The sequence below is a fragment of the Pholis gunnellus genome (genome assembly GCF_910591455.1).
Source record: "Pholis gunnellus genome assembly, chromosome: 15".
NCBI lineage: Eukaryota > Metazoa > Chordata > Actinopteri > Perciformes > Pholidae > Pholis > Pholis gunnellus.
In genome coordinates this window covers 7,330,669-7,401,308 of record NC_136542.1, presented here as the reverse complement: position 1 = coordinate 7,401,308, position 70,640 = coordinate 7,330,669, and the positions used below count along the sequence as shown (strand labels likewise).

At 41.3% G+C, this 70,640-nt stretch overlaps 7 protein-coding genes across 10 annotated transcripts in view; 2 read left to right on the top strand and 5 right to left on the bottom strand.

Annotated features, from left to right (window-relative positions):
- keap1a (kelch-like ECH-associated protein 1a) overlaps positions 1 to 8,760 on the bottom strand; it is a 15,705-nt gene extending 6,945 nt beyond the window's left edge. The window contains exons 1-4 of one of the 3 annotated variants that reach the window (XM_079175355.1): positions 8,416 to 8,760; positions 2,045 to 2,937; positions 1,464 to 1,663; positions 1,168 to 1,324 (exon numbers count right to left, since the gene is read on the bottom strand). In XM_079175355.1, coding sequence (XP_079031481.1) covers positions 1,168 to 1,324; positions 1,464 to 1,663; positions 2,045 to 2,254 — 567 coding nt within the window. In that variant the 5' untranslated portion in view covers positions 2,255 to 2,937; positions 8,416 to 8,760. Of the gene's footprint in view, positions 1 to 1,167; positions 1,325 to 1,463; positions 1,664 to 2,044; positions 2,938 to 3,515; positions 3,649 to 8,415 lie in introns of those variants that run through there. The other 2 variants (XM_079175353.1, XM_079175354.1) reach the window with 2 other exon arrangements.
- An 11,029-nt stretch (positions 8,761 to 19,789) lies between these two features.
- crlf1a (cytokine receptor-like factor 1a) lies at positions 19,790 to 34,041 on the top strand. Of its 2 annotated transcripts, none has more exons than XM_079175357.1 (9): positions 19,790 to 20,105; positions 23,328 to 23,606; positions 24,889 to 25,018; positions 26,465 to 26,634; positions 30,426 to 30,583; positions 31,715 to 31,789; positions 31,939 to 32,032; positions 32,989 to 33,173; positions 33,299 to 34,041. In XM_079175357.1, the coding sequence occupies exons 1-9, from the start codon at positions 20,033 to 20,035 to the stop codon at positions 33,320 to 33,322; spliced, it is 1,188 nt and encodes a 395-aa protein (XP_079031483.1). In that variant the 5' UTR covers positions 19,790 to 20,032; the 3' UTR covers positions 33,323 to 34,041. The 2 variants fall into 2 exon arrangements, with proteins under 2 accessions (XP_079031483.1, XP_079031484.1); XM_079175358.1 differs by having other exon boundaries at positions 32,989 to 33,177.
- Positions 34,042 to 37,337: 3,296 nt separating this feature from the next.
- odf3l2a (outer dense fiber of sperm tails 3-like 2a) lies at positions 37,338 to 39,325 on the top strand (the record flags this gene model as incomplete). The annotated part of the gene is made up of 5 exons (XM_079174133.1): positions 37,338 to 37,416; positions 37,826 to 37,936; positions 38,129 to 38,254; positions 38,493 to 38,634; positions 38,980 to 39,325. The coding sequence occupies 5 exons, from the start codon at positions 37,338 to 37,340 to the stop codon at positions 39,323 to 39,325; spliced, it is 804 nt and encodes a 267-aa protein (XP_079030259.1).
- A 164-nt stretch (positions 39,326 to 39,489) lies between these two features.
- ebi3 (Epstein-Barr virus induced 3) lies at positions 39,490 to 42,243 on the bottom strand (the record flags this gene model as incomplete). The annotated part of the gene is made up of 6 exons (XM_079175017.1): positions 39,490 to 39,902; positions 40,291 to 40,454; positions 40,591 to 40,708; positions 41,276 to 41,375; positions 41,517 to 41,631; positions 42,141 to 42,243. 6 exons carry the CDS (start codon positions 42,241 to 42,243, stop codon positions 39,747 to 39,749), a joined length of 756 nt encoding a protein of 251 aa, XP_079031143.1. The 3' UTR covers positions 39,490 to 39,746.
- Positions 42,244 to 42,717: 474 nt separating this feature from the next.
- On the bottom strand, positions 42,718 to 46,350 carry LOC306707437 (rab GTPase-activating protein 1-like). Its single transcript, XM_079174897.1, has 8 exons — positions 45,861 to 46,350; positions 45,213 to 45,290; positions 45,002 to 45,112; positions 44,436 to 44,540; positions 44,264 to 44,347; positions 44,081 to 44,152; positions 43,559 to 43,837; positions 42,718 to 43,169 (listed from the first exon to the last, which is right to left on the bottom strand). Exons 1-8 carry the CDS (start codon positions 45,969 to 45,971, stop codon positions 42,936 to 42,938), a joined length of 1,074 nt encoding a protein of 357 aa, XP_079031023.1. The 5' UTR covers positions 45,972 to 46,350; the 3' UTR covers positions 42,718 to 42,935.
- A 3,545-nt stretch (positions 46,351 to 49,895) lies between these two features.
- LOC306707193 (protein FAM163A-like) lies at positions 49,896 to 50,604 on the bottom strand (the record flags this gene model as incomplete). The annotated part of the gene is made up of 2 exons (XM_079174540.1): positions 49,896 to 50,273; positions 50,512 to 50,604. 2 exons carry the CDS (start codon positions 50,602 to 50,604, stop codon positions 49,896 to 49,898), a joined length of 471 nt encoding a protein of 156 aa, XP_079030666.1.
- Positions 50,605 to 64,916: 14,312 nt separating this feature from the next.
- Positions 64,917 to 70,640, bottom strand: part of LOC306707585 (nardilysin-like) — a 21,771-nt gene continuing 16,047 nt past the window's right edge. Inside the window, exons 22-32 of the mRNA XM_079175097.1 lie at positions 70,453 to 70,580; positions 70,105 to 70,267; positions 69,884 to 69,915; positions 69,463 to 69,601; positions 69,314 to 69,361; positions 69,173 to 69,225; positions 68,337 to 68,420; positions 68,015 to 68,105; positions 67,566 to 67,682; positions 66,249 to 66,338; positions 64,917 to 66,144 (exon numbers count right to left, since the gene is read on the bottom strand). Of these exons, the coding sequence (XP_079031223.1) occupies positions 65,920 to 66,144; positions 66,249 to 66,338; positions 67,566 to 67,682; positions 68,015 to 68,105; positions 68,337 to 68,420; positions 69,173 to 69,225; positions 69,314 to 69,361; positions 69,463 to 69,601; positions 69,884 to 69,915; positions 70,105 to 70,267; positions 70,453 to 70,580 (1,170 nt within the window). The 3' untranslated portion in view covers positions 64,917 to 65,919. The remainder of the gene's footprint in view (positions 66,145 to 66,248; positions 66,339 to 67,565; positions 67,683 to 68,014; positions 68,106 to 68,336; positions 68,421 to 69,172; positions 69,226 to 69,313; positions 69,362 to 69,462; positions 69,602 to 69,883; positions 69,916 to 70,104; positions 70,268 to 70,452; positions 70,581 to 70,640) is intronic.

The following is a 70,640-nucleotide window of genomic DNA, read 5'->3' as shown; positions in this document are numbered from 1 at the left end:
ACAGTATTATTCAGCGAGTTGGTAGGCAGGCATTAGAGTCAGGAATTAGAGATAAGACACAGCCACAGAGGGAGCATTCACCCACTTACAAACGTCGCTACCATTTAAACTAGCATTACCGCCTCGTGGTTGTGTGCCTCTGCCAACCAGCCATGTTGCAGGTTACGTCCATGTCTGTCCAAAGTGTCATCACTATATCCCATTAGACACGTGTGTGAATTTGTCTTAATTAGCATATAACTTCTTGAGTTATAGCCAAAAATGTTTTGCGAGGTCACAGTGACCTTTGACCAGCACATTCTAATCAGTTGAGCCTTGTGTGGAAATAGATGTTTGTGCCAAATTTGAAGACATTCCCACCAGGCCTTCCTGACATATTCATGAGAATGGACCGGACTGACGGACAACCCGAAAACATTAGGCCTCTGGCCAAAAAAGAAACAGCGTAAGGGAAAGAGAGAACATGTGTGAAATGTACTGGTGCTGCAACCAGAGCGCCAAATGACCTGAACTTGGTTCTGACTAATGTTTGTTAAATAATGCACATAAACTGTAATGTTCTGGAGCTTCTTTGGTCATTTATGGCCTTGCTATGCGCAGTCTATTTAAAGTCAATCAACATCTATAAGATCCAAAGACAGAATTTAAAGTGCTACAGCTTTGCTGCTGACCCGATGCCTGCCAGGGGCTTTGGTTTCAGCGCTGAGCTGGGAGCACCGAGGGCCACAGTAAACGAGCGGAGGTTGATGGAGAACAGACTGGCAGCAAGCGAAAGCAAAGTGAAAACCCAGGAGAACTCAGCTGAGGATCTAATATGAAATCAGACGACAACAAAAATGGCCACTGATCTCATGGAGGAAATACGTAATACGCAAATGACCTACTGTCATTTCAAACTTGAATAGCTGAACATGTTATTGGTACGGGGTCATAAAGTTGCAGTTGATTCTCCTTCTCCTGACCAAAGAATCGGCTAAAAATCACGACAACATTTTTGGTTGTTTCTCACTGAAAAACACCTCCACTTTGCACAGTAAATATACTGCGTTCACATGTTTGCTTCACATAAAGTACAAGCAACAATAAAATGAGCTTTTATAAAAACTTGACCTGATTATATTTGAAAGGATAACTTGTGTGTTTGAGCTTCCTGTACGTTCGCCTCACCTCATTGAAGTGTGTGTTGATATACTCTCGACTCCGCTGGTGCAGCTCCTTGCAGCTGATCTCCTCAGCAAAGCGGGCGATGCCGATGACATTGGCCGGCTCCAGGTGCTTGGTGAGGAAATCGCAGCACGCCTTGGCCACGTCCTCCATCTGATACCTTATAGAGGAGAAAGTAAATGGCGGTGAAATTCACTACGTCCTGTTTATTCTCTAACCGGTAGATATTGAAAGATAAAAAGAGTGACAAATTTAAGAAATCAAGCATGTGTACTGCTGTTTAAATACTGTACGTTTACCTCATAGCGGCCAAAAGAACGTGCAACACACTGCTTTCTCCCACTGTGATGTGGGAGGTGTAGGCAAAGTCAATAAGTCTTCCCACCACCTGAGGGCAGACATCACGCAGGGTGACCTCCGAGGCGTGACACTCTTTGAAGCTGCTGGTGAACATGGCTCTGAAGTATGGGCTACAGGACGCCAGCACCACCCTGTGCACCTGAAAACAACAAACATTTATTGAATTACACAGAAGCACTTAATCCCACGAATCTGGAGAAGTACCTGAAGTAAACAAGTCGCCATTATTGCGACGGCATCTCTCTTCAATACGTGCACGTTTGAATGCATTTTATGCAAAGGTTTGTCAATTAGCTGCTGCCGTCACTGTCAGCATGTAGCAGCAAATGCTGAGTCACTATGACTTGCCACGGCATCTATAGAGTTACCACAATACAATCTATTGTATTTTTTTTTAAACTTTTACTGCATTTAATCAGGGTCAGGGCTCCATTATAGTACCTTGTGTGTATATAAATTTGGCATTTTGACAAACTGAACAAAAGGGTACAAACTGCATTGAATTTAGAAGGTGCCTCACCTTGTAGTCCACTGTCCTTTCCTTGTAGGTGACATGTAGCACCAGGTCACACAACATCTCATGCCGTCTGAATTCCTCCATGACCTCGAGGGCTTTGGGAGCGTGGGTCTCGACCGTGTAGTCAAAGTACCCGGACCCATGCATCGAGGGAACCGCGATAGCTGAGAAATCAGAGTTGCGGGCCAGGCGTTTCTTCCTCTGGCAATGCATTCTGGGAGATTCTTTTTTGAGTAATTACTTGTTTAGTGTTAGAATCTCGTAATTTTTCAGAGTTTTCAGTTCTTATCCCGTTGGGCTCAGACTTTCAGCGGATAAAATTCCTTTGTCTTTGTAAAGGCTCCGGTGAGAAGATGTCCTTAGTTCCTTCATTTTGCCTTGAATTTAACACAAAGAAGTCTATTCAACAAGGAGACCAAGAAATTAGGGATGTGAATAGCATGATGGTACTATCCATGACTGGTGATCCTGGTCACAGTCGGCAGGCCCAGCAAGTAGTCCACAGGAAAAGCCAGTTGCCACATAAAATATGTTCAGCTCATACGCTTCTCCGCACAAATCCGTCTGGTAAAAAAACTGGCAGACTGATGGTGAACCACATAATACTCCCTCATCCACAGGTCCAGGCTCCAACATGACTGGCAGCTTTTGAATCCGGATCAGACAGTTCCCAAAGCACGAGTCAGACCATGATCATTGAATCGCTGTTGATCCAGATTATACAGGTTTCGGGGCTTTGAAAGTGATCCATTTTGACATTTCAGAGAGTCCTCTGCAATTTTTTTGTCCAATTGGGGGGAAAAAAAAGAGGAAGTGGTTGGCAAATGTGTGTAACTGCACAATCGGATGTATCCTGGCAGGGATTTCTTCAACCCCCGTCTGTTGTGATGCTTATCCTGCAAAAAAAACGAAAAAAAAACAGATTCAGTGAAGAGATAAGAGACTTTTAGTGGTTTTAGAAAAAGCTAATGGAACTAAAATCTCAAGCGAATATGACGTTTTTCCCTCGTGAATGAATGTTTGGGTGTGTGACCGTCTCACACACTCAAGGTTTCACTTCCTTGCAACTGAAAACAGAAAAGCCGATTCTGTTGAACTGCTTTAAGCCACAACTCAAGGCCTGCGGCAGCCACAGATACTGTGTCTTCATTCATGTTTGTCAGAGCATTTGACTTATTGATTGTTGTGTGCGATGTAAAGATAATTTGAACAAATATTACAAAAATCTTCTGAAATGAATTACCCCTCCGAGCTTTAAAATTGGAAAATACAGCACTGCAATGTTACCAGTTACAACTCTCTTTTCCAGTGTCGCTTCCCCAGAGAGCTCAGCCAAACAGAAGACTGTCAATAGTCACAGTCATAGTGTGTGAGTCACAGAGAGGAGTGAGTAAGACTGTAGCCGGCTGACAACCATATCCAGAACATAAAATCACGCTATTTAAAACAACACAAGGTATGAATGAATTCCTACCAGACACCAGAATCTGTCGCTGACCAACCACTCCACTGTTTCCCTGAACCACATTCACTTCTATGTTCCTACTTCATTTCTCAAGAGACGAAGTAGCGACATATAACCACTCCCTTGTGTCGGAGCAGGCAGGTGTCATCTGACTGGAACCTGTTTGACTGTCTGTCTTAACTTAGTAAGTGTCGAGAAATGAACACACTAATACCAATTAACTGATGCAACAGGAGAGCACACAAACACCTCTTATCTTAGCAACTCTGATTAAATCTCAAGGGTTGTATTTCTGCATTCATCGTTGACAATCCTAAAATTAGAAAATGTAAACAAAGAACAGGTATCAGTGAGAAGTTGAGAAATCGCTATCATCAGGAGATAATTACCGTACATGGGCAGAAACAGTGCACTTGTCTCTAACAACAGAATTGTGTTGCGAGGCAACAACTTGTTGACGTCCTGTTAGCTGATGTCATTCACTGGAACCAGAAATAAACTGGGACACATGTAGACATTTTTTTTTTTTTTTTTAAATAAAGGGATTCATGGATCATTAATTGCCATTAAAATTAAATGCAGTTCTCCTGAATTTGTTTCGGCATCAAAAACAATTCTCTGGGCAGATGACATGGCCGGCATCTTAACATTAAACAATCGGCTTCAGGGAAACATTGTCCATCAACTCTGACTGTGTTTTGAGCACCAAGCGTCACTGACGTAGACACACAGTGAGCCTCCTCGCGTCCCAACGTAGTCCTGTGCTCTGTCCTCACGTTTAACACTGTGAAATAGTTTTGTACACCACAACTTAACGGAAAGCCTGAGAGCTTGTTTAAAGGCAGAGTTTCTGAATACGGGCTGTGTGTATTTGTTTCATGGATTGATTGTTTCGATACATTCACAGTATTTATATTGAAATTAGACCTGCTTTATAATGAAAGAAAGACAAGAAAGACCTAATGCATGACTTCATGATTTCATGCATAAGGAAACGCAGGATGCATCATGTATTCTTGTTTGCTCAACATTAACAAATTATTAAGTCAGTACGACTTTATGTGACTAGTTCACATCCAATAGATCATCACAGGAGTGTTAATTCATAGTTACTTCATATATTAACCGATATGCAACAAAATTAAGTAACACGTTAATAAGGGTACAAATAATTGATGGTTAACTAATGCATGACTTGTGATACAGCCTGTCATTGAGTCATGTATTAGTTAAGCATTACTCAAGTAGATCATTTCTACAATTATTATAAAGTGTTACAGATTTTAATATAGATTCTTGAGTAATTTTACATTTTGGGAAGCATGCTTATTCATTTATTGTCGAGGGTTCGATGTGAGATTGATGCCACTCATATGTCTGTCCATTAAAGTCACAGTCAGGAACGGTTAGCTTAGCTTAGCACAAAGACTAGCAGCAGGGGACAACAGCTACAGCTGGAATTATGCTCCTCTGCAGATAAATAAAAACGTCTCTGTGTACCTATGCAGAGAAAGGTGTTATGGGTAACAGTAGCTGGAACTAGGTTAGCTGTTGGCCAGTCTATATGCTAAGCTAACCATCTCCTGGATGTAGCTTCATATTTACTGGACAGACATGAGAGAGGTATCAATCTTCACATCCAACTCTGAGCAAAAAGCAAATACACAATCTATTCAGAACACATAACCAATTAAGATAAACATTATTAATACGATTCACTAAAAGTGGTTATCAAAAAACTGTGAATATCATATGTAATAGTATTTTTTATGGTTGAAAAATGAACTTGTCAGTTCTCTGTAATGGAGACGCAAACATACTGTATCTTTGGCATTTCTGTACTGCAAATTCATTAATCGACAATATCTACTTCTCTTTACTAATGAAAGAAAATGGCAAGCTGTTTTTTTGAGTAGGTCTATATCTTTAAGCACTCACATGATCAAAAAGCCATCTAGAAATGTGGAGGTTAAAAAGGTCCAGCAGACAAACTGTACAACAATAAAAGCATGCAGTCGCTTGCATCATTTAAGTTAAAATGAACAGTTATGTTAAAAGGTACCCGAGTGATAAAAAAAAAGGAGCTTCCAATTCAATCCTTGCAATGCTGGAGAAATACCTACAAATTCCACAAAGTTTAACTTTCCGCATGTCTCTTCATACAACAACAGCAAACCCTATCTAGCAAACACGAAATATCTGCATTCCAGTGTCACTCGCTGCTACAGCTTGAAGCAAAACGAGAAGTTGAACAGCAAGAAAAGACTTCTGCTATGCTGCACGTTAGCTACAATGCACTTGCAGTCCATTAGACTCAATAACAGTGGATCAATTCTTAGCATGACAGAGACAAAACCCTGATCCCACCAGCGTCAAAACTACTCTCGACCCTTCGAGCTCCACAGCAATACTCGCAGCAACTGACAACTATTTCTCTGCACCACCAGCATTCATCACATGCTCGCGTTTTACTGAGCCAAGCGCAAGGAGGTTAGTGCACGATCAAATCTGCTGCCTCACCTCTCACCCCTACAGTCAGTCGGCCTGTTTGCTGGTCATATGACCAAAAGCTTGAGATGGAAAGGGAAGGAGAGTGAAGCAGAGGCGGAGAGATTTTCGAGGCAACATACAGTGAGCAAGGGAGAGAAGAAAAAAAACAAAGTGGGAGAGAGGCGAGAGATGCCAGGCGTGAAATGACCTTAGATTTCACTGATGGAAGATTTAAAAAGAAAGCGAAGGGAAGCGAGAGTCATTAATACAGTGGAGCTCAGTTTTCCATAAAGGGCCATTGTGCTTAGAAATATCAGCCTGTCCTTCTCTGCTGATCAGGCTTTAAGGGGGTTAACAGTGCATTACTGTGTAAACACGGTGTGCAGCGCTTGGCTACTATATAAAGCATTGCTCAAGCCTGCAGGAACACAAGTTCTGACCAGTTTATTGATCTCAACTATCAATGTTTGTTGGAAATAGATCTTGACTGTTGCCACTGCAGGAGGTGCTACTGTTTGGTTTTTGTCAAATGTATTTCTCAGGATACTTCAGCTTCATTGATGAAATTGGGTTTGATTTCAGGAAGGAGAGCTATGGTATTCACCGGATGAAATTTCTACTGTTGCGACACTAAATATTACAGAGAATAACAGAAGAACGGAGGAACGAAACCACTCAAACGCGCCAATTTTGGCACCAAGACTGTGTGTTTATTATAAATCACAAGCCTGGCTTACAGTGCAGAAGTTATAAGAAGAAACAAGAGAAGCAGAGAGACGGAGAGTTAACTATTTACAGACTGTTTCTGTTGGCAGATGGTAGACAGCACTCTGGGAACACGTCAGACTGCAGTCAGCTTTGACCTGAACGTGCAACACACAGGGCTTTGGATAAGGAGTGAAGACTCTCTCTCTGCTGAGCTGTCACGACTTTTGCGGCGTGTCGTAACAGCAGTGACACGAGCTCTTCTGCCTCGTCATCCTCCAGCTGCCCCGATGGCAGACTGGGGTCAAAGGTTTCTGATGACTGAAGACATTCGATTGTCAGAAACTTCATCCAAGTGCTGCACACTAAACATTGTGACCTAAAATAACACTTGAGAACGAAGAATAAATGCTGCCTCCTGACCGCAAACTCACCATATCAGAAACACTAAATATTCAGTTCCTAAACAAATAAAAAGTCCTTCCTTATCTGCGGTAAAAACGTGTGCGCACGGAAACATTTGGGAACACGCTGAACAGATATGGTATGTAAATAAAAAAATTCTCTATGGTGCAACAAATTATTATTTTCATTGATTAATCAATGAATTGTTCGGTCTATACAAAAATCCTGTAACCCAATATTTACATATTTACATTACTTGTTTGATCAGAGCAACAATCTAAAACTTAAAGATATTATGTTTACTATTATAAAAGAAGCAAAAGAAAATTACTTGAGCAACTGGTCAATAAACATCAACTGTTTAATTTATTAATAAACTAGATGTTTCAGCTTCAGTTTATTTGTAAGGTATCTGATCCACTCCATTGATGATGAATGATGTTATATCTTACAGCAGGGAGCATTTGTATTGTATTGTTGATTGATTAACTGCTTTTTATTGTCTTAACGTGATATAAACTGAATCTTTTGGGGATTGTTGGTCAGACACATGGCTCATCAAATAAATGACGGGAAGACGTGTCAATATTGAAAATAATAGTTAGTTTCAGCCGTAATTGCATCCAGGGCTGCAATTGTTATTTTGTGCTTTATTATAGATGAAGTTGTGAAATTTGTTTTCAATAAATTGATCATATTTTTACATTTAAAATGGCAGAAACTGGTGAAAACTGTTTTCCCCAAAAGCGATCTTCAAGTTGCTTGTTTTATTTTTAAAGCTAAAACAAATCCCAAGATTGAATTGAAAATATAAGGAATGAAAAAAAACAACTGCCAGCTGGAACCAGAGAATGAATATAATCTATAATGTATGCAAATTTCTGTGATTGATTAACTGGCAACACGCTGGATGAATCAGCTCTCTAAAGCCACATTTCTTTCCATGAGGATGTTTGAGAACATTTGACTCTCGTTATATGACAGACCATGAAAAAAAAAACACAATAATGAGCAAGTTTCAATTCCGCTTTACGAGTCTGCGCACTACTGAGGAAACAAAGTGAACGGTCGACGACCAAAGTAGAAACTACCGGATGTCTTGCGTATCCAGCACAGAAACACTGTTTGGCTTCGTAATAACAGATCACGTAACAAATGTCACGAGCGATCCTGTTACACACACACGCGCGCCCGAGAACAACAACATTGTTTGAATATTACAGTGATTTATTTTTTTTACAAAGGGCGCGTCCACTCAGTACATGAAACCGACACTGTGGACTTAAAAAACTGCAGTAGATTCACTCACCTAACGCGGTACTTTCACGACAGCTGTTACAACTCCATAATCACATGAGAATCACATCGGGGAGTTTCCGCATCGCTGGTCCGACCGTAGGAGGTCTTCCCCTGTCGCTGGTTGAAGCTTCCCGTCCTTTTGCAGGAAAGCAGCAGATCGGCCAGCCTTCACAGTAAAAGGATAAATGCGATAACGAGCTGTGGTGTCTCCGCCGCTGCTGCTGCTGCCCCGCTCTGCGTCGCCGTCGGCAGACTTCCAGAAGCTACGGTGGTGGTGGTAGTGGTGGGGAGGAGGAGGAATTAATGCCTCAACATGACTCTGCAACTCTGGAGTATTTAGGCGACACTGTGTACGGGCAGCACGCATGAACAGAAACTTATACGGCAACAAGTTATGAGCGGCACTCCTCAAAACTGAAACTGAGAGTCGGCCAAGGATTGATTCAGGAATGATTATATAACTGTTACACTGCTAAAAAAAACACTCTGCAGCGGCTTTATATCAAGAAACACGCACACACGCGCGCGCACACATACACACACACACACACAGGACCACAAAGGAAACGCACAGCATTTCCTAAGAAGTTTTGATTGATGAATCATTGAGAAACATAACACAGTCACTGGTTCTGCCCATTGCATTTCTGCCCTGAGGAATCGTGATGGTGACAGTATGTTCTTCTTTTAACAAATAGTTAATCCTATAATAACATGCAATGGATTTATATAAAGGGCACTTCACCAACTGCTAAAACAACTTTCAACTGCTTTAAAGGTTGTGGGATTAGACCCATATAGGACAATTATACAACAACCTACACTATTGAATGTGATGGTCACGGTTTAAATTACTATTCAGTGCCACTTTTTTAAAGTTTATAGTGTCACAAGTAACGCAATATCATAATGTAACACAAGACAATACAGAAAATGATTGGTAACAAAAGATTAATAAAACAGAAACAAATAATATTCAGCAGTACATGTTCACAATAAAAGGTGTGCTTGTTACTATGAGAACAAGCTTTGTTTGTGATCAGAGATTCAACCATTCAGCAAAATCAATGCAAGTCCAACTTCTTGTTTTACCCGATAGAAGCTGTCTCCTAACAAACAATGCTGGGGTAGATTGTGACAGTGGTTTATGCAACTACTCCTATACGTTGGATTACTTCTTTCCAAAAAGGAGAAAGAAAACAATGTAACATCAAATGAAGAAAAGCATCTGGTTCATTTGAACACTTCCAACAGTGATTATCCTCCATTTTGTTTTAAGTTTAAATAATAATACAAATAATTTTGTTTTGTGAAATGTGCCCTCTTGTCTTCCTGTTTGCCTCCTTTTTTTCACATTGTTTTAAAACTTTAGCGTGAAAGTGTTGACTTTGGAAATATTTGGAAGATGTTGACGACAATGAGTTGCTGTTGAAAGCAGATAGATACAACGTCAGTGGAACTTCAGTTATTATAGTTTTGTCGAACTATTTCCGAGGTCAAGAATAACTTTAATTGAAAATCATGTATCTTGATATTTGGAGATTTTGATGGATCTAAAAAAAATCTCCTACTAAGATAAAGGAAACGATTTAAAGACCAATTAGATTATCTGGGAAAGAAATGCATTGTACAAAGCTGAAAACATTTCTTAACGGATTAAATGTTACAAATGATTTTCACAGGATTGGACATCAAGATCAATTGTTCCAAAATCCTAAATCAATAATTCCCTCAGCGTTGACTGCTCTGATTAAGTGAATGGGTTTGTTTGAACAGCCTGACAGTCATTGTACAGACAGAACTCCCTTAAGAAAAACATCAATTCAAAAAGATTCAAAAGAAGAAGAAAAAAAAAAGCTTAAGGGCTTATTTCCATTCTGCTCCTCTGTTTGATCTTTTTGTCCCTGAGATACATAAACCCCTCCACTTGGAGTGACTGCCCTCTCCCTCCTCACCTCATGAGCTTTGATATCTTGTCCATGGACATCTCAAACAACAGGAGAGGGGACAGGCCACACCCTTGGCAGATTGCCACGCTGAAACATGCTTCCCCCCCAGTTTTTTCAAAACCCATGCAGACTTGTTCAGCAGCTTACCATTATCATTTCTGGACCTGGGATAGAGAAAGACAAGCTAATTATATTTGACCTACATCCTGTTCATACCCACAGACACACGAAGCCATAATGATGGAAACAAAAGTGCACAGATATAGTGCACGTCATAGAGTTCATGTCAGGGGAACCCCAGGTTATCCTTCTCTAAACTAAACTTATTTAATAGGTCCGTGGGTTCAGATCATATATGTGAATGTCTTTCTCACATATATAGTGAGCTTGATTAATTCACTACATGATTGCTTTTTAACTTTATTCAAATCCTCATCTGAACATTCTATAATTAGAGCGTTTGTCTTGTACAGATGGGCGTGTTTTCTGCTCAGCGGTATTTCTCCGACACTGTCGTGGAGGTGACTTTCGAGTTCTTAAGGCAACACAATTATCCACACATCTGACACCACACCACACCCACACCAAGAACAAAAATATAAAAAAAATGGTTCCCGATTTGATGCGAGGTCAGGTTGTAACATCTTATGATAGAGAGGCGGCTGCACACGATGTTCTGCCAATAGATTGTTTTTATTTCTCATTAAAAAGACAACAGCCATGACGTTGTGAAAGATTTAGTTTATCCTACAGTGTGAAACCATGAATTAAGCTGCTATCTCACTGTGTAATCAATGCACATAAGACTCTCTTTCATTTCAATGCAATTTACTATTTTTGCCTCAATTCAGTCATACATGTTAGTCTCCAATTCTGACTTTTATATCTTTTGGAGTCAGATATCTAGATTAGTTTGTAAGTTATTTTATTATATGTAACTACTCTTAACTAACACAAACCTAAGCTTATTCCCTGTGCAATAAACAGATAAATGTCTCAAATTATGGACAATAGACACCAGAGTCATTTACAGCGAGGCGCTTTTGTGGCCAATAAACCTATATCCTGGAAGGTGATTCACATCTGATGATTCATTCTGCCACGGAATATGTCTTTAAAGGTGTGGTAAGCACATGTATAGGAGTGTGCATGCACTTGTGTCTGTAAATGTTTCTATTTGCTGTGCCATTTCTTTGTTTAAACTAGATGAATGCACAGTTCCAGTGAAGGCTGTTTTCTCCGAACATCAACTCTGATTGCTGTTTAGTTAGTCAGGAATATTGAATATAAGAGAGAACTACGTAGAGACTACATGTCAGGGGCTTTCTGTTGATAGAGTACTATTTTACTGTTGTATTCTTTTATTCTAAAGTTTTATGCTGTTCGGTTGCTTACAATATTTCATGTTTTATGAACTGCTCATATGTCTTTAATGTTAAATCTTGATTTGTAGTGGAGTAAAAAACAACATATTTTCCCTCTGAACTGTAATGGAGAAGTATAACGTGGCGTGAACTACAATACTTATTAATAATAATAAATACAGTGATGGAAAATATATATTCAGATCCTATAGCAGAAACTGAAAATCAAATAAAAGTAAAGTGCATATACTTCCAAATTGTACTAAAGTACAGTACTTGAGTAAATGTACTTGGTTACATTCCGCCATGAAACTGACTCCGACATGTATCACTCGACTAAACAGAAAGACGTATCTCTCTACATCTACTGTGAAGAAAAGTCTAGCTCTGTTTTAGAAGCAGAAATGCTGGAATTAAAAGTGATGATTTTTATGTTTTACTTTGATACAGCATGTGTCTCAAGAATATAATGAAAAGTTTCCATTCTGCTAGATTTACTTCATATTTTTGCAGATAACCACCTGTGTGTTTTTCTCTTGCAGAGGCATTGTACTCGAGTTCATTTACTGCTACAAGGAAGTAATAAAACAAAGTACAACAGCACGGTGACACAGCAGAATGCTGGCCACATGTCTGTTCTGTCAGAGTGATCACTCTTCCTGTCTTTCCTCCTTGCATGGCCCTCGGTGCATTCCTCTTTCCTCAGCTCCACCAAACCTCAGCTTCATTTCTTTATTTCCCTATTTATCTCTTTACTCAGCACAAGCGTAGTAAGGAGAAAGAAACAGCTTAGAGATTGTTGGCGTCAGATTTTTTTTATTTCACTACATAAAACAACTCATGAATGTCTGACTCCAAAATAAAGACCCTGTTTGTTTGAGAACACACATTAAATTAAGCGGTGAAAGATGTGAAAATGCTGCTGGGTTTCCATCAAGGCTGGTTGGGTTTGGTAGAAGAACCGCAGGATTTTATTGACCTCCGTGTTAGTGTGATAATGAGAGTGGGGGGGGGCAAGTTGACATAATGAACTGTGGATGTGCTGACCTCTGCTGTTTGAACACAGTAACACAAGCACATCTGGAAAACACTGTAGTTAAAGGGGTACTCCGCCGATTTTACACGTGAGGTTAAGTTCACTCATGACGAGGAGTACAACAGTGTATAATGTCTTCTGTGGGTTCAAAGTTTAAAAAAATATCTCAGCTTGGACTTTGACATTTTTTTCCCGGAACAGACGAGCAGAAAAGCTCAGATCTGAGGAAATGGTAGCAAATTGTAGCAAATGAACACATTTTCCTTTTAAATGGTGCAAAAATAAAGATATAGCATATTGGACTTGATTACTTCACTTAAAAGGACAGTTCAACCCAAAATCTAAAATACATATTTTTTTCTCTTACCTTGTTTATCTGAAGTAACCGGGTCATGATTTCTGGAGAGAGTTTTGGTTGAGTTTTTAAAATGTATTTTAACCACAAGCCGAGTGCACTCTCATTATTTTCAAGAGAAGGCAGACATCTCTACGACTCATATCTCTAAAAATACGCAACTCACACCAAAACAATCTAGATTGATGAATAGCACTACAGGTAATAGGTAAAAATATGAATGTTGGATTTGGGGGTGGACTATCCCTTTTATATAAGTAAACATAAGGACGTATATATATATATATATATATATATATATATATATATATATATATTCTCCACAGTACCCATCAACAAAGGGTTGATCATTGAGCTCTTTTTAACATATAATGCACAAAGTATAGTTTTTCTACATAAAACACATTATATACAATAAAAATATGTTTTAAAAAATGTCATTAGCTATAGTAGCTGCATCCGTCCATTAGGTTTCTACTTTATGCAGCAATCTCATGCAATTCAGCAACATTATTTTTGCCTACATCATATTCAGCAGGCCATGCCTGTGATTTAATATCATCCGCGGAAGTTAAAACAAATTGAAGGGTAGTGTTGAAGCCCACATCGACACCATGCCAACTCTAATACGCCATCACTGCCTCTAGAGTCACTATTTAACCACCAGAACAGGAGGATTCCTCACACGAGACCGTAATCCCCGCTCTCTCAGTTTTATAGAGCTTTATGCCTCGCTGCATGATGCCCATCACCAACAACACATTGGGTCCAGATGGGAGGAGGCAGAAAAAGAGAGAGAGAGAGAGAGAGAGAGAGAGAGAGTGGGAGAGACGGAGACAGAGAGATAGAGAGGGAGCACGGTTGATGTACATCTGTCATGCATTATTGCAGCGAATGCCAGCGCTGCTATCCTGGCTTTAGAAACTATGTGAGGAGGGGGTTGATGGGGTCCTCCTTAACTCACAATCTGATTCCTCCACCTCTCCTCTGTCGCCGCTCCTTTTTAGTGACTCTATAAACACACAGACACATTCTCTCTTCCACACACACACACACACACAAAAACATTGTCTCTTTCTCAAACATCGGCTTCTTTCTCTCTGTCTTCCTCTCACACACACACACACACACACACACACACACACAGACACACACACACACACATACCACACAGTATCCCCGATGAATTCCTCAGGAAGGAGTCAGCCTTCATTCCTCTGGACACAACTTTTCCTTAACAAGGTACTGATGGTCTTGACCTCCTCTTCAAACAAACCCTTCCCTCCAATCAGGGAGGATTGCGAAGCTGGGGCTCAGTCGAGGCCTGTGGGTATTACAGAGGAAACGTCCTGATTCTCCTTGATTACTCCCTCTCTTTCTCTCTCTCTCTCTCTCTCTCTCTCTCTCTCTCTCTCTCTCTCTCTGTCTCCCTCCTCTTTCTGCCCCCGCTCTCTCTCAAAAATATCTCTGTCTCAGTGGCTTCTGGCTCTCCTGATGTCTCTAACCCAATCTCAAACTTTTCTTTCCTGTCTTTGTCTCGTCTGCATCCATCCCTCTGATTATTCCCTGGTTTGCTATTGAGAGTTTTCCAGTTTACAGCTGTTTGTTAGCAGAACACCAACAAGTTCTTTCATTCAAGACTTTAAGGAGACGGTTTGGATATTGTATTGTAACGTACCTGTGTTAATTTTTTCACAAATTGATACGTGTGACAGGGGTAAAGTCACTCATACATGTTATTAAATAACTATTTAAAACCGCATATGACTATTAAGATACATTAGAATGACAACTTAAGTTTCACCACACTTTGTTTAAGAAGTAGTTGTTTAAAATGTTTCTCTGTAATTTCCTTTTCTCTCTTAAATCTTTGCCATCAGAAAGATGAATGCTGAAAAAAATGTGTTCAAAAAATTCATATTTTCCTAGCAGATATTTTCCCCAACAATCTCATTCTTTCCCGTTATTAACCAAAAAACTATAAGGTTTACAAATATGTTTTTCATTTTAGAAGCCCACATTAGATGTATTTCTTATGTTGAAATTCTAACTATGCTAAGACAGTTGGAAGATATATAAGATGATTATAGTGAACACATTCACTATATGTAATTAAAGATTTTATTCAAGTGAATAAAAACCTCCTAAACATAGTAGTTGCCCAGAAGAAGTTTAACTGTAAGACCAAGAGAGGTCTATGTTTTTTTAATAAAATATGTATTGTGAATTTTCATATTTTCAAGAGTATATTCTTTAGTTGTTTAATCAAATTCATAAGACTTTGAGTAAATTTGATCTGAACAATCCCGTCTTTACTAAATGTGACATTCCTTTTAATTCAAAATATAATATTGGCAAACAAATGTAACAATGTAAAGATTGTAAAGTTTATAAAGAATGTAACATCGAGAATAATCCAAAACATATCACTCAGATACATTGTTGCAGTTCATTCTGTGGAGCTGCTGCTTTTCTCTTCTCTGGGGTCTTTAGAAACATATTCTCAAAATTCACACTCAAAGGGCCAAAATGATGCCAATGAGCCATAATTATAAAAAAAACAGCATACTGGATCAGATGCTTTCCTAATTTAGAATCGGGCTGTAATATGATAGCAGCTCTGTGTGGCTGTACTGTGGCACAGCTTTGAGCATACTAACATACTCACAGCGTCAACGCTAACATGCTGATTGTTAGCTGGTGTAGTGTTTACCATGTTCTCCATCTTAGTTTAGCATGTTAGCATGCTAACATTTTCTAAAGAGCACTAAAAGTAAAGCACAGCTGAGGTTGATGAGACGTTTGTGGCCAAAACATTAATTAAATTGAATTGTGACTTGATGGTGCAGCTTGATGAAAAGTAATGAGATCACCAAAATTATTACAATTCATTCTGAGGGGAACATGAATGCATGCACCAAATGTGGAACGCTTCAGTTCCTTAAACTTACATTCTCTCTATTGGCCAGCAGGGGGCAACTCCTCTGGTTGCAAAAAGAAGTCTGATTGTATGGAAGTCTATGAGAACATTACCTTACTTCTCACTTGATTTATTAGCTCATCAAACATTGTGAACATGAGCTTATGGTCCCAATCACTATAGTTTCAAGTCTTCATCAATACAGCTTGATGTTCATTGTGTAAATTATGCTCCCATTTAGAGTAACATAGACCATAAAGAAGGGTATGTTTTAGGCGTAGCTACCTTGTGATTGACAGGTTGCTACCACGACGTTGTCTGGTCTGTTCATTGTCCGTGTTTTCCTCTTAGAACTTTAACTCCTTCACTGTTTCACTAAATGTTTTCAGTTCATGAAAGTTAATACAAATAATTGTAACATGTTGGTCGCCTAAAATTGTTTTGTTCAGCGTGCGGTTTTACTTAGCTCCACCCTCTCGTGTCACTTCTGGTTGCAAAAAGCCAAGATGGCGACAGCCAAAATGCCGAACTCGAAGCCTCAAAACGGCAGTCCACAAACCGCTGGGTGACGTCACCGCGTCTACGTCCTCTTCTATCTCTGATTTAAAGCCACACACCTCACGCTGCTAAAGGTAAAGTCAAGAGATCCCCAAAGACATTAGGAATTGCATTTGCTGTTCAAAATTTCATTGCCATCCATCCAATAATTGATGAGATATTTCAGTGTGGACCAAAATGGCGGATACACTTATTGAATGACATTGCTCTCCATATGCTAGCATGGCAAAAAGCTGCATTTAAGACGGAGCCTCATCGGCTCCCCATATTGTCAAACATGTGCCATTGGTTTCACACTGAGCCTGTGTTCCCGTGTTGTGGTTCCAGCCAAAGAGATATAAGCCTATTGTCCTCACATGACTGGCATCATTACAGAGCAGCCTTCCTCATCTAACTTCTAGCTTGAAGAGCTCTCTTGATCTTTCTGACTTTCCCCGTCTCAGTCTTTGTCACCATCTTTACTGGGTTTCACTGCCTCTCAACACTTTGTCTTCTGCTCTCTGTCTGTGGTGTTTCGGATTAAGGACTGTCTGGTTGGAAGATGCGGTATTGAAATGGCACTGTGTGTGTGTGTGTGTGTGTTTGACTGTGTGGCATGCATATGTACAAGTCTATGTGTTTGTCTTTGCGTGTCTGAGAGACTACGTGTAAGGTAATGTGAAATATGTGCGTGTGGGCATAAAAGTGGAGGACAACGGCAGCATAAAACACACAAGCTGAGACAGTGACACAACATTTTCACAGACGGGGCGAAGACGTTGACGGATGTCCATTATAAATCAACTATTCTAACAATGACACTGTGAATACCGGGTGACCGGGAAGTGACACAGCAGCCACAACACCGTCACAAAATTCTTTTCACATTTCCTGGACGGTAACTGCAGGGCACGAGCGGGAACTGCCCCTCGAACAAGAGTCCCCTCTGAGTGAGGAGAAAGGGGGACATTGTAGGCCGGGACCCAAAGGTCATCATGGCTGTTAGGCTCACGCTCTGCCTGTCCTCCTGCTGACTCACCGCTGGACCAACCAGCGGCCGGACGACCGGGACTAATCTGTGTGTGTCTCGGGCCACCATTAGTCAAATATTAGTCACAGCGCCCATTTAGGTGATGGACATGAAGAGAGTTTCTGTTCTCCAGACTCACTCTGAGGCCCAAATGTGGATTTGTCAAACCAAATGTGACCCGATGTGACAGTATTTCCTCTCCCCGCTCTCTGCTTGTCTCCAGAATCTATGGTCTGACTTCCTGCGTCAGAGGACTCCCACTGAGATGCTGAGCGGCTGAAAGGCTGAAGCCCGGGCGCAACTCTTCACTCGTTTTCATTTTGACTTGTCATAGTAGGGAAAACACATTGTCCTAATTGTGCCGGTTCTTATTCTTTTGTGGAAAAAAACCTGTTGCTCTTTTTACCTTCCTTTTCTGTTGAATACTATTTACTGGATGCTCAATGCTGATTGGCTGACGAACTTTCTGATCTTTCATATTTCTGAAGAAAAGTTGATCGTTTCACATGTATTTATATCACTCCTCAGACTGGAAGTCCAATTTTTCAAAGATGCTTTTATGGTCAACATTTTCAAGAGGTTTTATGCGCCAATAGACATGGAAGACATTTTGACTCGTCATTGTAAGCACATTCCATTTAGTTGCTTCAGTTTGAATGCCCTCATTCATGCTGTTAGTAACACCTGGGCTTTTCCTGCAGTGACGAGTCAAAATGTCTGCTGTAGAAGAGACCTGTTGGATAACCAGCATCTTTGTGTATAAATGGGACTGTTGGGATGCTTGTTTACATAGCTGATGAAAGGTCACGTTTAATAAATATGAAATGAATAAGCAGCAAGACACGCAGTTTGTGGGTTTCATGTTTTGATTCATGCTCAGTCAGTGTCTATTTAGCAATAGTGACATTTTCACTACAATAGGAACACGTCATAGTGACGCCATTGTTTATTGTTTGTAAAGAAAGAGAAACCAATTATTTTTATTTACTCAACAACGATGCCTTAGAATAAACCACATGGGTGAAATATTACATTAAAAGACGTTAACTTTGTCTCAAGCCAATTTCCACTTTAAAGCTACAATCTAACTTTTGTTGAACAGCGACCATGTTTGAGACTGGTCCGTAGAGTTAGACCAGTTTTGATTTAGCTCTGAGATTATTTAAAGTTATACACACATTTTTACAAATGTAATTTAACTTAATTCAAGCCTACAAAGTCAGCCACTTGACCCTGAGGCTGAACTAAGAGCGATGTTTCTATGGTATTCTGAGGGAAAGAGTTTTTGGACACGGCAGTAACCCGTTAGAAATATACCGCAGAGAAGACATGTCCCTGTTTTAGAGTTTGAAAAGAAATTCTTAATTACCCCAAAATCCATGGCAAATGAAAGTCCAGAACTTAACAGCTACGTGCAACAGATGAATGTAGATGTCTTATGTTAGACATAAAGTCTGTTTTTGTGAAACCGGCCCCCAAAAAGTCACAAATACAAGATAATGCAAAAAAATAGTGTACTATAGTAGCACAAGTAGACACGCGTCACACAGAACACACATTAGCAACCAATTGCCACCAGAGGCTACTGGTCGTACCAGACCAAGTGAGGCTGTAGCTGCAGAGCTCCACAGTGCGTTGAAAAGAGCAAGAAAGCATTTCATTGCTTATTCATTCACCTTTTCATTTGTAGAAGGAGGAATGTGTTATTTCCTCTTCAACATATTGCTTAAATGTTTGTAAATCGTCCTACAGTTAACTGAATCCCACTTAAACTTTGGTGGATTTTAAAAATAAAAAAACTATCAGTGATCTGTATCCCACTCTTCATGGACAAAGAGATACAATTGATAAAAAAAATAGAAAAAGACACTTTAGGATTTATTTTCTTGTAACTCTCAATGACTCAACAGTCTGTTGTGGTGAAAAACTGTATAGCAGAGACCTGGGGCATGGAAAGTAACAGATACAGAGTGATTCAGTGAAAGTGAATGACTCTGACTCCCCTACCCATCACTGAAGAGGGAGAGGTTAGAAAAAAGAGAGCAGGGAAAGGACGGAAAGAGGGGGAAATGACTGGCGACTGTGTGGGAAGAGAGAGAAAGAGAGGAGGGGCTTAAAAAAAGTATGAACTTGTGTATGATTTAGCTGCAGGAAGCATTAAGAAGGGAAAAGACTGCAAACGGGACGCGGTATACTCACTCGTGTAGCCTTTACTGAGGACGTGTTTGCCTTGTGGCTTCTCAGAGGGTGACTTTTTCCACCGGGTCACACTTTTTCTCGTGCGCTCCTTTTCCTAATCCGGAGCATTCAGCGTTTGAACCCGTGCTGTTTTTCCCCACTGTGCGTAATTTCTATCCAGGGGAAAAAAAGGCGACATCACAACAACACGAGGACGAGGAATCAAGAAAGAGAGATCAAACGAACCAGGGGGGGAAAATGAAAGCCGTCTTGGATATCTGCTTGGTTTTCCTCATGCTGCACACTCCCGGCGTGCTGTCCTTGTCCACACGTAAGTTGCACACAGATGTCCATCGATGCGCAAAGTCACGGTTTTGGGCTGGGGACTGTTTTTGGGGGTTTGGGTACAGGGCTGCCCTTTTTGGTCCACTAAGATCAGTTGTCACCCAGAGGTCTGTCTGTAAACAGCTCGGTGGGACATTGTCCTGTTGTGGTATGCGTGATTTTGAAGATAAAGCAGATATGCAAACATGGGTTTTCATAATAGTACAACACGTTATACGGTGGGGACGTTAGTCAATGCAAACAGAAAACTACAATAGGGATATTTTAGGAACATAGCTTGTAAATCAATGGAGGATTAAGAAAATGTATTGTTTTAGAAGGGTGATATTCAACGCGAACAGTACAAGCCTTGAAAAGAATATCACAGTGATATCACATGGGATAGATTTACTGTTTTAAAAGGATGCAAGTCAGTGCTAACATTGCATAAAAACGGGAAGCCCTGATATTATCATGATAAGAATATTATATAATAGAGAAATGAAAAACACTCCAAGGCCACTTTAACTCAATATATAGTTTCTATAAGAGGATACAATATGTAAATCCCATATAGGAACACATGAGAATCACAGTGATCTTTCATTGGATAACACTGTATTTGAAATATATTTCCAATGCAAATCAACTCAACATATTCTTACATAATAAGGGCTCACTTGCTTGCATCCACTCTGGTTGATTCCTGGACACACATTCAAAAGGACAAATGCCACTTTGTCCACTTGACACCTCCTGTTATTGATGTGCTCCTGCTGAAGTATATTGGCTGTATCCCTGCAGAGAGAACTCATCTCCCAGGAGGCTGAATTTCAACAAGTCAGGCCATAATTCGTTTAACACATGGGGAGCAGGGGGGCTTTACGGACCGCAACAAAACAGTGACATCATTTGCTCGGGTTTTGGAGAATGTTAACCGGCGGCTTAATGCACAGTAACGTAAATAAATCAAAGTTATGTCCGCTTCCCCCGTTAAGTGGCTGGATTAGTTTTTATGGTGAGCTCACTGGCAAAGAGCAGCTCCTCAGAGAGGATCTCCTGTTATTCATCCTGTTTGAAAGGTGCTAATAAAAGAAAGTATAGTTGGGCGTATAGAAGACAATGGGCCTCGATCATAAACTGCCCTGCTGTTTATTACATGGCTTAATCGGTCATTACTGTTTTATTCACTGTAATAATGGAGGGTGCTTCCCTTTCACTCAGAGCGCTGTGGTTTACAGATGCCACTGAAATAAAACAGTTTAAATGTGGAATTTGCTTCCCAACATATAATTAGTTTTTAGCACAGCTCATAATCCCATCAAGTTTGAGTTTATATGTAGTGTTAGCATATAAAGAGGTATTTATGTTGGATATGATCGTTTAATACCAAATGTTTGACTCTGAATCACACAAAATCAGCTTTTTAACCTGAAAGTAGATTCTAATATCTCACAGTACATGTCCCGTTAATCCTGCCTGTACCTGGCCTAATTTGATTTGACTGAAGACCAAATAATCTCTCCTCTCTACAGATATGAGCATCAGTTAAATACCTCAAATGTAAGCTTTATAATAATACATTTTTTAGACAAACATCCGACGCTGTCTCCTCCGTCTCCTTTCAGGTGGTGTTTTCACGGCTCATTGTCACTAAATGTTGCGTGACTTCTTCGTCTTGGCGCGTCCACACTGGCCCCTCCAAATACTCCACCTGTACGTCTATTGTACAACAGACAGAGGAAAGTACAGGCTTTCTTTGAACTGTTGCATGAATGAGAGGAGAGTGAATAGTCCTTTAGAAAGAGGAGAGGATGTCACATACCTTGGAAGACCGACAGCCTAAAGAAAAGTGTTTTCAGTCCACCAAAGACTTAAAGTCAGTCATAAATGTCTTTGGAGAACACTCGCTGAAACAAAAACGTCCCTCGTCTTCTCCATCCTCCAGTATCGCAGGGTAAAACTCATCCACGGGCCCCGATCAGAGATGTGCTTCAAGCACCGTCAGTCTCTCCAAACAAATAATATTTTACAAGCCATTTCCTCCAGTGAGCGTGTCAAGCAGAGACAATAAACAGCAGTAATTGTGTCTAGTCTAGTGTTTGAACTGTGGAGGACGGGGTGTAAGTTGGGCTTCACACCCCGCTTCGGGGCAGAGTCGCGTCCTCAGCGCCTGGAATACATAAACACTGATTGTTATTCAGCCGGATCAGCATATTATTGGCTAATCACGGCGCCCTTTGAATCCGCCGTATCCGGTGACAAAGACAATCCGCTCTCTGTGCATGTGTTTGTTTGTATTCGTGCATAAATGTGTGGAAGTGTTGTGTCAAAGCTGGAGTTGTGATATTGATATAGGTGTGCAGTCACAGTTGAATTAACTTCTTCAAAGGGCGGCTCCTCCATAAAGGACCACACAATGTCTGTCAGCGTTAGGTGAATAGATTTGGCCCCCAGGCGCAGATTTGTAGTGGTCTGACAAAGTGTTGAGGCACTCACTCACTCACTGCTCAGTCATTTCTGCAAAGAAATCATCTTAAGTTGTTTTCATAACGCCTTCTACTTAGGTGGGCAACTTTTCTTTTTCTTTTTTGTTCCTTGTATCAGAATAAATAAACTCTCTCTGAATCTCTTCTCTTGTGAGCTGCTCTTGCAAAAAAGAATAAATATACAAATATACATTTAGCTGTAAAATGTGATAACAAATGATACAAAAAGCAACAGCATTTATTTATGTTGCAACTTTCCTTTCGAGCTTACCGACTGTTTGATCAAAAATGTAAGACCACAGACAAATACGCAAACAGCAATACCCAAGTACTGTAAGCCCAGTGAGAGCCAAGAGCTGATGAAAAACAGCAGAGATTATAAAATACTTAACAGAGTCAAAACAAAATCACAAAAGTAACAAACTGAAAACAGAGTTAAAACAGCTAGTCTTCACAAAAGAAATCCCTTAAACAGCGCTTGCTTTACATTATTAGAATCATTTTTTTAGGCTTGTCTCAAGTTTTTCCACCATTTCTCCCATATTCAGCAACTGTATAGTTGACACATGTATAGTATGACATCACTGTGACGTCATCGGGGTTTTTATTAGACGTTAAAAAGGTCTAATCAGAGCCACAGGAGACGTCATACAGTTGCTTTCACATGCTGAGTAGAATTGACGAGTAAACTGACCTTTACGTGTCATCGACCGTCTTCCTATGACATCCATCTCCTCCAGATGTAGCAGTAATATACCCCCAGGACCCCGTCCTTCGCATGGGGTCCAAACTGACCGCCAGCTGCTGGGTCCACCCTGACCTCGGCGTCCACGCCAGCTCTCTGTTCTGGACGCTCAACGGTCAACAGCTGCCCAGCTCCCTGTACAGAGTGCTGAGCCCGACCAACCTCAGTGTGACGCTGGCCGGACTCAACGCCTCCAGGCAGACGTCCGGCGACAACCTGGTCTGTCACAACCACAAAGGACACATCTTGGCTGGCTCCTGCCTCTACGTCGGCAGTAAGTCAAAGTTTTGTCAGTAGTTATAGGATTTTAAGCTTGGTTTCATTCGTGTAGAAGTCCACATTTTCTTCTTCTGTCATTTGGTTAGTATATTCGTTTGGCCGACTTTTCTCTGAGGAATATGTGTCTGCATTTTGTCTGTGCTTCGCTGTTAACTCCTGTTGTAGAAGAAGGGTAATTTATGGTCGAACAGGAGTGAGAGGAGGGAAAAGGAAACGGCGCTAGATGCTGTATTTTATGTTTAGTATTCCTGCCTTGAGACCAGTGAGAGGCCTCTATGACCTGTGTGGTCCATTACTCGCACAATCACTCACAGGTCATGGGTCATAAGACAACTTTACAAAGACACATGTTTGTATTTCCATACGTATGAGGACTAGCATTTACATAATGCATTGCATAGCCCCTAAATGTTTTACAGTTAACTATATTGGGTGATCTTGTTAATGTGATGCCCTATAATAAACTTATTTTCTCCAGGGCCAATCCTTATCTTTAAGAAATAGTTTGACATTTTGGGACGTTTATGCGCAGTTAGAGTTAGTTACTTGTTATTACCAATGGAAATAATGGCTGAAGCAATGCAAGTAAGTCGCAATAATAAACTGGAACCATCCATTAACTCTCAAACAGCCCTTTGTAGAAGTAAGGAGTAGCCTCACTCTAAAAATGGTCCTCTCAAAGATGGAAGTACATGAGCACACAACACACACACACACACACACACACACCTTGTTTGCTATTTTTGTTTCTCCTTTTCTTGGAGTTCCCCTACACAGAAACATACATGGCATTAATCTAAGACTGTGAAATGTGATGAGACAAAAAAAAACCTAACCATGAAGAGAGACATGCTTGCGTTTTTACGGAGAAACACACACACACACACACACATACACACACACACACACAAGGAGAAGCAGTCAGGATCCTAATCTCTGTGCGACGCTGGTGTTGAGCACCCTGTGTTCTGAGAGACGAGGAATGTTGGCAGGGATCCAGAGTCTGACCAAATCAGACAGCACGCACACAGACACACACACATACACACTCACACCAATTAAGAGAAAAACACACCAATTTGTAAGGAACACCACTTGTGGGTGAATTACACTCAGGAGGAAGGGGCTGAAGTAATGGCTAGAGGTAACTTTGTACCCTCTATGAACCTACATCTTCCCTCCACCTCTTTGTCTCTGCGCTGCTCTATTTTGTCTCTCATGTCTATTTTCTTCCCCCTTTCTCTCCGTCTTTCCACCTGTTCCTCTTTCTGTCCCAGTGCCTCCAGAGAAGCCGGTCAATCTGACCTGCTGGTCCAGGAACACCAAAGACCTGACTTGCAGCTGGGCCCCCGGAGGAAAAGGAGAGACTAACATCAGCACACAGTACACTCTCAAGTACAAACTCAGGTATTAACGCGCACACTACAGCTACACTGCAGAAAATATCCACGCGACAAGTCATTCAGTTCACTGTGTCTGAAACTCAGCTTTTTCTTGAAATTAAGTATTAACATTTCGAACACGATTGATGCCAAAAATGAACTGCTCAGAGTCATGACTCAACAACAGTCATCAGTAACACAGCGCTTGATAATCCGGAGGTAAAATCCTCAAATGTGTGAAATAAAAAATGTCTGCCATCCTGCCGAATGACAATAACTATTTCATATTTGAAAGGTTACAATCAGAGATGGGCAGTATTTCTGTTACTTGCATTGGAAATACAATTACATTTGAGCATTTTGTTGTTGGTATTTGACATGGCTGAAACAAATCTAATGTCATTTGTAACCAGATACTTCAGAGTGGAGTAATTCTGTAATTTTCAAAATACTCTAAATTCTTTCTCCATGATTCATAAAACATAAAAAATAAATTAATGAAAAATTAAAATGAAGAATAATACACTAAGACACAGTGATTTAATGAGTCCACTCAGTTCACTCACTATTTCAGTAATCAAGTGAATCTTTTAGAATCAGACCACAGTCTGTGTAGAAAGCGATTTTCAAAACTTTTAAGTTATCTGATCTGGGTAGGATAAGACCAGATCCAGGCAGAATAAGACCAGATCCGGGTAGGATAAGACCAGATCCGGGCAGAATAAGACCAGATCTGGGTAGGATAAGACCAGATCCGGGCAGAATAAGACCAGATCCGGGTAGTGTAAGACCTGAACTTGGTAAAAAGCGATTTTCAAAAGTTTACGTTTCCTTGGGACTTTTTGTTCCCTCATTCAGAACATATTGAGGACACAAAATCCGTTTGCTTTTGCTGGAATTCGTCTGAGGTTCGGCCACATTTTTGGGGTAAAATGTCTGAACTAGAGCCGATTGCAAATGTTCTTACTCAAAATCAACATATTTCAGGATTTTTTACTCAGCTGACATGCGTAGAAAAACAAAAACAATCGGAGCTTGAAACAGACAAAACACCATATCTCTTCGGCAGATCTTACGTTGAGAACAATAACAGCAGTGGTTGCCAGAGGGTTAAAGCCTCCATGCGTACAAAAGTCAAATTTCATGAGAATTAGGAAAAGGGGGTTTTCAGCTGGGAACGCTACATTTAGAAAATGAGCTTCATATGGGTCGCATATTTTAAAAGTTAAATCGGCAATTTAAAAGCAACAAAAGGGAAATGACTTGACATGCATGCAGTGGCCGCAGGCGTGCCAACTGCAATCTTACTGCAGTCACATTAGTGTAAATAAGGACCTAATAAAACCACTTGTGACGGATAAACTCTGAACTGGCAACACATTATATAATACATTCTATATCGCATGCATTATTAATGAGAACAGTTTTGGCTGTCCAGAGTTATTTAAGTATATTTTTGTTTTCCTCCCAGGTGGTATGGCAAGGAGAAGGAGTGTGAGGATTACACTCATACGCAACCGTACTACTGCAGCATCACGCGGGACCTGCACCTCTTCACGCCCTACGAGATCTGGGTGGAGGCCTCCAACCAGCTGGGCCGGGCTACCTCCGATTTCATCACCCTCGACATCCTAGACGTGGGTGAGTGTGAGAAGGAGTGAACTTCGACCCCCCTTTTTTTTTTAAGAGCTTAGATCCCAGTGACAATGAGCCCTCAGGCTATAATAAATAACAGTGGATACGAGGCCTGTAGGCCTGAAAAAACAAACAATTACACACGTCTGCGACTCGTGAACAGTTCAATAGATACATAGTGATAATACATGTTATGTTGGTGAGTTGTTTATTCCTGACAGAAGAAGCTCTTTACGGAACAGGCTCTTGTTTTTAACTAGTCCAGGCAAACACGATGTTAGCCGGCTGATGAGAGGATTGATATCACTCTCATGTCTCGGAGGCAATTATCTTAGCTTAGCATTGAGACTTAAAGCAGAGGGAAAGATGTGGACAAAACATAAAAGGAATACGCCTTCTGGCACCTCTACAGATTATTGATTAACACGCTGTGTCTTGCTTGTTTAATCAGTCATGAAAATAATGCTGTAATAAAATAAATTTGTGGTTATATGCCAGACATTTTCTTGGACGGTAGCAGTGACTCTATAAGTTTGCACAGCAACACTAGTAAGGATCCCAAAAGTTTTCAAAGATGTGTGGAATGAATAAAAGGTTTAATAATCTTAAAGCTGCTCAAAAAGGGAAACAAGGGGGCCAACTGCAAGTTAAGTGACTCATTCCTCCCCCTATTTATTATCTCATGACCCCTGAGATTGGCAACCACGAATGACTTTATCACTTTATAAATTCATCTGTTTTATTCCTACAGACAGTGGCTTGATTTCTGTGGCTTCTGGCCTTTTGGAGCGAGTTGTTCACCAGCAGGCATTCAGCTTTACACTGATAGGATGAGCGGTGTTCCCTTTTAAAGCTTTGATATGTGGTCCGTTGCCTGGTTTAGTAAATGGATTTAGCAAATGGATCAAAATCAATCAAAGATCAAAATTCTTCTCTTCTCTCATTATTCCCTAAAAAAACACACACAATCTCATACACACACATGCATGCACACACCTGGACAAGCGCAGGCGTGTGTGTGTGTGTGTGTGTGACGAATGAAAACGCCCTCTCTTTTGATGAGCTCATTTTCTCTTTACTCATGCTCACTGGACACACGTACAGAAAACACTCGCTAACCCCCTTTTATGTAGCATCGGAATGTTCCAGACTGATCCTCCAACCTAATCCCGTCTCCGAGCCGGCTGCAGACCCCCGAGGCCTAAAGGAGTTCGGGCTTTGAGGCTTTAAGACTTGGACCTGAAATAATACAACCTGATTAGCTCGGAGCTCTTCACCTGGTTCAACACGCTCCTAACGGTTCCGGGTAATTGTACCGAGAGGAAAACCCATACAGAGTTACAGAGGTGAACACGTCACCAGCGAGGACACGAGCGTCCATCAAACTGTAATCCCTTTTCCGTTACCTAATGTATGCACGCAAGCACACACGCACACACACACGCGCACACACACACACCTGTTGACACACCCCGAGGGCAGGGCAGGGCCTGGTAACTGTATAGAAACAGAGAGGCAGATAGAGGTGTAGGCGGTTTCTGGACTTGTGTGTGTGTGTGTGTGTGTGTGTGTGTGGGGGGGTTTTTGTTTCGCTCAGGTTGCCCCGGCCATTCTTTTCACCCAAGCAGTTTCCACAACAGTGGCAGGTCATAAAACACAGCAACCACACCTGCGTGGAGCTGCTGTGAGTCACACGCGTCTCCGGTCTTGTCCAATCAGTTGTGAAGGCGAGGTGGAAACACCTACGTTTTTTTTCTGCATTCCTCAGTCACGGGGAGCCCTCTGCACCGAGAGACTAGAGGCAACTTGTGTTGGTGTCTGAGTCTGACATGAGGATATGTTGAGGGATGACACAATAGATGTTAACAATCTGTAATTTGACATGTCTCTTTGACTTTTATTGCCAAATGCACATAATGTATGTTGGAAATACACACTTCCTTTTTATTAGTGTTCAAATAACTTCATTCCTCATTAAAAATACCATTTAAAAGATGTTCTCTTCTAACTAAATACAAAGTTAATTATCTTATTATCTTCAGATATTTTGGCTTTTTCTTGTGATGACGGAATAATTGTCTTGAAAAAACAAAACAGAATGATGTCATAAAATAGGTTGTCATCTCAAAATAAATGATCTGAGTGAATATTTACATTAATCAAGCCAACAAGACATTAGTATGAAACCCACAGCTAGGCTCTCTAAATGAATGGTAGTCAAATAGAAACATTTGATGTGAAATAATGTTTAATTAACTGTCTTAAATGTGAATGCATAATTCTGCCAATATTTATTTTATTTGATCTTTTCTGAGTATTGCCAGCAGTCCTGATCTTATGCTTCGTCCAAACATCCACCAATCAGAGGGTAGGGCAGCAGCCTCTTTGTAGCCTGAGAGGCAAAACATGGAGCAGAGAAAGTCCTTTAAACACTTGTTTTAAGCTTAATTGTTGTGTGCACAGGAATAACTGAAACCTCAGCATTTCTGTCCGATACGTGTCATTGGTTTGCACCAAGATGTTTTACCAAGGCTTTAAAACTTTTACTCCACTTTTGTGTTAAAAATAAAATAAATTCTAAGACGGGTGACTGTGCGTGCTACCATTATATTTACACTTTTAAAATCACCCACGAGTACGAACTGACACGTCTGAAGCAACACATTTTAGTTAACAGAAAGTCTCTGGTTCCTCTGAACACTGGACAATAAACAAATCCTCGAAAACTCTTGTGTTAACTCCCACTTTTTTCCCCTCCACTGAATCTTTCCCATCTTCTTCTCTCCCCTGGGCTCGTCTTGTTTGTTTATCGCCCAGGGATGACATTATGAAAAGTGACTGCAGTTGATATTGAAACAATCTTAAAAGCCCAAAACAAAACGCGAGCAAAGTTAAAATAATGGTCTGTCAGCACGTTTGTTTGTCGAAACCATAATCGTTGTCAGATGAAAAAGGCCTCTTCCAGTTCACACAAGTCAACCTTTCAGAGACCGTAAGGCTCAGAGACCACAAACCACCAATGCTGAGCAATCCTTCAATGAGCGGTTACACATAAAGACATCACTCCTACTGCTTTAGTTTTGAATTAAGTGAATTTATTGACCCTGCAAACGTAAACTGTAATGTAGAAAAAGCCCCTAAGCTATAAATTCTTGGCTAAAATGATCATCTGCGCCATCTGTCCACCAGAAGTGCATCGTTAGGTCTTTAGGATAGAAATATACTTGTTAATGGATGTAATAAATAAAAGAGCACCGCAGTTGGTTCCTCGCATGAAATCATTGTTTGTGCATTTGAGATTTTGCGCTCATTATAACATTATACTCACACACAAATAAATAGAAATCCAGCCGGTTGGTTAGCAACGCATACACCAACTCTTTTTAAAAGTCATTTTTTAAGCTGCTGTAATCAATGGTTTTGTATTAACAATGGATTAATGGACTACATGTGACCCAACTCTACACGCCCTCGGCGAGCGTTTGCTAACATCTTCACCGTAACAACTTCAAATGGTCACAAGGCACCAGAGTGGCCAAAGAAGCAAGTAATGCTGCTTGAAAGATTCGTATTTTCCTGTCTGAATGCAAACATGTACCATTCTGGTGTGAAGTGCATTGTTAACTATAAGTTTTGACTGTATTCTTTAAAATAATTACAAAGACGTCAACAGGGAGAGACATTCAGTATGTCCTGTATGCTTGTCTTTTAACTATAATACATCTCCAAAACATTCCATTTTAGCTCTTGGTGAGATCTTCTTACTTGATAACCTCCTCCGTCTCCTCTTCCTCCAGTGACCACGGACCCTCCGTCAGGTGTGACCGTCAGTCGTGTCGGTCAGTTAGAGGACCAGCTGAGTGTTCGCTGGGAGGCTCCGCCCGCTCTCAAAGACTTCCTGTTTCAGGCCAAATACCAGATCCGCTACAGACTGGAGGACAGCCAAGACTGGAAGGTATAGGACAAGGAGTTACAAAGACATAAATCTGTTCTCTTTGTCTCTCACACACAAACAGATATATCACTGCAGCTGTTTCTCATCCTAATGCTGTAATCACCCCTAATCTAGTCTGATTGAGGCCTCCACTGCCAGATGGGTTAACAGTTCAGAAACTTTCATCAGCCATAAATCTAGAAGTCAGGTTTTGATCAGAAGAAAAACACCGGCCAGAGCCACTGTGTATCCCTCCCTTCAAACTTTTAATGAATGAAAAATACAGTGTAAAACCTTCAGCCGTGCAGATGGCGTTTCCCAGGAATCATTTGAGTCCTGTGGGTACGAGTGAAGATTCTCCAGTAATTAAGGGGGAATTACACAGATGTAATATAAGCAAGTCTTTGCTCGCAAAGTGGAAAAAGAAAAGAAGGGGAGTGGAGAGAGGCGGCGGAGGGATGAGGCCGTTTCGAAGGAAGAGAGCGGAGACTTAAATCCGAGGGTTTAAGGGTTTGGTGGTGAAAACAAAACGCCGTTTTCCCTCTGAACCGGCCCTAATCATGAGGTCATGCTGAGGAATGGAGGGATACATCTCAGCTGTTAATGCCTTCAATATGGCTGTAAAGACGCTCAGCGGTAACGTCTGCCGATTTGGCTTCCCCACGTCACATCATTAGCCCTCTGATGCCTGTAATTTCCAGGTTCTGCTTTCTGTTGCAGTCGTTCTTAACAAGTGTTTACAGACCGAATGCCAGAGAGAGAAAGTGGGGACTATTAGACAAGATTATTAACTGCAGTGTGTGGGCGTCTCTTTCTCTCCCATCTTTTCTGTCCTTACTTTTGCTGTCTTGTACGGTTCGGGTACATGTGCATGCTCCTGTGTGCGTTTCTCAGCATCTCCAGCTCTGTAATAAGTAATAGAGAGCAGATTTTTACCCAGCAGGCACGGCTACATTAAAACATTTTCATAAACATGCTGATCAGGAGTCCCTAAACAATGTGGTGTGCATGCATGCTTAGGTCTGTTCAGGGTTTGTGGTTGTGTTTTCTACATCTTGACTCTGCCCTGTGTTTAAGTTTATGCACATTGGTATTTAATACTGCGGTCAGACCTCCAACTCTTCTGTGTTTGGCTCTTTTCTTTTCCTGTAGGTGATGGATGACGTTGGGAATCAGACATCTTGTAGATTGGCTGGACTGAGACCTGGAACAGTGTATTTTGTCCAGGTACGGCATGGTCTGGTTGTGTGTGTGTGTGTGTGTGTGTGTGTGTGTGTGTGTGTGTGTGTGTGTGTGTGTGTGTGTGTGTGTGTGTGTGTGTGTATGTAAGTGTACATCGGATTTGGTCCGTGTTCATATTGTTGCATCTTCTCCAGGTTCGCTGTAACCCTGTGGGCATCTACGGCTCTCGCAAAGCTGGGATCTGGAGCGAGTGGAGCCATCCTACTGCTGCGTCCACACCCCACAGTGGTGAGCACACACTCAAACACACACACACACACACACACACAGGACTACTCAGAAGGCATTTGCTTCCTCTTGATCTCAGTTTTGAGGTCATTTCGATACATTTGAAGGGGCAATTTGTGCCACTAAAACTTGTTTGATATCACGGTGCAACACAAGTCCCACAGCTCTGTCCGACTGCTGGAAACCGGGAGCCCGGTAGAAGAAGAATGGAGTTGTTTTACACTTCTCTACTCTTCTTCCATCCTGTATTGTATTGTCTTGATGTTTTATTTATGGCAGATGCATCGGTCAAATCAAATCAAATCAAAAATCATAGCAAAACCAAATCATAATATTGCCAAACCAAACATTAAAAAGTTGAAGCAGACTTTGCTTATGTAAAGCTTTAGTTGCAACACAAGGATCTTTACAATGAACTGATAAAAGACAAACACACGTTAACTTGTGCTGTCGGATTCACTGAACGCTATAAAGCTGTGGCCACATGCTGTTGTTGCCTCCCCAAGATTTAACAATGAAATTGCAGAGTAAAATAGTATCATAACAACATATTGGAATGACGGCCTCGACTATGAAAACAAAACATGGGTTGTAAAAAATACTTGAAGGGTTTCCCAGAACTTCCCGTGAATGTTGGCAACAGTACCAGACTGAAAGAGAGGTTCCTATCAGTTACTGTGTGAATTCACTGCCTGAACTTTTCATGGCTCCACACTGGCACGCACATACAGCGCACTACTCATCTTGAGTAATCTCTCACTTCTTCTTCTTTGCTTTCTTTGCTTTAACTATAACTGTAATAACTGTGCTCTGCAGTGGAAGAATGCCACTAAGTACGTTTACGTGACTGAAATACCACCACTGCTGCTCTGTAAGATGTTTCATTACAGAACACCAAAGCCGGTCTTACTCTAGTCTCATCCTCCCTCCCGCTTCTTCTCTCCCCCTTCATGCAGAGCGGCTGGTGTCGGGCTCCTGTGACTCAAAGTCCAGCGGGGACTCCAACTCCACCCTTCGCAGGGAGCTGAAGCAGTTCTTTGGCTGGGTGCGGAAACACGCCTACGGCTGCAGCAGCATGTCCATGAAGCTGTACGACCAGTGGCGAGTGTTGATGCAGAAATCCCACAAAGTTCGCAACCAGGTAGGTAAGCATCACTAATGCAGGGGACACACAAATCAAATCGCACAAGCCGATACGCACTTAAAGTAAAAACTGTTTTCTTTTATTAAACCTGATTTGTAACAGATTTTGTCTTTTTAATTTAGGTTCTCCAAGGGGATAAATCCTAGCACACGCTGCTTTTACAAGCGGAAAACAAGTATGTGTGTGTGTGTGTGTGTGTGTGTGTGAGATAGAGAGATTGTATTCGTATATGGGAATTATAAGACATTTTGCTCTGGACATTTTGTGCAAATACCAGCCGTGGCCACGAGAGGACATAAACTGTGGGATTTTTCTAGGCAACATGAGAACCCTTTTTTCTGTCTGAAAAGGTGCAACTGATCCTGGTATCATCATTAACAAAGAGACCATGTGGACTACTCTGCTTTCTCAAAGGAAGTTGTAGCATGAATAACTCTAAATGTGCTCAAAAGGTGATCAAACCAGATTCAAACTAACTAAAAGTGTTGCCCGAGCATCTGAAAGTATTGTGTGACCTTTTGTTGAGTTTCTCCTGTGGATCCAAAGCACCATCTAGTGGCAGTTCAGCATCCACGGATACTAACAAATCCAAGTTTTCACTGTTGCCCTGACGAAAAAAGAAAAAGTACAACATTATCATACAGTATTTCTAAGTCATGCTTTGTCATATAAGTGCCAAACTGGTTCACCCAGCATTCATGTGTTTCTGAGCGACAGTATGTGACTGATGACGCGATGGTGTTTGTGTCTGGAGACGTTTCACTGCCTTTATTTTTGTACTGAATTGTACCAGCATATTTAAATCTGTATAAAGTTGTGTTTTATGTCTTAAGTTATGTTTAGTTAGTAAAGAAATATCAATGACTGAAGTTGTTATCGATCTCTAATGTTGTTGTATAAAGATGTTGTCAGAAACATGAGTTTGGAAATGAGTTGGGTGCACGCTAACTTCAATATACATGTGTTCCCATTGCTCCAGTACGACTTACTGCTCCACACATGTCCTGCTGGACAGACTCTGGTTCCGATTGTCTGAGATTAAATATTTATAAAACAGCCATGTACGTATAAAGACAAAAAGAACACGTCATAATATGGAACAGAATTTAATTTTCTCTTCATTTCGCCACCAAAATAGGCAGAATGCAATAAATTGTGTGGAGTGATACTGTCAGTGGAAGATGAAATGTTTGGTCAGTATTCAGTTGGTGTTCTTTATTAACTCTTTATCTAGTGTGAATATGAGATTTTACATCTGTGCACGCTGTGACTCAAGGTCTGCAGATCAACCCCCAAGCTACAGCAGCACCAATTCAAACTTTAATATTCAAAAGCTGTTTAGACGTTTGGGGAGAGACCCCAGGCAAAAACATTGTGTTTCATGCACGGGTCAATTTTGAACTATTTTGTTACGGTGTTTATTTTCTACTTTGTCTATTTGCATCTATAGATTTCTTAAATACTTTAAAACTTAAGATAAGCTTCATTTGCATTTAAAAAAATAAAATTTCAGAAAACTTGTAATACAAATAATACAATTTAATTTAAAATAAAATCATTAAATAGGGAAGTTTCGTGTTGATATTTATTAGGTGTTTTTTCTTTTACCCTATATTCGCCTGTAGTGTGTAAATGTATGGAAATTTACAATCCATATCTTTGAAGGACGTAAGATATTGCCCAATTTGCATATTTAAACATAACATTTCTGAAAACTTGTAATACAAAAGATTAACCGAATGTAAGTTGCCAACAGGGAAAGTTTCATTCTTTTTGAACCCGTTTCACCTGGGGTTTCTCCCCCTAAGCTGCAGCTGGTTCCAGATCGGCTTTAAAGCACACAAAGTGAGATGTGAACATGCTCAGTCATCAAGAACAGTTAAAACTCCACCAACACTTCGAAAGTAAAGAACAACTTAATTGTGATACCAACGCGTCTCAGCTCATGGCCTTCATCCGACTCATCACACGACCTCTTGAGACTTTTTCACTCTTCCATGTTCCTTGTAGGTATAGTTCTTATAATGTGTTTAAGAACCATGGCCAAGCTTACAATAGTTTTAGCAACCAGAGAAGAATGGAAAAGGTTATGTTATTGAAATTTCTTGAAGTTGCAAAAAAGTGTCTTGCAAAACATTCTCAGTGACCAAGAAAAGCATCTACGCCTCATAATTTAGCATTTAGGAGGACAAACACAAAAAGCTGTCCACATGGTGGAGCTGTCTGCACCTAAATCAAATTAGTTCTTCCTCGGTGCATGGCCTTACTTTCTAACAATTTCCATTGGACTCATATGAATGCTGACTAACTAACTAACTACAAGAAAAACAAACAATCACGAATGCAAACCTTGGGGAGGGCAATAAAAATCTCTGACATCTTTGACCAATGCCTCCCCTAATGAATCCAGGCTGCATCTGGATCCCAGTCCCACAACAACAACAACAACAACGGGGCAGTGCTTGCTGCATCGTCTCACTGTTCATCAGAGAAACTCAAGACATAAGTGGTTGTGTTTCCCGTCAGTGTAGCGGGTTCCTCTCCTGCTGGTGACACAGCAGAGTCTTATTACTGAGCCTGAGGCCGCTCAGACTCACCGGTGCTTAATATTTAACCAGTGTGGTGTCATAGCTCTGCTCTAAGGGCGTTAGTTACCTCTGTGTTCAGGGTGAGAATTAGTAGAATGGGAGAGCAAGAGTGCGAATGTCTACTTGAGTTTCTCACGCTGGATAGCAAACATCCGAGTTCCCCTTCGGGCTTTTCTGCCACAGTTGACACGTTTCAGATGCTGCCTGGGTGCTATGCTAGCAGTCAAAGCAGCCTTCTATAGAATGTGGTGGAAATATATTTATCAACCTTTTCCGTGGCTGCACAGCAATTTTAAGTTCCCCAACATTCTCACAATCCCATGAACTGAAATTAAGTTCTGTAGTTTGAATGTATGATGTGATCATTTTGATTCTCTTTTTAAGGGCATGGATGCAGCTTTTTGTAGGTTAAATAGGTCTTTTAAACATCTATGTTGTATTTATTATTATTATTATCTTTACTAATGCTGAGGAGGGTCTTGCTTTTATTTTATAAAATGAAATATAGCATTTACCTCCCCCCTTGTACATTCCCTCACATGAAAAGAACAATTTTTTAAATCAAAACATCTGAGGAAATATCTTTGCCTCTGAATTTTGCCCCTAAATGCAGTGGATTTTAAATGTAAAGTATAAAAGATAAATACTCAAGTACATGTTAGGAACCTCAAAATTGAACTTAACGACAGTATTTACAATGTACGTACAGTAGTTACTTCCCACTACTGAGGGATGATACATTTTGGCTTTTAACTGTGAGTGATTCACCAGCCAATAGAAAAGAAAATGCACAAAAATCCCTGGAGTGTTTTCAATATTTAAAAGCTTGTTATTTTTGTTTGTTTTGCTTCCTGGAAGAAGCCATTTGGCAAGCTGTCACATCGCCTCACTAAATTTACCAGCCAGTTTGGCAGACGACGAATCATTTGGAGATTTTGCACCAATCTAAATATATATTCACTAAGTAACGAAAAGCAGTCCAAATCTACTCGCTAGTCCATGGTTTTTTATTACAGCAACGTTGATCTTGTCAAATATCCACCTGCAACAGAAGATCCGTGTAAGTCCTTTCATTTTTAATAGCATGTGTCTCTGAGATGCTATTAGTTACAACATACATTGTGTAGTTGAGAGGTTCACCACACATGTCAGCTGTAGTAACCTAATGCCTCGGAATAGGATGACAAATGAACTACATTACATAGTGACGTTACTGTTGCAGTGCTTTTAGACTTTACGTAAATAAAGCACCTAAACTTCAATGTACAATTAGCTGCAGAGAAGATGTGTCTTCGACAATCACTGGTTTTCCTCTTTTTAGCCTTGACGGAGTCAACTTTTTGACCATGTTGTGAAAACCTTTATACTGAGGGGACTTTGAGGAAAAGGAGGTGGGGATAAGTTTGGGACGTAACCAGGGCCTCGATCAAGATAGGGTTTCTCTCACCTCACGGCCATGTATAATTCAGCCCAGGAAGCCGTGGATCACCTGCAGAGAGACACACACACACACCGAAGAAAAGGATGTGTCTGAAGTGACAGAGGACCCAAAGGTAAAGAGAAGGGGACAAAGATGAAGAAGGAAGAAAGAGGCCGGCAGAGTTTGCAGGAGGTGGCGGAGAAACGGCCGATAATCTCTGCAAGAGAAAGAGGTCAGTTTAAGAAATCTGTATGCCTATCTGTGTGTGTGTGTGTGTGTGTGTGCCTGTGTGTGTGTGTGTGTGTGTGTGTGTGTGTGTGTGTGTGTGTGTGTGTGTGCGTGTGTGTGTGTGTGTGCGCACCCACATGAACTTAGCTGAGCTTGCTTCTGCTATGAAATCTCTCACTATACAGCCGTTGCTCCATACTTGTTTGAGGTGTCGGCTGTAGTTAGACTCCAACATGCAGAGGAAGAACGTTAAAATGCGTAACCGTACAACATGAGAGAGAGAGAGCTCCATATGGAAATCATCAGAGACAACACAGCCCGAGCCAAAGAGCAGTGGGAGAGCTACACTGCTGCACGGAGCTGAATCCGTTGCATCATTTTCATCACCCTCCTCCTCCTCTTCTCATTGTCAGGCCCGGGCCCTGGACGCTACGCTCTGCCCCCTACAGTTGGATACATCAACCATGACTTCACCAAGCCCAGCAGCCCTGCATACTCCTTTCACAGCCGCATGAGCAGTGCCAGTGAGTTGTTATATATGTAATCTACAAACATGTCACGTTTTTTTCTGGTATACTGGTCTGCAGTGCCCCCGTTTTTTACTCGTATGGTCTCTTTTTTTTTATGCCAAATACCTGTCTGGAATTGGTTTTGTTTAATTGTATGAGGTCTAAAAGTGTCTTTGGATGAGTGCTTGTGCATCCTGTTTTTTGTAGTGGTCTCTGTGGACTCCAGCCCAGGACCAAGGTACCACATTGACGCCAAGGTCACCCGGTTTGGCCGGATGGAAACCCCCTCTTACTCCATTTTGGGCAGAGGAAGGCGCACAGGGAATAACAGTGGTGATGAAAACAAATTAACTTCTGTATACTATTTACAATCAACTCATCAGGTATATTCGCAAGCATCAGAACTGCTCAATATAGTATGTATATATATATACATTCTTGGATGTTGGGTAAATGATCCAATTAGTGGTCCACGAAAATGAATTTAATTGGTGAATGAAACATCTTGAAACATACTGCCATCCAGCTAATTAGGTGAAGAAGGGATTTTTCAAACCATTTTCTATCATAGGCCAGGTGTTCCAGACTCCAGGGCCGGGGGCCTACAGCCCAGAGAAGGCTCCACCTGTCAATGATCAGCACAGACCACCATCCTACACCATCGGCTCTCGCACCAGATACCGCTCTGTGGATTCGGTGCCGGCACCCAACAGGTGAAGACAGCAGGACAGAGACATTCCTGGATAAGGCTGGTGACCTTTTTTCCCTCTCTGCGCTCTATGAGATGACCTTGTTATGATGAACATGGGCATTGCAGTTTATTTTGAGTCAATCCCACATATAATGCAAACCAAATGTGTATTTACTCGTTTATCTGCTAAAAACTACAATATATATATATATATTTGAGACATGTCTTTAAAGATTTACTTCTTCAGTTGGGCTTAGCTGGGGATTTTGGAAGGTTTTGAGACTCAGATTATTTCCAGCCTTATCATTTAAATCAGAGATACTGTTGCTGAAATGAAAACCTTAATGTGTCATTTTCTTCACTCCAGCTACAGTCTTCCTAATCTACTGGGCTGCCAGGCGCCAAATAAACCCTCCAGTGCCAGCTACAGCTTCTCAGCACGGAGGAAGGTCGGAGCTCCCTCTGAAGACCTCTCCATGAGTCCTGGACCAGCAAAATACGGCACTACCAACCCGGACGTTTACCACCAGCGCCAGCCCTCCTTCTCCATTCAGAAACGGACTAAGAGGCAGATTTATTCCTCTGCCACTCCCGGCCCCGGCACGTACAGCCCGGAGAAGTTCCACGTGCATCTCCCCAAACCACCATCCTTCAGTCTGGGTGTCAGACACTCAGAGTTTGTCACACCACTGGTGGTGCATGTCGTTGACTGACAGGTGTGCAGATTCTTTATGAAAGCCTTGTTTTTATTACATTTTTCACACAAATGCCACACGATGACAACAATATGGTAAAATGTGTCTTAAAGAGGGGTCATGAAGTGCTGATGAGACACCTTGACCATCTATCACAATGTCTTACAGTATGGTCTCTATATTATCATTCGCTCCAAAGACAAGCGACTCAAACCAACAGTATAACAAAACAATACAAAACAATATTGAATGGAAATGCGGATTGTACACTGTACAGATAATATCCATTTTCTCCTTTATAAATAAAACTAAATATCAATAACTGTTGCTTGCATTACTTGTGCAGTTAAAGATGCAACCTGTTTGCGGTTCTGCAGTTTACGCCAGTGCATGGCTTGAAAGGAGCGGGTTAAATAAATCAGGAAGTGAGCGGGAGCCTCTACCATTTCGCTCTCGGTATGGTGTATTTAACAGGTGAGCTCCAGCCGCTGCACTCGCCCAGACCCAGCAGCTCCTTAGCACACACCTGGAACAGGTAGGTCCTCCCTGCGGTCAGCCCCTTCAGTTCAACCCTGGTGCTCTCAAATGGACCCAGCTGGAGGAGAAAATGTATGATGCAGCCTTTTTAAATCATCCATAGAACTAATCCTTTAACACTTGAGCATAGTGTATGATTTAAGTTAGAAGCACTCCAATCAACATTTGTCATTCTTAAGTTATTATTAATGAAAATGTTACAATTCTAAACACGATAAGATGTATTATTGTGTGGATGTTTATGTGTATTTTAATTAAAAAAATATATACAAATTTAAAAAAACATTCAAATTGCATTCGGTTGAAATGAGAAGGATTTCCACAGAAGAAGAGACTTTCTGAGAAATTACCTAAAAAGTTTGGTAATTGCGAACTTCCACATGACGTGGTATCTGTGTGTATTTAAATCCCTTGCTGCTGTTACTGCTTATGAAGGTTGTGCTTACATTGACTGACTTTGGGGTGCCCCTGTTTTCCCACCGGTACAGTATCTGATATTTTAGGGGGAAGACATCCAGGTTAGTCCAAGTCGGGGGATGAGACCATTCCACCAACACGTTTCTGGTTTCATGAGGAGAAACACGGACGTCTACGGGGGGATTTGGTTTCACTGCGGGGAGAAGGAGACAAAGATGGGAATTTAAAATCAAAACAAAAGTGTCTTTACAATTTGCAACACATTATCATAAGCTAACTCAATCACGCTAACAACAACTTATTCTCTTTTAGATCATTTTATCTCTCACCTATATCCTCCAACATGAAACTTGATAAATGGGAGCTGCTTCCACCAGAAGAAACTGCTGTGACATTGATGATGTAGTCAGTGAGAAGCTTCAGGTTGGGCAGGTGGCAGTGCCAGAGCTTAAAAAAAAAAAAAAAGATACAAGATTATATGTGACGCTAGGTAATATATTATTTACAGCTTTGCATATATGTATATTTTAGATTCATTATTTAGGTTTTTCAGTATATTTCATGTCTCAATTTCAAGTCATTTTTAATGTTTGCAAACTGACAGCTTAATGAGCTTAATTAAGTTGAAAATGTAAATGTAATTGTAAAAACATACAATAAATTATAGATCTGTGCATGAGAGGATGGATGTGAGGAGATTTCCATCTACAATAAATGCAAGGCACAACGCTAATTATTTATCTTATCTTACTGACTACTGTCTACCTCATACTCACAAGACATACTTTAAACTGACCTGTCGTCTGTTACAGCTACTGTATAACAAGAAACGTGAATATGGGTTTCCCAAAACTCAGCCAATCCACTGTGAGCAGTTTGGAAATGGAGCTATGAGTATCATCAACATCATAACAAATATTGACTTTAGTCCCCTGGTTTCATTTAGTCTAAAATCAGTTTCCAGTTTTGGAAACTCCCTCTTGAGCTAAAGATAGTGTTAAATGAAGTCGGTACCCGCTCAGATGAGGGTGACGATGCTGAAATCAGGTCAGAGGATGCAGAGCCGGGTTGGATGAGTTGGCACGGCTTGGTGACCAGCTGTCTGTGTCGCTCACTGACAAACACATTAACACAGATTTAAATGAGCTCCTCATTAACGACACTTGACGACTGCAGTCGGTTTTACTAAAAGGTGTCAATGGTTTGGGTCAGCGGCAAAGAGGAGGAGGACAGCTGTTTTCTGTGTCGGATGTACCTGTAACTGGCAACGTAGTGTGTCGGTGGGGATCGAGAGGCTTCGGGCCAGGAACAAAAAGTCACATTCGGGTAGCTCGCACACCAACAATGGACTGTGGGAGTGGAGGGAGGATCTGAGGGAAGAAATTACACTTGTCACAAAAATGTGCAACCTGAGCAGAGCATACAAGAAAGACATGTTTTGTATAATTTGTTGTGCATGTCTATTTAAAGGTTGTGTTTTAATATTATATCCGTGCTCTCTTTTTTCTTGTTTGTTTGTCACTTAAAAGTGATCAAAAGGAACAATAAATCTTACAAAATGCCTCTAAACAGGTAATTTCCAGTGTGTAATAGCAGATCATCATTTTTGAAAATCTATTACTTCTCAATTAACTCATTATTCACTCGTAGAGCATTTTTCCAGACAGAAATATAAACACGACAGGACACGAGAAGCCTTAAAAACAACCGCATCATACAAAGAAAGCCTTTATGACATAGAAGAAAAAGGAAAATTACTACAAAAGAATAATTGTGTTTTCCGTTTTGGGATTCTTGATCAAATGTCATACATATTGTTAGCACACAAGCACAAGACTATATAAACTGTGAGCGTAGTTTCATTCAGATTGGTACTCACTCCCTGATGTTGCAGTCACCCTCAGCAGGTCCAGTGCTTGGCCTCCAAGAACACACAAGAGGAGAGTCACAGTGACGCACACACTGTCAACCATCGCAGCCATCAGAGCTTCAGGCGGGAGAAATTATGACCTGAGGGCAGCTGTCTAAACAGCTTTACAGTTGCTGTGCTGTTCCCTCACTTGTGCAAGATATTCACTGCTCTATTCTATTGTTCCTTGTTTGCGCTGTTAATTTCTGTAATGGTCTACTACATTCCACTTGTCAAAGTTCAGAGATAACGAACTGGCTTACAGCCTGCCGACGACTCTCGTCTGTGTGTTTGAGCAGCAGCTGATCTGCACTTTAAAAGCCGGCGTGGTCAAAGTGAAAGAGGAAGAGCGAATGCGGTGTATCACAGGAAACCTTCAAAAAGAACCATTTCGTTTCTGTTAGTGAGTCAGCTTTCCTTATGTCATACACAAAAACTTGTGTCGTAGTTGTTTTAATATTGCATTCAAATTGTCACGAATAAAGACACAAGAAGTTCAGGACAAGAATGAGATTTATGTACAAAAAACAACTCATGGATTTGGCTTACAAATATAAAAATGACTTCATCATTGTAAAGTGGCCAACAGACAAGACAGTACCTGTATGTGCTCTCAGGTACTCTCCTCTGCCCTTTGGCACACAGAACAATAAATAGCAGCTACAGTATTGACTACATACATAACATTGTGAATGAATACTCTTGAGGTTTTATCCTGTTATTGTGTTCTCTTGTAAGTGATATGCACGTTCACGGTCCGAGCTATCAGACATTTTCTCGATTTTCTCTGTGAGGCAAGGACCGCATCTTCATGCTCCATCCAGAGAAGGAGCTTCTGTGGAGCTTCCAGCCCACAGTGGGAGCTCCATCTCTGGGTATGCTAATACTGTGAAGTCCCCCTTCGCTGGAGGTCCGCAGGGAGGGGAAGGCCTTGCTGATCCAGTTGTTCTTTGCTTCCTGAAGATCGTTGGCCAGGATTCCTTTCTGGTGCTCCAGCTCCTGTACGAGGATAAACAAAGGCGTATGTGAGAAATGAAGCTGGACAATGTGAACGTGACTTTATCCTGTCCTGTTTCCTGTCTTCATATATACAGTTGAAGTTGATATCTCCTTATTGAATTAAAGTTGGGAGGGTACTTTAATTAATTAGGTTTTTCTTTTTCGGGTCTGCGGATAAATGCATTCTCAGGAAAGCACCCAAAAGTACAAAGCTTTGGTTCTCTGTGTGTGTGTGTGTCTGAAGTTTCAATAACATTCTTGTACATATTAAACACATTATTACAAACACATTATTAGCTAGGATGATGTGACCAGTATATTGCATGCTTAGATTCACAAAATGTGTATATTTATACGTGCTGTGTGATGGTTTGATGGTCTGCTCTGACCTGGATCTTGCACTTGGACTCCACCATCTGGAGTTTGGTCGTAGCCAACTCCTGTTCGAGCTCCCTCATCTGGGCCCTGAGGGACTCCTTCTCCTGGTCGTCTCCCCTCTGCCTTGCCTTTTTGGGACCTTCGTCGTCCTCTTCCCGGCACGGTTCAGTCATCCCGTGGCCTTCTATCACTGCTGCTGCTGCTGCTGCTGTTGGGGACTTCCGAACTGTGGCAGATGGTTCATCTGATTCCACGATGTGTCGGCAGCGCGAGCAAGCCTTCACTGCACTCTTCGAGGGTGGAGAACGAGAATAATAGGCGGAATGTGAGACAGAGTCAAGACTTATGTGCCCCAAATATGACACCCAGCTTTTAAAAACCACTGAACACTAAAATTAACCCGAAAGAGAAAATAAAGAATGGGTTGTTTGGATCTCCTACAACATGGCATTCAAGTGGAGTCGTAACCGAGTAAGAAAGGTGATAAAAGTAGGAAGGATGACAGGAGAGCTCCCCAAGAGTACTATTCTCACCTTGAGTGTATCTAACTCTTCTGTGTGGGCGGCCTGCTGCCGTTCCAGCTGCTTTGTCAGCTGAGAGCAGATCTGAGCAGAAGAAAGAGCATCAACACCATTAGGCAGCACTGCACTCTTTCTGAATATATCCTCTTATGAGGAATATGGTCTTTTCTAACTCCAGTCGTTGAGTCTTTCTACCTGTTTGTAGTCCGCAATGACACCCGACGACCTTCTGACTTCGTGCTCAGCCTTCTCCAGCTCTCTCCGAAACATTTCCTTCGACTGCAAGAAGAGAAGAAGTCCTTTACTTTCGCATGTCAACCATTACATTAAACCCATTACTACTGTGAGGTGTTAGAAAGAATCTCACCACGGTAGATTCCTCCTCTTGGCCTCTTTTCTCCTCTTCTGTAGCCAGCAGTCGATGTCTGGTTCGAAAAAGGTCTTTGGTGAGTTCGTCCACTCTGTCCTCCTCCTGCAAACACACATTCTTCTGGTCAGCAGCAAATATGCTCAGTTAATTTTTCTCTCATATATACAACAACATTTAAAATGTCCTGTACTGTATACTTCTGGAGAATATGAATAATATTTTTCTCAGGAACACAGGAAAATGAAACAACCACTAAAATATTTATACCAGAATATTTCAGGGTTTTGTTGAGCCATTTCATACAAAGAAATGACAATCTCAGAACATATTGTCTGCTTTATATTCCTTTAGATAACATGAAATCATGCTTTGTGCTGCTGGCCTGTTTATTGGAGACTAGACGACTGAAGACTGAGTTGCTATTTTAATGCTTTAAAGGTTTCATTAGGGTTACAGTTTGGCCGTCTCCTGACAGGCTGAGTAATGACCTTTCGCAGGTGATTATGCTTTTTCTAAAATAAAACCCTTTTACCCTTTTGGTGAAGGGCAGCAGCTAATCATACCTCGTCCAGAGCGGTCCTCAAGGCAACCTTGCTTACGATCAATCTGTGAGCAAGGTTGTCATTCTCTTGCTCCAGACGGAGGGTGGCCTGCTGCAGCCGATGGTTCTCCCTCTGCAGAAACACACAGAAAAACTCAATCAGAAAATGGACTTGCGTATCAGTGAAGTGACTTAAATGTATGTGTTTCTGGAAGGAGGAAAAGATTTCTGACCAGGTATTTGTCCAAAGGCTCATCATCATCCATTAATCGAAGCCGGCTTTCCTCCAGTTTAGCCTCAGTCGCTGAGATCTGATGGGGAGAGAGAGAGTCAGGGCTAATGAAATACAGCGATGACATATTTGACTGAGCTGAAGAAAGCAATCTGATCCAAACAGATTTGGCGCCGGATGCTGTATGAGCGCGATAAATCAAGAACAGGCCGAGAGAGATGAAGATAGGCATTAGTACAAGATAAGAGGAAGCTGAGCGCATGGGGGACGGATCATTTAATAATCATAAAGGAATAATAGTATAGGGGAGGACTTACTTTAAGCCTGACAATTTCCATCTCAAACATCTGAAATGAACAATCAGAACCCAATTTCTTCTATCTCAAATCTCATATCTGTCATGCAGAGTAATGCATTCCATTATTGTGGCTCTGACTTTAGAAATACCTCACACAGTAATAAGCAAAGATGTTTTGCATCTGCAAGCTTTTTAGGCATATTCACACAAATCAGATGCTTTATAGAAAACAGTAACTTCACCAATACTAGAGTGATAAAACTAGAGGTTTTGGAGTTAATCATTGGTTCGTCTGTTATTGTGGTTAAGCTGTTGAAGTTAATTATGACAGCAACTGTAAGTGAGTCTTACTGTGAATGTAGGTCCCGTTTCAGCCACCAAGCAGGCCAAGATCTCGTCTTCGCTCATCTGTTCCATTACGTGGGCATCATATGCCATAATCGTGGACACCTCTTCCATCATCCTGCCCTGATTTTTGCAGCCCCAGGAGCTGCCAACACTCACACAAACAATCACAGCGTTTTGCAGGGAGCTTCCAATTCCAACCAGAGAGAATCGAGAAAATCCATCAGGAGTGTTGGACACGCTGTATGTCTTGAGTGATTCGGAGAGGTAAAGCGAGCTCAGAACAATGTAGCCGTCTTAGTTTTACTCGCAATGATGCAAGCGAGAAGTCAACCCAGCGGAGGAGCATGAACAGGAAATAATCAGGATAGAGTCCAAGTCGTCCTGACGCAAATAAACCCTGCTTACAGTCCAAAGGTGAATAATGGAGAGAGAGAGAGAGAGATGAGGGTGAAGAGATTGTCCCACATGTAAAGTGTAGCTACACTTAAAACACACTGATTCCTAACATGCAGCAGTCAGAGCCACTTCCACATAGCTGCAGGTGAAGGAGTGTGTGTTACAGGTGTATGGGCAGTAACAGGTTCAACAGGGTTTTATATGAGGCCTGAGAGGCCTGTGTGTGTGTGTGTGTGTGTGTGTGTGTGTGTGTGTGTGTGTGTGTGTGTGTGTGTGTGTGTGTGTGTGTGTGTGTGTGAGAGAGAACGACCGCTTTAGACACACCCACTACAGTGCTCACCTTACCCGTCTTCTCTCTCACACACAATCCCACACAAAACAACATCTGTTTCTGATCCAACACCTTTCCAATAAATCAAGTCATCGGTTTGGTTTTTTCCTTTGGTGATAATGAGCTCCCAGAATATTTTTTTGTGTCGTTGAATTTAATTAACATCCATATTTTTCTATATTCCTTTAGTTCACACTCTACTAGCTTGCAGAGATGCTGTGTGAACCTGTCAGACTGCCGGCTAGACACTGCGGGTGTATCAGGACGAAGTAAATGATGAGGTATTTGTGATATTTCACCCCGGGGCGTTGGCGTGACACCAACCCGACGGTCTATTATTGTCACGGGCTGAGCAGAGAGCAAACAGGTCCAGCAGGTAAAGTGATGGAATACCAAAGCATGGCTACAGAATAACAAAGAGGATTCAGCCCCTCCACCTTTAAACGACACACACACTATTTATTTCTTACACTTATTTCTTATAAATCTTATTTCCACATTTCGGGGGCAGTTTCTCTTAATTTCTCCCTGAAATCTCTCTCTTCATTTTTTTTTTAAATCCTCTTTTTCTTGATGACTGATTTCTTTCCCAGTTTCACTTTTGTTTTTTCGAGCTTCGACGTGTAGCTACTTTTCACTTCCTTCTTTGTCTTTCACTCAAGTTTTTATTTTTGTCCCTTTGTGGTTTTTCAACACTTCCTGCTCTATTTAGGTGCTTTTTCCCCCCCATTAAACCAGAAACTGTAATTTCAACATCCTGTGCATCTACTTGTTGAGTCATTGTGAGGGAAGACAAACCAAAAAAAGTCCAGGCAGATATAAACATTTATTCCTTCTCCAAAATAAAAGGAACATTTTGTGAAACTTGGTGGATTTTTCGCACTGTATCAGGGTATACGAAAACTTCTAGTTTCATAGAGAAAAATCTGAAAAATACAATTTTCAACAGGAACCTGAAAATAACAGTTCAGTTCTGATCGAGTAATGGTGCTCTTTGTGGTGCAACAAACTGGGTCGTCACAAAAAACTAAATCCCTTTCCCCAAACTATGGACAGCACATTTGTTGAGTGAGTATATTGGCAGTGAACAAGAATGCTGAGTCTAAATCAACAAAAAAAGTTGTTTTACATATATAATTTAGCACACACTTGTGAATAACAAGGGGATGTGAGATGAGAAAAGTTAGGAGATGTGATAATAAAGCTCACAGCTCAGTGGAAACAATGTGGTGCGAAGAATATAGAATAAATATCTTTAATCTGTTTTGCTAAATATTCTTTTTTTTTTACTATTTTAAACATTTTAGCTAAATGTAAGGATCATTTTAAAGTGAATTTCCAGATCAAAATGTACATTTCCATTCTCTTCTCATCGTATTCATCTGTTGTATTATAACTGGCAGAAATCCAGAGGAAAATCCAGATGGAAGAATAACTGAAGAGTATGGAAAACTAACATTTGGTACAAATACATTTAAATCCCGACAGCCCTCACAAAAACTACAACACTCCTTAAAAATATATAGATTCGGGCATATACTGTGGAATAACACTGCATCTTGTTACTGTACGGTATAGCAGATATAATGGCTTATAAGAAACAAAACTTAAGCTTCAAGATCAACAAAGTATAGTAGAGGATCTGAGTGAATCCTTTCTGCCTACAACACCCCTCAAATCTGAGGAGGATTTCTTTCTCATCCATCTCAATGTGTAAACATGAAAAAAGTTAAATACGTCGACTTGGAAGACACTGCAGAACCAACCTCCTTTCAGTAGTCTATTTTCATTATAATTGACGAGAAGTAAAAACACAAGCCGACTCAATTTTTCTAGCATACTTTTGTTTCTAGTAGACTAAAACTAGACTCCTTCAAATAATAGCAAGATGCACAAAAATGCTTAAAACTTGTAGTTTCTCCTTCACTCTTTGTGTCTTTCCTCTGGAGAAGAACAATTAAGCTCCATTAGCAGTTTCTATAGTTAGCAAACAACAACACCTAATAGAAAAAACGGTTAGCCCTCATGTACAGTAAGCAGGGTGGAGGTTTCTCAGGCTAGCATCGACCCTTTCAGTTAACAACAGCACAGAGAAAGGAGGGAACAATGCGGGTGAGAATAACAGAAACTAACAAGGTGTTGGTCCTTTCCAGGCACAGTCAACAGAGAGCCGCTAATACCAGCCATCACAATAATTCTCCACGTCACCTTCCAGCTATCGTGTATTCTAAAACTATGTCCCACAGGCGGAGAAGAGGACTTCTGTGGCTATTCCGCGGCTATTACCGTGGATTTGGACTTAAAATTCTTATCTAAGGTGTTTCATAAAAGGTCAATTATCCATCAGTGTTTGGGAAGTTTGTCATACTAGAACCGCTAATAATCTATGATAAAGACGTCAGTTTGTGGTCAGAACAACAGGGTAGCATATCTTTCTATATTTGTACTTGTTGAAGGTATTATACTTTGTTTTTAAGGGTCTAAAAAACAACCAAAAACTAATTGATGTCCTGTAACTTTATATTGTAATTAGTGTCATTTGTGAATAATGGCAGTTAGAGCAGAAGCAGAAAATGTGGTACGGCTTTTGTTTAAGGGTCCATAATATATAATATATTTCCAAATACCCACCATGTTTCCAAAAAGATCTGTGTAATTTGGTGGTAATTGTGGGGAAACCGTGTTCAATTATACTTTTTAGACTAATTCATTCCTTCTCATTAATTTCTAGCGTGAGATTTTTTTAGCTGAACATGTAAAAAATGTGAATAGACAAGCATACAGTTCAACATGCTGTGTATGGAGAGTAAAGATACTACTATTAAATTAATAGTCAATTAATATTTACTTGGATTTTTGTTCTTTCAAGGATATCCCTGTTTCTAATGATTCGTATTAAATTACAGAGTTACATCCAGAAACTCCTTGGAAAGTATTCAGGAAGTTATTTTGTTTCCTTTAATTCATGACTCAAAACATATGGCGCAAAATAAGTACATCAATTGTCCTAAGTTAGCTTTTGGGGGGAAAATATGCATTGCGTATTTCATAAGCGTTTAATGATTAATTGTAAATCATACGTCATTAACATGGCTTGTGGGAATTGCTTAAAATTTGCATCCCTAGCACCAACACAAGAACAAGTACTTGGCTGTCTTTCAGTGTGCCTGGGGACCCTTTTGCGTTCACACTATACTACTGTACATGCTCACACATGTCCCTGACCACCTTCGACCGTGTCTTGAATGACGCATCAATCCAGGTGAATCCCATCTCAATGCAGACACATTTTAGTCGCATGTGATGGGAGGTCAGACCTGGGTGCTGTAGGGGCGGGGCGGGGGAGGAAACATGTCCGTGGGACCGAAGTAACTCAGAGGGGAGGATCCCTGAGGGTTGGCAGACAGCGGGAGCGAGACGCACGGGTTCTCGTAGTAGGTGTGGAAGCCCAGCCGCTCCCCTCCGTTATGCAGGTCGTCTGTGAGTCCAGAGTGGAGCGAGTACGGCGAACAGGTGGGGCAGTGGTTGTGGTGAGAACCCGAGTCCAGCTGATCCAGAGAGACGGGGGTGATAGCCGCGCCGTCCATGGCGAGCGCGTTGCAGGCGTTGCAGGGAAAGTGTGAGAGAGGGTCCGCTCCCACCACGGAGCCCACGTCCACCTCAGAATCATTCTTCTTACAGCAGTAATACTGCAGAGAGCAGACAAGGACATTGGGGAAGTTGTGCCAGAAATCCCGACTCTGTTTTTAAACTTCAACACATTTCTCGTGATATTCACAGATCGCTGAGCACACTTTTTCATAGGTCATCGAGATTAAACTTTACATTGAATTTTGCTCTTATCATTATTCTAAAAAAAGATCCTCCTTTCAAACGACCGAGCACATGCACATTTACACACACACACATACAGGGACACAGTGATACCTGGAGTCTACAGTAACAGAGCACTGCTACAATGCACAGCAGTATCACTCCGGCGAGAATTCCTCCGGATATAACAATAGTTCCCGCTGACATTCGACCAGCTCTCCATCAAACCCTTCAGAGCGAGACAGAGAGAGAGATGGAAAGTTTGAAGACAGAAGAAGAAGAGAATGTGAATGAGCTAATTAGACATCTGGGTTCCGGTGGTGCCGGCAGAGATTTGACTTAAATGTTCTGCAACATATTCAGCATACTTACGTCCAACAAAGGTTTCTATAATGCCTGCAAAGATAACCAACGTAGGCTGAATTAGTATATTTATGTAACATTGTGATGTAACCTCAACTGATGAAACATGTTGTAAGTTATCATGCAGCTGTAATCAGACAGCTGAGGATGTTTCAGGCTTTACAGATGGATGATAAATGAAAGAAGAAAACAGCTTTGGTGCTCCTTGACTGAGCTCCTGCAGTCTCTAAAACTCATCCCTAATTTTGTGTTTTGATGACGATGGTATGACATATCCAAATATGATCCAATCGTGACCTGTAGAAGCTTAAGCATTTGTTCCGTTTTTTTCATTTTGAATATAAGATTAATACCAAATATCTTCAAATATTGCAATAGCATTTGTAGGCCTGGCTGAGGAGGAAAGGTTGGTGTATTGTTAAAAGTGAAATGCGACAAAGTGAAATGGAAACAGATTTATCGAATAAGTGACGTATGAAGCGCGTGACGTCACCGTCCACTGAAGATTTTTCTCCGCTAAAGAGACACAAAAAAATAGCGGCAGATTAAGAACTCATCATCGCACCGTATGGATGAGATTTATTTTTTTGCTTTTGAGGTTAAACTGGCACTCTTTAAATGACGTCATCTTGTTGCGACCTCTTCCTCTGAAATGGTGTCATTGTTTTCCGACTGAAGAATTGGCGACACCTAGGGCTGGGTGTCGTTAAAGTGATACCGATACCAATGGAGTACTTCATTCAATACCCATTATGTGAATGGAAGCTGTGTGTGTGTGTGTGTGTGTGTGTGTGTGTGTGTGTGCGTGTGTGTGTGTGTGTGTGTGTGTGTGTGTGTGTGTGCGTGTCTCCCACTGGCTAGCTAATCACCGCCACACTGCACAGCACTCCCACTCGGGCGATACCGGTGGTAAGGCCGACCCATGACGGCGGGACTGCATTGCCACAGAACCGTGACGCCCACCCTCCAGTTCTCCCCTCAGGGTCAAATTGTTAGCTCTGTCAGCACTGTTGCAGTTGATAGCGCTGTTAACACCGTTATCTGCAAGCCGCCGGCTTAGACATCTCCGTGTTCACAGTCGTGTGCAGGCATGCTGCCCTGGCTGTTGTAGCTGCTGCAATTAGGGGACAACCACACGTCACATTAAATCAAAGTCTGCTTGTGGTTATTGGCTGCACGCAAACCCATACAAAAAGTCTTTTTTTTTTCTAGATCTGGCCACAAACGGACCACTATAAATGCGTAACACCGCAAAAGTAGCTAATCATGCCATTAAATGACGTGACTGCAAGGCTAGTAGTGAGGGTAGCCATGCTGGAATAATGCAGAAACACTCCCAAGTTGGAATAACGGGGGGGTTTTCCCGTTTCCTTTCTATTCTGTCAAGATTGTGTGAATGCAGCATAATTGCAGCGCTTGAGCATAGAGGCCAATTAGCCTAGCTTAGAATAACGACGGGAGGAAAGGGTAAACATTTCGCTCCAAAATATGTCAACCAACACTTCCAAAGCTCTTATTATAACGTATCATTTGTACAGAACTGTTTAAATGGGCTCCTGTTCTGCCATTTCTTGCTAAACAAAAACCAAGCATAGTGACATTCCGTTCCCAACCACAGCTACAGCAGGACACAGTGTACAAAAACGTTGGCTGGAAACTGTCGCTGCAGCATGTTAACCCCCTTGAAAAAAACTAATTGTATTTTTTTTCACAATACATTGTGTTCATGAATCAGGTTTAGAGGCTATAGCTATCTCCCTCTGCTTCCAGTCTTTATACTAATTTAAGATAATCGCCTGCCGGCTACAACTCTGCGAGTGGCATCGATCCACTCATCTGACTCTCAGAAAGACAATGAATCAGACCTTTTCCTAAAACACTGAAACTTGCGACTCCCCTGTTTATCCATTTGGTCAAAAAATATGCTGTTTTCGGTTGTTATGAGCTTAGTGGAGAGGTAATTTCCCCCCTTTACAAATCAGTGACACCTGAGCTCTAACAGAGGAGAGGCACACTTACATTAGAAGACAGCTGAGATGCAAAGATGGAGGAGTGTAAGAGGGTTGGAAACCATGACAGGCCCGTGGAGTCTCAAAACCTGCTCTCACTGAAACTCCTGCAGAAAAAGAAAGAGGCCACTGTGAGGAACAAAGTTAAAGAAATACAGGGCTGCAGCCTGGGATTACTTTTATAAACCCAATTCATTCCTTTTCATCTACATCTATTTGACGTTACGGCGATACAAAATAGAGGCACTGTATTTAATTTTGTTATGTCTTTCATTTCTTTTTAATTCACTTTATAAACACACTAATTGTTTAGACCAGGGGTCTTCAACACCAAGGACCCCCTACTATATATATATATATATATATTGTATAAAATTGTGTTTTATATTAAACTGGGCCTAATGCCATGTATAAACATACCTCTTAATTGTGCATTCAATACTAAGCCATTCAAATAATACACAGGTTCATATATTCATGTTTTTATTTTAAACATGTGCCATTTGTAAACATACCGTGTCAACTGATACCAATGCCAATATCAACATTGTCTGTCAAATGCATGATAATCATGCATACAAGCTATTCAAATTGCTGTTTTCATTTTAAACGTAAATGTGGAAATGAAAATGAGTGGTGGCCTATTAGTGCCACTGCCATGCATAAACATACCTGTTATCTGGCATACAATACTGAACTATCAAAATAATGGACAGATTCATGTTTTTGTCTAATCTAAAACTTCGCGGACCCCCTGCAGTACCTCCGCGGAACCCCTAGGGGTCGCGGACCGCCTGTTGAACACCTCTGGTTTAGACTATAAAATGCCAAAAATAACAACTGGTCACTGTTCAAACTGCGTATTTAGTTTGATCAACAGTCCAAGTGTTTTATTTACAATGATATGAGACGGAGAAAAGCAGCAAATCCTCATATTTGAGAAGCTGGATAATTAAGCTATTATCAAAAATGTCAGATTAATCAGCTAGCTGTTTCAGCACTAGAGTATCTCTCACACCACTGTTTCATATGGCATGGAGTCTGGGCTCACAAAAAGCACCATGAATGCATGCATCAATTATACATTATTATACTCACTACAGGAATCTTAAAAGCAACAATTGCAAAGTGTGACTGAGTTCCACCAGAGCATTGGACGGCAAACAGACCCTCAGTACGTAGGTGGATTAGCATTCTGAATGCAGCAGCACCTACTGAGCACTCTTGCCATATGGCCATGATGTGCATATGTGCAGTACAGTTTCAGCATACTAAATCTGGTCATGTGCATCTCCTGGTATTTGTGGTTGACTGTGACATGATTCAAAAGCACATCTCAAAGTTGCATGAATTATCATCACGATTCAATACTGATATAGCGAATAAACAACACGGTAAAGATGTGTTTACTACACAACTAATTACATGCGACTTCTTGTTTTGATGAGAACTGGTGTGAACATATAAGATATCTGACTTTAGATACTCTGCCAGGGTAAAGACAAGAAAACGTACAAATGGAAGTCAAGTGTTGGGATTTCTAAATCCATCCAACGTTTGCTCTGCATTGCAAGTATATAATCAAAAACAAAGAGCTCTAATGGGCAGAGTCGCACACGAGCAAAAACGGTGTCAATGAAAGGAAATCAAGAGTCTGCACACATAATTATCTCAACTGCACTCAGCAAATGTACTGTCTCGCCTCAAATAGACCTCATAAACAGGCCTATCTGACAGAAAGCAGTAAATTAACCGTGTGATAGAACTGGTGTGAGAATGCCTTGATACATGTTTTACTGTCATCCACGTTAAAATAAAACATAAACACACAATCCGTATATGAATGCACGAAGATGGAATTACTTTTTGTACCAGTATAGAAAATGCATGATTTAGTCCTTAATTTAGATACATTTATATGGTTTAGTTCAGGCAGAATTATTAATCTAAAGCACTGCCATTACAGTAATTACAACACCAGCCGACTTCGTTTATCTACTGTTCAAGTTGATTAACTAAACCATCCGCAAATGTTCAACAGAAGAACAACATTTAATTAGTCAGATTAAATTGATTTAAAAAAAAAATTAATGACAAGCTTCTTTCTCATTACTGGTGTATCAACGACATTTTCTAAACGCTACGAGGCACTCAAGGGAGTAGTTTGTAGTGATTTTAACCTTTGTTTAAACATTCTGGCACTTGTTGTATTGACGGAACGGGAAAATCTCAGAAGGTTCAAATAAATGCTAGTTTAGGGTTTGATTGGTTTGGTCTGCTGCCTGACTGTGGAGCCACATGTTCCCAACCTACAGTCATATCCAGCCAGATGTGTCCTCTTTCCTCTGTCTCTTTTGTTTTTTCGACTGTCTGAATGGAAATAAGAACGCAAGGTGAGCGGGGTGTACCTCTTGAACATTGTAATACGATAGGCTCTATCGTAAATATAACATTTAACACTGAATGCACATGAATCTGTGACAAATTCGACACAATTAAGAGAGAAATGTGTGTGTGTGTGTGTGTGTGTGTGTGTGTGTGTGTGTGTTGAAATGAGCATGTGAGCCTCCTTCCCAGACAGCTCACTCGGTGCAGTATCTTCCATTGCGTCATAGTACTAAATTATATACACCACGGGCCACACTAATGTCGTTAAAAGCGATGTGAAGTCTCTCTTGCTACCCATTTCTCCATCTCGTCCCTCTCTAGCTCACTACCTTCTGTCTCTTCAGTCCTTTCACCTCTCGTCTCTCCTTAGTCTCCTAATCTCCCATTCACTCTTTTAGCCATATCCTCCTCTTTCACCGCGCTGTACAACAGTCCCCTCCTGGTTTATCCTGCCAAGCCCCTTGGCTTTCAGGGCTTGACACGGCTGCTGAAGCAAATGAATGCAGAAACGATGATGTATATCAACACAGACAAAGCAATGGAATAGTTTTAGAACAAAAAATAAGTGATTTTGACATGCAACCAAATGATGCTAGAAAGAGAGCGTCGGGGTAGAGCCTCAGATTAGAGTTTCCAACAGACTGGAGAGACAAAGACGCCAAGTGACAGAGGTTCTGAGACTCAACTCTAATGCCATCGGAGTATCTTAACCAACGCAGTTCATGTCTGAATCTCGGTGGGTTCGGAGCTGTCGCTATCAACTGGGAAACACACGCAAACACACACACACACACACACAACAACCCTGTGGCCTGAAAGGAGGTAGAGGATCAGCCATGAATCCCTGCGAGTTGTTGGAAAAGTGACGGGGATGAAGGAGGAAGAGACGGTCTAAGAGGAGCCGACAGGCATCGGATTTCTACAACTACAAAACCTCCGTTAAGTAATTAAGTGTACGATTCCCCGTTGACCGGCAGTGCGTCTGTCGAATGAGCTTTAGTGACAGTGAGTAAAGGATCCAGTTCTTCACTGTACAAGAGAAAGGCTGAAGAAAGGTACAAGATGTGTATCCCTGAGATTTGAACAGATTTGAACTGAATCCCCAAAGCAATGCTGAGATGTTTGTTGTGAGTCTGTGTGTGTGTGTGTGTGTGTGCGTGCGTGCGTGCGTGCGTGCGTGCGTGCGTGCGTGCGTGCGTGCGTGCGTGTGTGAGAGAGAGAGAGTTTGCACTGTTCGTGCCGTTGGCATCGTTAGCCGCCGGCTCAGCCGTCGCCATGTTGACAGTTGTGGGAAGGCAAAACATATGGACAAATATGCCTTGAATTATGCATAGAGGAGCTTTAAGGTTTGTACTGGTTAAAATAAAAGAAGCAAACTGAATGTCACCTCAACCAGGAGACTTGAGGGACATTGAGGATATCTTTGGTAGAAAACTACCTACTAAGTTTTTGTTTTCTGCGATAACAGCCATGAAACACTGTTCATTGCACTGGGAATTTGTTTGAGACAGTTTCTTGTGATTTTTTTTTTAATCAGGATTAGAACATATTTTAATATTATTGTGATGTTGAGTTCAACTCACCCAAAGCATAGAGCAGTGTGCCTTTTTCCTTGCCCTTCTCCTCTCTCTCTCTTTCATGCATAAAACATACTCAAAACAGTTGGTGACATTGGTGATATGATTATACCTTTATTCAAGTTATCACAACATCATTTAGTTTCGACCTTCATAATGTTGGAAATGTTGAAAAAGGTGGAGAGGTTTCACACTCAACTTGCGCGACTATTCTTAGCAGTTCTATCGTGAAAAGCAGGAGCTGAGAGGCAGCTGAGAGGTGTCATATTTTAATTTGTTTTCTCTGTGGGAAATAAAACGATCCCAGCTAAATGCGAACGCACAGAAACTCAGAAGCGTGTGTGGGTGAACAACCAGCTCATACACACACTCACATTCAGCACATAGACATCCACCGCCCAACATACCCCTAATCGAAAGTTGGAGAGGTAAAAACGCTTCCCTCTGAAGTTTCACGTGGGATGATGTGGTGATGATTTAGTGTTTCGAAATTAAGAGCTTTCTCTCCCATGTGATGCCTGGGTGAACCAGGGAAATTAGATAAGCTTTGAACGGGGAATTTAATCAGAAAAGTCCACTTAAAGTTAAAGAAATAGTTTGGCATTTTGGGAAACACGCTCATTTGCTTACTTGTTGAGAGTTCCATGTGAATATTGATACCACTCTTATATTTATCTGTTCAATACAAAGCTCGTGGTTAGCTTAGCTTAGCATAAAGACTGGAAACAGGGGGAAAGAGCTAGCCTGGATCTGTCCAAACGTAACATAATCGGTCTACTACCACCTTTAAAGCTCACTAATTCAGACGGTATATCTCATTCTTTTGATCTGTACAAAAAGTGTACGACTACACACTGTGGGTTTTATGTTAGGTTATGGGCTATATTTCTTGGCTGGGAGACCAACAATATTTAGCATTTTTTAATAATAAAGTCCTCAAATGATGAGACAACAAATGTTATGTCAGCTAATGAAGCAGGCTATTTAGCTCATCAGTGCAGACAGTTTTTATTCCCATTATATTCTCTTTCATTCTACACATTCTCAAGAGCGTCTCCTGGAAATGACTCTGGCTTAGCGCCCAAATCAATCAACTTCTTTAAGTCTAATTATCCCGTGTCATTGTGGATGAATAGAATATAAATAACTATGTGAGAGTAGCAGTTTGTTTTCGGTATTTAAAACATCATTATGAAAGCTGAAGCCAAATGTAAGCTCCCAGAAGACATTAGCCAAAGACAGAGTCATTATGTGGATGAGTTTCAATCCATTTCAAAAAGGGAAGAAAAAGAAGCAGAGAAGCTGGGAGATGATTTTACAACAGGAGATGGGAAACAGAGACCTTACACAGAGTGAGATGGAGCGAGAGGGTAGCGGTACCTGAGCAGCTCCTTGATGTATCTCCATTCCTAAATAATGATATGAATATTTCGTTGAGGTGGCCTCTAACTGGAAATCTCAGTGAGTCCCTGCAATTTTAAAGCCCTGGGGCTTCAATTATTCAAGTATCATTCCTTTAACAATATTTTTCCATCACAGGGCAATTTAGCCAGGTAGTAAAATCTGGACTTTTCTGCCTGGTCTGCCTCTGAAAGCACTCATCTCAGCGTGTGAGGGGAGGAACACATCCACATCTAGGACAGAGACACCGACGGCTAGAGCAGGAGGGAACAAAGATGGCAAGGAGTGGGAGAGAAAAGGTGGGAGGAGGGGCGGAATTCAGTCACTTTTTATATGACCGGCGACACACTCTCGTCTCCTTTTGTGTTTGTAGTGTCATAATTACCTCCTCTATTTTGGATAATTTACGGTCGACTACGTAAGAAACTGAATTTGTGAACTGTGCAGGTGTTAAGTTCAGTGCAGATAACGCCAAAAAAAGGAGAAACAACTGAAATCTAAATGAGCCGCAGATACCCCAGTAGAAGATATTAGAGCTGAAACACATGTGCACGTGAACACTTCCAACTACACAGTTCGCCCAGAGTAAGATCCCTGATGTGCAGAGCAGAGATCAGAGACACCTCACATACAGTTTGAGTAGAGCGATATCATGCGGCTAAGCAAACACACCCCTTACCTAAAGAAGTCACCATCTGGGGGACAGCATGCTGTACGCTGCAAAGCCCCCTGGGAAAGCAAAAAAAAAGACTTGACATCAGTTATAACCGTAATGCCAGGAGACGCCTCGGGGCCCGGCAGTGATGTGGTCAGCACTGCAGCTACAGCAAAAGAGCCTTTTTGGTTTGTCTGAAAGGGGTCAGATGGATCAGTCTTCATTCACATCATAAATTCATTCATTAAATGTCTCTCATAGCATTCATCACCCCTGTGTTTATGGACCGCCTCATAGGTTATACATGCAAGATGTTGGTTTGATTATAGTTTGGTGCAACACACATACGGTATGACATCTAACATATAGAAAATGCATATTACAATACATCAGAATAAAAGCGGACATAACCATGCAGGACAAAGTACAGATTGTACGGTCAGTAATGCCCACAAACTCTTTTCTTGATTGTTTTTTCTTTCCATTCGTCTTTTAGTATAGTAATGCAAACAGTCTACTAGTCACAAACAGGAAAAAGATGGAAGATAAACCCATCCTAAATCGATTTACTCACCTGCCCAAATTATAATACCAATTCCGGATCCACACGATTGAAAGTAATGTCAAACAACAGTATAGACGACCGCTTAACACGATAAAAACGTGAATGAATACTTTTCTGGTACAAATACAGCTAATGTTTTAACTGAGTGGGCGGCTGGAGGTCAATTTAGCAGCTGTTACATCACTGATTAGCCTCCTTTCTACTCAATTAGGCGGATGAATTGATATGCAGAGCCGGTAAGTGGCGCGCGGAGGATTGTAAAGCCTTACCTTTCAGATTGAAGGAAATCTCAGCAACCTGTTTGAGAGACCGTTTCTTTTTCTTTTTTATCAAGTGCGGTCGGTCCAGTGTCGTATACGATTCTGCACACAATAAAGTCCGGTGATTTCCTCTCCAGCATCAGTCATTAAAGACGCTCGGAGCCCCCCTGCGCTCGCTCTACAACCGGAACCATCACGTCATTATCTGCGGTCGGTTATCCCCTATCTCCCCCCGGTTCACTCACAGCCAGGTGCCAGTGAGGGCCTGTGGGAAATATCATGGCATTCTCCACCTTTGTGAAGCGCTGGAGACGGATGAGACGAGGCGGCAGTCCGGTTGCTGAGTGTCACCGCTCGGCATGGCTGCGTCCTCAGCGCGGTTCCCGGAGGGGGCGGTTTGGCACCCGCTGCCGCCGGTCCCGGTGGGGCGGGGTGAGGAGAGCAGCGGTTTGTAGCGACATTGTCAGCTTTACACCGTGTGATATCACTTTACCGGGAGGATGGGAGCGGGTGGCGGAGGTGTGGACAGGGGGTCGTCACCACCGTGAGATGAAAGCGTAAAGCTGGTGGAATAACACACTCAGTGTGGTTTCAACAGTGGTGGTGGAGGATCATGCTGCCTTTTGTTGAAGGAAATTTCCAACCAAAGCCTTCATCTCTCTATAAACTAAAAAAAAAGTATTTCTTGACACTGCAATCCTTACATGGTACTTGCAAGAGCCACCTGTCTCCGTAAGTTTCACAAGGTTCCGAGCAAGCTGCCCAGCAAATTTCATGCAAATCTTCTTTTTTTTTTTGGGGAGATATTTTGACAGAAAATGGTAAAACCTATTCTACAGTAAGAGGAGCAGTGGGAAATAGAGAAGTTTAAGTAAGCTACTTTTAAAACTTTGTAAAAGTAAAATTGCCTTTTTTCCTTTAAAAGATTAATTTAAGAATCCCCAATGTGTAAGTGATCTTACATAAGCTACAACTTCAAAATGAGTTAAAAGTTCAGTTTAGAAATGGAAAAAGCAAAGTTAAAGCTAGTGAGAACCAGACTGTTATTTCAGGAATGCCCTCATCTCACTCGCAGTAAAAGTACACATACGTACACTGCATTGAAATATAATATTCTTTATAATGGCTTAAAGATCTTATCGTTTTATTAATGGTTTGCTGATACTCTGTAGATCAGTTTTCAGCCAGAAACTTTTGGGTTGCCAGATTGTGTAAAAATCTCTCTTGCATACGTTTATCAGACACTTTGTGTTTTTAGGTCTTTTGTAATCAGGAAGTCATGCTCCAATGCCCCATTTCACCTCTGACCTTGTGGAAAAAGAGCTGCAAAAATGGACGGAGGAGGATCTGTCATTTGGCGGTCAGTTAATAGGGGATCCCCTCTCAATACACTACACAGTGTGCACATTACACACTTAATAAATAAACATGTCCCATAGATCTCAAGAGATGGCACTCAACACTGAAATTCCTTGGGTCCTGAGATACACTCGCCAAGTGTGAAGTCAATCGGATGAAATGTTCATAAGACAGAGACTCCTTACATTTTAGTTAGATGCATTAATGTTTACCAACGGCCACCTGGCAACCGGAAATCTTTTTTTAATGGTGAACTGATCTATAAATCATAAATGATTTGTTGATGTAGAAAATCGATTAATTCCACTTTAAATTAGAAAGTAAAAATGTTAAAATTACACTAAAAAGATGTTTCAAGCAACTCTTCTGCTGTTGAGACAGGAAACTAACATCTCAGGTAAGAGTGCCTCACACTTACGTCTCAAGGGAGACCAGTTTGGGTGAGTGCACGCTGCTGTCCATGGTGCTGAAGTTCAGTACGAGAGAAAAGGGCAAACACAATCACCTCTTTACCCCAGACACATGTAACTAAAGGATTATTTTAGATATCTTGTTACACTATCTTCCTCTTTCTAATTGCCTAAAGCGGCTGGAGCCAACCATCGCAGACTGCTCCTGCAAACAAGATCCATCTTGACCATAATACCCATATAATGAGGAGATTTAGCCTGGCTTTAGCCTGGCTACATTTGTTTAAGTATAATCTTGATCCAGAAAAAAAAAAAAAAAGGGCTCATCTGTTTCGCATTTCACTGCCTCCGTGCGTCTGTGGCTAAGTTAAGCTAGCTTTGTGGCAGGGGGCTGATGAAGGCAAGCCAGTGGGGAGTTCGAAGATTACTGCTCAAATTGAATAAAGGAGTCGACACATTACAGCGGCTTAGACGATGCACCCCACTGCACTGGTTCGTTCAAAACCAGCACAATGTTATACATGGCACACAGAAACACACACGGCACACAAACATGCGTGAAACTTGGCCAGCCCCTTTCTTTAACATCTTTTCCTCCATTTACCTTTCCTATCATTTTCTCTCCGTTACACACAAACACGTGCACAACACGTCTCACAGCCACTCAGCGTGGCCTCTGCCTCATGACTTGAGTTCATTATTGCCTTGGCAGGGTTCCTCAGATGAAATTAGCATGACAACAGGAATGACACAAAATGTAGCAGTGGAAAGTTTACACGGGGGGTGGGGGGGGGGGGGAGAGAGAGCGAGAGCGTGTGTGTGCGCTGAACAAATCTAATCTCCTCTGATTCATGGGCAAGCTTGTCTGCATGCATTTGTGATACACTTCCTCTCTGTGTATGTACTCAGTGTAAGAGATGGAGGCAGAGTGCGAATGAGAGAGAATGGCTTCTGACAGTAGAAGACAGCGTGAGCACCACTCTCCGGGACAAAGTCACAAAGCCTCTTTCTTTTTGCACGACCACCAGTTAGTGTTGACAACAGAGGCTGAGTTCACTTACTGGCAATACTACTTGTGACACAGTTACATTCTCCAAAGCCTGAATTATGACTTCAGGCTTCCTGGTCCGAATAAGTGCTGCGGCACCGCAGCTCACTGTTGCATAGGCAGACAGTGGAGGAAGGCAAATTCTCATTTTCCTGAAAAGCACAGATAACGGCAGAGTTTTTCCCTTTTTTTGGTTTTGTGTGAATCATTTTTAAAACGTTCATTCTCCTTTTATATATAGACTACGGATATAAAAGGATGATGCGTTTGTTTAGCCAGTCGACCACTTTGGTTCCGACTGAAATATCTCATCAATTATTGGATGGATTGCCATGAAATTTGCATATATTTATGCTCCCGAGAGGATTAAAACTAACTTTGATGATCCCCTATGCCATAATGAGGTAGAGATGTGTGGCTTTAAGTGAAATAACTCGGTTGTTCCTCAACGTTTTTGTCCATAATCAGGTTCAAATTTAAATTGATCCAATACTAAAAACTAATAATCAATCATCCACACCTGTAATTTGTGTTTAATTAACTACTAATGGCAAATATTTAAGTATGTTTGCAGGCTGACTTTAGCAATTTCTTCAAAGCACTCCCAAAGTTCATCCTCACAGAGCCGCTAGCATGGCCACTGTACATTTGTTTCTTTGTAAATGCAAAAAGGGCAATCAAATTAAATGTGCAAGTTGTAAAGTATTTGTGACTAAAGTTATATGAAGGAAATCCATATATTTAAGTATTTCTGAAAAGAGGTGGTGGTCAAGATGTCTCACTGCAAGCACAAGATGAACTATGACATCTTTTATTACCAGCAACGGGGAAAACTGTCTGCTGCAATCCGGTGTGGAACGGCAACACGGACAATATAGCTACAGTAAATCTTGTTGTACTAGTAAAACCAGCAGCTGATTTACTCCTTAATAAAACCCTTTCTTCTATACTGCACCTCTACAGAAGAAGGATTAAACTAATGGAAACGTCACATAAAAAAGGCTTCAACTCTGAAGTAACTTAATTCAAGATGGCTGAATGCCCGGTAGTATTACACCAGGTTTAAAAGAGCTCTAACAGTCGCCACTCTATCACAAGGCCAAATAGTGTTTCCATTATCACCAAAACAGTCGGGTGCCATCTATTGCCTCCGAGCGCTCCAGACTGAAACATCACCTGCAGTGTGTGAAAACAACTTCTTCACCCTTCAAGTAACCGTATGCATTTCCTCTTTGAAGATGGTTTTGGATCATAGCACACGCACTTCAGGTGAAGTGTACTGAAGCTTTCCTGAAACTAAAACGTGCCCATAATATTCACAGAATTCGTTATCTACTGTAGGCCAAGTGTCCTACCTTTAATATCCTGTATTCTCCACGGAGGAGATTAAGGAAGCTGATCAACCAGGGAGGCACAGCTCCGATCACAATAAACTGAAAGCTCATTAAATTGGTTTGTCATCACCACGAAAGCTCTGTGGGACTGTGCAGTAGTGTGAATTGCTACCATATACTCAGAACCTGTCAAGTGCCAACACACTATCAAGAACTGGGAGTGTAACACCACAATCTATCACACAGGTCGGATTTTCATTTATTTTAATCTGGGGCTCCCTTAAATGTTTCTCTTAAATCTGTACTCTTATTAATGCCGGAAAACACATTTTAAGTGCAGTCATTTTCTTTTAATGTGACTGTGCATTGCTAACACACTGCTACTTCCTTACAGTCTCTCTCTCTTTCTTGGCAATGAGTTATGAATTATATACAGTATGCTTCTTTTCAGTGCATTAGGTTAACTTTACCCTAGACTGAAGCAGTTATCTCTGCTAACTTACTCTCTACCATAACCCGACCTAAGCCCTCACCCCAACCGGTACCGAGGTTAACAACGTGGTTGTCCACCTGCCACTAATTAATTAAGTTACCATAGTTTTTACTTCACGGTGAATGAAGCTAACGGACACATTACACCAGTATTTGGCTGGTGCCAATTTTAAACCTCGACAAGGCCCCCGTCTCTCCTGATTTAACAGGACAATTTCCTTGTACATAGTAGAGTGATGAACCTGAAAGCGACGCGCCAACATCGTGTGGAAATCCTCCCAGAAGCACGAGATTATTTCTCATGGTTTTGTATCACAAACCGGTAACATGTTTTGTGGTGCATATACTTATGGCCGTATATTGTACCCGCAGTACCAACAGAGCTGTTTATGTGGACAGACTGGTTTGTCATCCTACAGGTAGCACACTTATCATTATGTGTGAGGCTACTGCAGGTGAAGACTTTGCTACACTATGAGGCTTCCCCGTGGGCATATTAGTCAATTATGTTAACACGCTCTGCTGTGCTGGGCTCCGGATTAGTTTTTAATTACATTTCAACAGTGCAGAGTGTCACCAGCCACAAGCCCTACACAGTATCGCCTGCAACAACCTTTTCCTCCGGGAGAAGAAGGTAGAGAGTCTGCGAGGAGCTGAATGTACGATTTGCACATAAATTAAACCTGTGGTAATTAAACAGCTGACGCAATACTGAGTCACCAGTATTCACTTCAGACTTCAAAAAAGATGTGCTTGATTTGCGCACAGTGGATTCTAGCAATACTCGGCCGTCTGCAGTGTTTGGTATATGTTACGAAATCGCATGTGTCAGATAAGCTGCCAAAACAAATCTAAAAAATGTCAAAATAGTGTAAATGTAAATTACGTCCACCTTTAGTATGAGCTGGTAGAGTAAATAAAATCCATTAAAAAAAAAAAATCTAAATAAACAGAATTACAGACTTGACATTTCACAAGTGTTGGTACTTTTTCCTACTTAATAGATTGAAGTGTGTTTTCTGCAGTCAGCACGTTGCTTCACTCAGTCACTCATCACTCATTGATTTATTCTCTTTGCAGTTTCATACCAGGGCATGATCTAGGTCAGCTAATAACAGTAGCGCACAGCAGAGCTTGAAATCCAGCACACGATCGCTCAAAGACACACGTCTGGAGTTCAAAGCACTCAGCAGTTCTGCAGTTTTCACAGTTGATTTGTGTTTTTAAATGGTATTAAACTCAGTTTTGCGGCTCCACAAACAGTGGAAAAGACAGGGATTCGGAGCTGTAATAACAGCAGAGCTCAGAGAACCAAATAAATGAAAATTTGATTCCAAAGATTTTCCGTCAGTGTGAGATAGAGGAATAGATGGAGCGCTCCCACGCTCCCGGTGTCTGAGGATATAAAATAATTGAGTGTAAGAAAGCAGAAAAGATCATCACTTAGCTAAAAGAAAACTCTATCATCACTTCCAGGCCTTTTGCCTGTGCACACGGTGTGGGTAAAAACTACAGCGGAGCCGTAGAGGCAGAATCCAGGTCCAGAGAGGAGCCAAAGCCATTTTAACCTTCCTTCACCTCCACATATTACGTGCCTGCATCTCTTATGAGACAGAGTCCATGAGAGGCAAAGCTGTGGGTGTCACAGTCTGAGCAGGAGTTCATTCCAGTATCTTGTGGTAGGGGAAGAGGGGCAGGCCTTCAATGAAAGCAGAGATGTCCATGATGGCTACAGCACCCGCCATCTTGGGTGAGGCAGGCAGGTAGGTGAGCTTGGACACCTCGCCGTAGGTAGAGCCACTTGAATCCTCCTCTTTGCACTCTTGTCCTTCTTGTTTCTGACCACCAGCGTCCTCGTCCTTCTCTTCAGCACCAAATCCCACCACCTTTAGGAGACAGGGATTCATTTAATGTGTCGCCGCACGCACGCAAAAGTGAAGGAAAAAGAAAAATAGCCTTCTGTCTCTCTACAAACAAAGGAATTGCTTACATGCATGCTGAGTTTGCGGCTGTTCTGTCCTTGATGTTGTTTATACCAGGAGACCAGCTCAGCTCTGGTCATCTGCTTCAGAGCCTCGATCTAAAAACACACAGAAGCACTGACGGTAAGAACACCAGGAGGACAGAATGACAAGTGCCCTTCATTGAAAGTTTAGCCTCTTTGTCTTCCGGTTGTGGTTTTATGGCTCATATAGGGGATGGTTCAGACAATCAACCGTCGTTATCCAACCAGTTTTCAGCAACAGCTCTCAGCAGAGAAGCTCAGAGGAAGCCACTGTGCAGCAGGAAATGGTGGACAAACACACTTTCTAGCTGGTGGAGAAAGTCAAGCGTCTTGCAGATAAAGAGACAGATTTATTCCCCTCAGGAGTTTGTGGAGAGCAAACCAAAGTTACAAAATAAAGTATATATTGGTCTTAAATGTATAAAGTGGGATGGCAAAGTTGTTTCCACCTCAATGTAAATGTGTCAGGTAGCTAATGAGATCATTCTCATATGTAGTCCCTGGGCAGGTTATTACAAATTAGAGGCCTAATATTATCAATACGATGCTTCAGCAAGCACTGCAGTATAACACAACACAGCACAATACAATACAATACAATACAATACAATACAAAAGAAGCAGATATGTAAATAATGAAGGTGTGTAACAGCAGTGCCAGGGATGAGGTAGTAAGATCACTCATGCTTGCAGCTTTGGTTTGCTTTGAGCCGTCTCTCTGGGTTTAAGTTTAAAGGTTAGGTAATTAGTGCTCTCTCTTAATTCAATAGGAACGCTGTTCCAGTAGCGAGTGGCTCAGACTGAGAAGACTTGTCTGTATTGTACAAAATAGTCTCTTCTAGTATTTACCTTCGTTGCCCTGCTGCTACTATCCTTCGGCATTATGAACATTGCATGCAAACCTTAATGATGAAGCAAGCATCTGCAAAATGTTTAAAACTATGAAAATCTAATAACTTGTACTTTTGTAATATATGGCCATCATAATGGCAATGATAGCTCTTGGCCTTTTGGTCATGTTCATGTTGTGTATGTGCTCTTCTGCAAGGCAAGGCAATTTTATTTACACCAGCGGAATTAATTGTGCTTTACAGGGAAATAAAAACACGGTAAAGGTGAAAGTTTTACAATTTAAAAAGTGCCAAAGTACAAGCAATTGAAACAAGAGATAAACACAATTTAAAGTAAACTAGTACAGTAAGGGAATGACTAAAGAGAAAATACATGGTCCTCAAGCGTAAAGAGGATGTCTGCATTCATTTGTCCATTTAGCTGATAGTGTGTGTGTGTCATTGTCCTCACCTCTCTGTTGAGCCTGTCAAACACAAACTGCTGTGTAACCACCTCGTCCCAGTTCCTGTCCACCTCCTCCCCGAGGTGTGTGTCCTCACACTCCTTCAGCTTCACTAAAGCAGTCACCTGTACAACACACACACACACACACACACACACACACACACACACACACACACACACACACACACACACACACACACACACACACACACACACACACACACACACACACACACACACACACACACACTTTTAATTATTCCAGAAGTCAACCGTGTGTAAAATCCAACAACAGATTGTAAAGCTGGGTCTTACATGGCGAGGAAATGTGTTATTAATCCACCAAAGTAACTTGAAACTTTTGACATTTCTAAAACATAATTAGCTGTAACCTATCTACGTTTGAAAGAAACTCACAAATGCACACACACAAACACACGCACACAGATACAGACCTGGGTAGTAAAGGCCTCCTCAGAAAGAGAATTGAGCGTCTCCCCAAACGACGCCAAAAACTCTTCAATCTTTAAATCCACCAGCTCGGTACTGTGAGAGAAAAGTTCATGAGAGAGATATATTATAGGCTACAGGGTGTATTTGACTTAGTCATTTATCAGCTCCACCCGCTTCTCTCTTTCCAGGGCCAGATAGAAAAATTGTATCTTGCATTTGAGTGAACAGTAAGATAAATTATGCCCTGGCTTTGGGAAAAGCAGTTAAGATAAACCGTGTCTTGCTTTGGGCGAATGAAAGGTTACGATTGTGTTGCAGACTCACTTGAACTTTGTGGCCTGTGTTTCCACCGTGACGGAGAAACCCAGAACGCCTGAGGTGTTTCTGCAGGTGGGGTAGACTTGGTACCTGCAGAGGGAGACGTGAAAACAGACAGCTCGGATGAGAGATGTTGAGAAGCAGATACCTAGACAAGACAATGCGTTACATTTGCCAAAAGTTAATGTCTGTGACTTTGTATAGAAATAACACTTTGGAAAGCAGGAAATTGGGATTTAAAAATGTAGTATCTAACAGAAGAGACAATTTGAACTGCGGATAAAAGTGAAAAGCGTTGTCCCAATGTATGTATGTATGGAGTCAAGTGGAGGCTTAAAAATAGCTTCAGTTTCTTCACAAGATCAGCACACATTTGCTCTTCTGCAAAGCTTAATGATAATAATACAAAAATAAAGAGAGGAATTAGGCAGACACAGAAAGTAAAATGTCTTCAATTTGCACATAACTCTTGTGGAAAAAATAGAGTTATTGTTGCTAAATTTTGTATTCTTGTCTTGAAAAAATATGAATAAAATGTATTAGTTATAAGCACAATGTGATTCACAAAAGATAATACACATAAAAAGATACTAAACATTTAAAACATGCTAAACAGGATATTTTCTTAAAGAGACAAATAAGCTAAATAAACAGTAAATAAATTGCATTTAATAATGTGGGTAACATTTAGTACAAGTTGAAAAGCAGATGAGTTTCAACTTCTCTCTTGAAAGTTAGAAAAGTTTAAAGGAAACACACTGATTCAGATTATATTTTCCCCAAATGTGGCACATTCCCTTTTAAAAAAGTAAACATTTTAATGAAAACATAACCACACTTACCCAAGAGTCTCTTTGGTCCGGAGGAAGTCAAAGCAGGGTTCCTCCATGTGCATCTGCAAGACAACAACAATTCAGTTTAGCATGGAGGAATGACTCAATGAATGAATTAATCAATGAATGCATTTAGAGAAATAAACGCACCACCAAAAGCTCCATCAGTGTGTGTTCCCTCAGGAGCTTTGGGCCAGACTAGATGAAAAGATAAAAGGTGCAGAAATAATAAATATCTATATTGGAATATGTTTAAGTCAGACTGTGAAGGACCTGATGCACTGCAGATGTGCTTGTACCTGGTAGTAAACAGTGACCTCAGAGTTGGCATCTCCCTTATTGAGTGATTTGACCTTACAGATGTGGTGCTTCAGAGGAAGCTCCACTACTCTGAACATCACCGGCACCTCTGCTGGCAGCTTGGAGAACTGCAACTTTCTGCCAGAGGGAAAATAAAGGAGGACAAAATGGGAGGAACGGAGGAGGAAGGAAAAGGGAAAGAGAGAACAAGAGAAGGTAAGGAGCAGAGGAAGGGAGAAAGGAGGCAGGAAGTTTGAAAAGAGGGAATAAAAGGAAAAAGTAAAGAAGGTGAAAGGGGAATCATGGCGTGAACAATTGAAGCGAATGCAAATTACTGTGTATGGCGGCAAACAAATCCATTTGATTGCATAGTATTGGTGTTCTCGTTATGGAATACATTCAGTGTAATAACTGACTTACTCTGTGACATACTGCAGGAACTGCTCTGACTCCTGTGGAGACAATACAATACAGGATCATGAACAGGTAACGATAAGAGTACGACATGAGAACAGTGTCAAGTTCGCTCACAATTAATTGACGCAAGCGCAGACACACAACATTAAGCGATTCATTAGCTCATCAGCTAATTGTATGGTTAATCAATCTACTTGTCTGTGTACTGCCTGTCATCCACTCACAGCGCCGCTGAAGTTGCCCTGCACCAGTCCCTCCGCGTACAGCTCGGCCCTCAATTGGCGGCTAAAGTCCATCAGCTCATCGCTGGTCAGACCGGCCATCAGAGCCTGATACTTCTCCACCATGGACCAGCGAGAGTGCTCCAAGATCAGCAAACGCACATCCCTGAGAGAGAGGAGGAGAGGAGAGGGAGGAGGGAGGGAGAGGGGAAAAGAGGACAACAAGAGCAGGAGTGGTTTTTTTCCACATTCAGGGTTGTCACACATTTCACCACTAGAAGGCATCACAGACTTGAAGATAAGACAGAAAGTAAGCTGGAAATGTCAAAAGACAGAAGGCAAACCACTCACTTGCCGAGTTTCTCAGGTTTAATGAGGATGTTGAAGTAGGTTTTCTTGAGCTGCTCTGCGAACATGCTGAAGACGCCAGGGGAGGCAGAGAAATCAGCCAGGTGGTCAATGATCAGGTGGAACAGCAGCTAAAGAGAGATATACAGTTGATTTGGCCATACAGGCAAGATGAATCACCATCATCACCA

Excerpts from the sequence above, each read along its gene's own strand:
- LOC306707437 (XM_079174897.1), bottom strand. The coding sequence starts at position 45,971 with ATGATGGAAGAGGTGTCCACGATTATGGCATATGATGCCCACGTAATG. Across the intron at positions 45,291-45,860 it reads AAACGGGACCTACATTCACA|ATCTCAGCGACTGAGGCTAA; the intron begins GTAAGACTCACT and ends TCTCCCCATCAG. Across the intron at positions 44,348-44,435 it reads AAGAGGAGGAATCTACCGTG|TCGAAGGAAATGTTTCGGAG; the intron begins GTGAGATTCTTT and ends CTCTTCTTGCAG.
- crlf1a (XM_079175357.1), top strand. The coding sequence starts at position 20,033 with ATGAAAGCCGTCTTGGATATCTGCTTGGTTTTCCTCATGCTGCACACT. Across the intron at positions 23,607-24,888 it reads CTCCTGCCTCTACGTCGGCA|TGCCTCCAGAGAAGCCGGTC; the intron begins GTAAGTCAAAGT and ends TTTCTGTCCCAG. Across the intron at positions 26,635-30,425 it reads CCTCGACATCCTAGACGTGG|TGACCACGGACCCTCCGTCA; the intron begins GTGAGTGTGAGA and ends CTCTTCCTCCAG.